The 72,089-nt window shown below is 35.9% G+C and overlaps 4 protein-coding genes across 4 annotated transcripts; 2 read left to right on the forward strand and 2 right to left on the reverse strand.

The window, feature by feature from the left end:
- Positions 1–3,904: 3,904 nt before the first annotated feature.
- LOC121419716 (toll-like receptor 4) lies at positions 3,905–5,030 on the reverse strand. Its single transcript, XM_041614173.1, has one exon. It carries the CDS (start codon positions 5,028–5,030, stop codon positions 3,945–3,947), a length of 1,086 nt encoding a protein of 361 aa, XP_041470107.1. The 3' UTR covers positions 3,905–3,944.
- A 12,995-nt stretch (positions 5,031–18,025) lies between these two features.
- On the forward strand, positions 18,026–19,615 carry LOC121419717 (leucine-rich repeat and immunoglobulin-like domain-containing nogo receptor-interacting protein 2). Its single transcript, XM_041614174.1, has one exon. It carries the CDS (start codon positions 18,026–18,028, stop codon positions 19,118–19,120), a length of 1,095 nt encoding a protein of 364 aa, XP_041470108.1. The 3' UTR covers positions 19,121–19,615.
- Positions 19,616–29,115: 9,500 nt separating this feature from the next.
- LOC121420476 (sushi domain-containing protein 2-like) lies at positions 29,116–48,659 on the forward strand. The gene is made up of 22 exons (XM_041615126.1): positions 29,116–29,358; positions 31,343–31,467; positions 32,404–32,493; positions 33,363–33,496; positions 33,898–33,994; positions 35,114–35,251; positions 35,837–36,002; positions 36,949–37,212; positions 37,661–37,798; positions 38,317–38,476; positions 39,065–39,212; positions 40,137–40,300; positions 40,772–41,037; positions 41,759–41,911; positions 42,495–42,650; positions 43,131–43,276; positions 43,696–43,822; positions 44,617–44,880; positions 45,519–45,719; positions 46,226–46,408; positions 46,784–46,928; positions 47,787–48,659. Exons 1-22 carry the CDS (start codon positions 29,196–29,198, stop codon positions 48,085–48,087), a joined length of 3,729 nt encoding a protein of 1,242 aa, XP_041471060.1. The 5' UTR covers positions 29,116–29,195; the 3' UTR covers positions 48,088–48,659.
- Positions 48,660–51,391: 2,732 nt separating this feature from the next.
- LOC121419718 (helix-loop-helix protein 1-like) lies at positions 51,392–51,844 on the reverse strand. The gene has a single exon (XM_041614176.1). The coding sequence runs from the start codon at positions 51,842–51,844 to the stop codon at positions 51,392–51,394; it is 453 nt and encodes a 150-aa protein (XP_041470110.1).
- Between the last annotated feature and the right edge of the window lie 20,245 nt (positions 51,845–72,089).

Raw genomic sequence — 72,089 nt, forward strand, 5'->3', positions numbered from 1 at the left:
AATAATAAACATTTTTTTTTAGAAAACGATGTCAATGTATTGGTTATCATTTTCGCGTATTGTGGCCTGGCTGCCTTATTTGCAAACACAACCCCTTTGCAGTGACCGTATCGGTCATTGGCCATATTGACCATTCATCCAATGTGTGTATCTTGTCTTACTGCTAAGCCACAAATTTAGGCTTGCGTATCTAATGTTAAACTACATGAGTGTGAAATACATGAGTGACATGTTGGTAGATATTGAAGCTTGATTGCATATAATTTTTTTTTTCTGATTCCGGATATATTTGTATTATTTTCCCATTAAACAACAAAATTATGTTTCGGTATTGAACAAAAACAGAAGACAACTATCATGAGTGGGTGTGTGCGGATGAGTGCGCTGCTTTCATTTTAGTTATACATGTTTATGTTTAGTAATCTGAAACATGACTTAAGCACTAATTGCCACTTTCGTCGTTTAATCACTCCCTAAATAGCCCCTCATTTCCCACTATCCTTTAAGCAGTCATTCCATGTTTATTCAGACGGTTGTAATTGTCGGTGGAAACAATTTCTGTGTATCCATTTTTTGCGAAGACCAGATCACTGAAAGTTTATCTGCTATATGAACATATTCATCAATAAGTAGTTTATCCGAATGCAAACCACATACATAACCACAAAGACATAAATGACATTCTTTTTCTTTCTTTCATTTATTACAAAGTGATATGTTTTTATCAAGCAATCAGCCAATAACCAAGCTAATAATTTTATTTTAATAATGCGGTGAACGACTGGCAACGCGCAGTCAACTATAATATTCAAACATTACACTTTGCGGAAGTGAAACGGTTTTTCAAGACATAAGAAATGTTAAAACATTTTGAAGAAAATAATATATGGTAGTAATTCACGATGATATCTCAAACGCAATTGCTTGTATGATATCATCAAATGTGTGCATATTTTAGTACAGTTATATCAATTACGTGTAACTGAAAATTATATCAAATGTGCACATGAAAAATTTCAAGAAGAGTGCACACTAAATAAATAGATGCATAATGAAGGTTATATTATGACAAAGAGCTTTATTCCATGAACGTGCATATACTGTACACGTACTTGCAAATGTTGTATTTATAACATATACCCGAAATTTTTCATAAAATTGGTTACTGACATGTATACAACAACAAAACATCAAAATCGCAGTCTCTATAATGATTCAGAATAAATGTTTCTCATGCAGTTGTAATAACCAACACAATGATGAGATATATTGTCATATTCCCCATAATGATAATGGAACTGCTGTGCCGAGGAACAATAAAAGTGGGTGATCAGGGTACTGTATACAAAATATGAATCAGAATGAAGATTTTTCTTGATCCTAAATTATTTGGTTGATTTTAAGAAGATATAGATATAATGTATGCAGGCTCAGGTATGTAAGAGATAGACTTGCTGTTTTCTTTTTTTTCTTCTTTATTTTGATCCAGTAAAAATGCAGATGCCGAAGACTGACTATTTCAGAAAATCAGACAATGATCGTGACAATGGCACAATGCTGGTCCGTGTATCATATTTTGTTTAAAGCTAGACTACAGTATTAAAATCAATGATTGCATTCTTTCAACAGGTTCAAGGAACAATCTGCTTGTTATTAGTGAATTGTTGAAAGCCAGGAGATGTAAGATCTAGAAACGCTTGGCTTACTGTTCTGAAGAGGAGAATGCAGTATATACATGTAAATTTATAATTAAGACTATTTACGCAACTGTACTGTTGAACATGTACATGTACGAAATAGCACTGTACATGAAGGAGGAAAATCTCTAAGTATGTGATCATATGGCCCCCTGACTAAAAAATATAAGCAATTCTCCCCAAAACGGTTCCTGGATGACATCTTTGGCCTATGATAAGATAGGGGATATGAAAGCTGCAGGTAAAATTTTGTTGAAAGTTGACGAAATCTATGGAGGACCTGAAAGCCTCACCAGAAAACACATCTATTTCAAAAGATGGTATCACTGAGGACATTAGCGCTCTACTTCCAAATGTTATGTAAATAATGCATATTAAATTATGAGTAGGCCTACAAGTAGATTGCATGGCAAAACATAAATTTTATGAAAACCCTAAGTAATGTAACAATATTTATGAAAATGGTAATTCTTTTTACCAAAAGTTTGATAATATAATATATGAACATTGAAATATCAATAATACATTCAGCAATTTTAGTGATATTTTCAAGAACTGTATGCGTCTGAAATCCTGCATATAAATGATTTTCTTTTGGGGGTAGTATTTGACCCATAAATCCACTAAAGTACAAATTATTCTAATTCAGTTGCTTCAATTGATATATTTGTAATTGTCTGCCAAATCGCCAGAAAAAGACAAGGTTATACAAATTACAAGCCGTACTTGCATGAATATTTGCACCAAATATTACAGAAAATGTAATTATTTACTCGAAATAGACAGTACTAAATACCAAACATGTCATTTTTATCTACTGTTGGACTCAGTGGCCATGAAAAAATGTTTAGACATATAACTAACTACAGATGAATGAATTATCAAAGTTGTATGTACCAAAAAACATGATTTTGGGGGATTCTTACCAAAAATTGTGTTTTTTTTCACCCCAAAGCATCATTTGAAATAACCCAACTTATCTGACTTATGTGTGTTTTTGCTCAGTGACCATAAAAATATATATAGATACATTACAAGCCTTATTTGTAGAAATATTTAATGATTTACACGTGAAAACATGTATTTTGGAGGAATTCGGCGGCCATTTTGAAAAATCGCTTATAACCTTTTGAGACGTGTTTTAAAACAAAAATACTTATTAGATTTGTGTTCTTCAGACAAAATGGCAACAGGTTCCACTCGTTTGAAATTCAATTTCCCCCAAAGCGGTTTTATTTGCCCACCGTATCATTAGCAATAGTGTTCTGTTGACAGAAAAAATCTAAATAAGGAGTTTTTCATTTTCGTCAACATATCGGTAGTAAATGTATGCCCCTAAAATAGATAGATTTGGTGACTATCTGGTTTGGAAAGTAGTTCAAAATCACAGCGCTTGATTTTTTTAAGCAGCTAGCTGGCTTTGGATGCCTCGCGAATTACACTGCGCTCAGGGGCGTCGATCCATTTTTCAGATTGTGGGGGCAAAATCATGAATCAATTTTCCAAAAGCTCTCGATCACACAAAACAAACTCACACACACACACATATGCATATATATATGTATATATATGTGTACATATGTATATGTATACACACACACATATATATATACACATCTCACCAGCAGGTTAATGCGAGCGCGAAGCGCGAGCTGAAAATTTTGATAGTTCGATCTGAAAAAAAAATTGAGTTTAATGGACGTTTTTAATAAAGAACAAGATATATATATCCAACAAAAGATTATTGCAAGTCGAAGTGGGAGTTCTTTTGAGGTTTAGAACTGAAAACGGGACCATATTCACCTATTTAATCATGGAGAGTATAGGTTCTTGTTACAGAAATGATGCGAGTGCGAAGCGCGAGCTGAAATTTTTTTATATTCCAATCTGAAAAGTGGACATTTTGAGCACGAGTTTAGACGAAGAACGAGTTATGTATCTCAATCTCGCTTGCTGATTTATGTGTAACATTACAATCTTATTTTATTTTTAGCACATGCGGAATTATTTGGGGGGGCAAAACGATATGTTTGCCCCCCCCCATATTTTCATTGGTGGGGCGATCGCCCCCCTGCCCCCCCCCCCCATAATCGACGCCTCTGACTGCGCTGATTTTTAAACCGTCGCCGCCTTTGAAAAGCGGCAGTTGCTTATATAAGTCGCTTGGTATTTTTGCCGTACCGTGTACATGTAAGTCAGCAGGATCATGAATTATTGAAGCACCCGATTGAAATTGGTCTCCGAATATCATTCATTTGGAATCAAATCATTCGTCTTCAGATTAATGGTCAATTTTGCGATCAATTCATCACAAAAATATTCCCGTCCTCTAATGTCTTCAGGCCAATGTACGTACGGCCTGCCATCACTAAGGCACAACCTTACTAAGAATGGTAGTTCTTCGCCAGGGATGTCTTCTAGGAATAACAAAACGACATACTCAGTCTGTGTATCCGTCACGTGGTCAATAGCCGTTCTGAACTTGAGCATGAACCAACGATCCTTGATAGCGGCCCTACTGAGCACAACGACCGTCTTGTAACTCCTGGTAACCGCATAGTCAATCGCCTCTAAATAATACATACCTGCGACAAGATCGCCATCTCCGCACACCTTCCTCTGGAACTGCGGAAGCCGTTCCTCAATGACCACTCGGAGATGTTCCCGGACCCATGCTTCGTCGTCTTCGTGGAAAATGATATTCAAGTCGTACTCGTAATGATCATGTTCCCGAGGGTCTCGCGCCTCTATATAACCCAATGCGGCCAGTTTTAGAAGAAAGAGCCAGCGTCGTAATTGCCATCGAAAATTATATACTAAAATAATGGTTGCCACCAAGGAAATGACAACAATTAAAGGCAAACAAACCAAGTTGACATTGAAGCCACACAGTTTAGTGGGATTGAAGTCTAGGAAAGGTTTGTCTCTGAATGGCTCTAACGATGCTATACCACAAACCGTGTTATCCCCTTGAAGAAGCTTAAGTGTAGGTGTACTAATAACCCAACGGACAAGCCAACTTAACTCACAATCGCATGCGATTTGGTTCCACGACAAATCAATATACAGAAGCGAAGACCTTATTGGGTAAAAGGTATTTTGATTAAAAAATGTTAATTGATTTCGGGACAAGATAAGGCGAGATATATTTTGGTTATTTGAAAACACATCACTGTCAAGATATAACAACCTATTTTCAGATAGATCAACGCTTTCTAATTTCGATAAGCCATTCAGTGAATCAGGATGGAGTTTCGCAATATAATTTCGACTTAAGTCTAAATTTTTGAGAGATTCCAACCCAGCAAAGGCTTTAGAAGGAATATTTGACATACCAACGCTTTTGAATGTCAAATTTTGCAGATTTGAAAGGGATCGAAATATCTTATTTCTTAATGGATCCTGGACCTTTACACTTATTTCTAGTTTCAAAAACGTGAGATTAAATAAGCCATCAAATAAAGACACATTTGTCATCGGATCCCATAAATCATCAACCGAAAGGAGGGAATCATATATTTCCAAATTTACAAGAAAACTGGATTGGTTGAAGGAAAATCCTGGTCGAAATGATCGCATTTTGTTCAAAAAGAGATTACGGAGGTAAGGAGTTACCAAGTGCAATTTCAGAATATTAGTATCGGTGAGTATTAAAGTTTCGAGTCTTTTCATTTCCACGAAAGATGTTGGTTCCAAGGAAACAAGGCCATAATTTGCATCCAAATTTAAATATCTTAAATTTTGCAATCCCTGGAATGTTGAAGGTTGGATTTCTATTATATCATTGTAGCTTAGGTCTAATTCTTCAATCAGGTCATTTTGCCAAATTTCATTTTTCAGGTTTATCGTTTGTATTTCATTGTTGCGCAAGTACAAATACATTAATTTGCCCATACCGTGAAAAAAGCTTGGTTCAATATTTCTATTAGTATTAAACGTGAAATCAAAGAAAGTGATATTTGTTAAACTAAAAAATATATCAGGATGTAGTTTGATAGAATTATCAAATAAAATGAGTTCAGAAATGGTGGAATTTCGCAGGGAATCGAATAAATAACTTGGAGTCCAACGATGGAGAAGATCGATAACAAAGAGTCGTTTCATCTTTGAACGGGAGACGCCGAGAAAAATGTATTTAAGCGTTTGTGTTGAGATACGTGATTTTCCTATATGTAATGATCGGATTTGAAGCGATGCAATTACATCAGGATCGACAGAAATGATACGATTTTCTTCGAGTTTCAGGATGTCTATTTCGCAAGTAATTTGGAACGTATTGTTGTTGAGCTGGTACATTTGGTTACCCGACAAATCAAAAACATCAATTTTACCACTCAGGCTTATATTGATAGATCTCAGGTGATTGCCGTAGAAATTCACATATTTCAATTTTGAGCTCCACTTGAGAAAGTCGTCCGGGAGTGATTTCAAGCCTGAATGTGATACATCAATGGCAGTTAGTTCCGTAGCCCATCTCAGTAAACCTTCATGTTGAAGTATTAGACCTTTGTTATTGGATATCTGAAGTTCAGTCAATAATCTTAGGGGATGGAAAGTGGAAGGGTGTACTTTGCTTATGGCGTTCTTGTATAGGTCTAGCTTGGTGATATGAATGTATCTTTCAAAGGACGAATTGAAGAGCTCAGTGATACTATTACGAGAAAGCAACAAGATTTCAACTCCGTCCGGGAGATCTTGTGGGACGTTGGTTAACCCAAGTTGTTTGCAATCTGCAGTCTTTGAAGGAACGTCAAAAGGACATGTGGGAGAGGAGCCCTCCTTGTTCTTGTAGGACAATGCATTGCCATTCGCATAAGGTGTTTGTTGTAATAGCAAGACTATCAATAGGTTAATGGCGACGAGAAGCACTGGGCGGTCCAAAGCCATGATGAAAATCGTCTGCAAAAAAAAGGGATGTAACAATATAACCACATGTTCATATTTTAGCAGCATCTATAGAATCTCTTGCTTAAGACTTAGCTTATCGGCATCCATGGCATTTAGATTTAAAAGATATTTATACGTTATACACGACTCGTTGGCAGAGCAGTTCCATTACTGAATTCATTTATTCATTTGAAATTGTTTTTGAAGGGTAGTCCCGTCTATAATTATAAATGTAGAATGCTTTTCATACAGTAAATACGCCGTTTAAATGTTTATTATACACGCTGTTCATTGTTATGAAGCTTACAGTAGCTGTTTAACATATTAAACAATCATTCTGTTTTTATTGAGATGTTTATGTTTCTGTAGAGGTAATTATGTAGAGGTGGTCGTGGCCCAGTGGATAACTCTCCGGACTTTCAACCATAAGGTCCGGGGTTCAAACCCAACCGCAGCACTTGCGTCCTTTGACAAGGCATTTATCTACATTTGCCAGTCTCCACCCAGGTGTAGTAAATGGTATTCCTTAAAATGATCGAGCGTCCGATCAGGATAGCCGCGGTATAAAGCCAGTGTAATAGTATGCAGCGCTTAAGAACATTCGCATTAAATGCTATATAAATATTCATATTTACAACTATTTTTAATTGGTACTATATATAAATGTGCAATTAGTTATTATACTGAGATATACGAAATTTACTAAATACCATACCATAAAATATTTACTATGTGAATCGCAGATAGTTGTTTAAAAATTTAAACAAGTGTTAAAAATCTTAAACAAAGTTTAAATTCAAATATATAATTTATTATCAGTAATTTAAGCATGGTTGTTTAAGATTTTAAACACTGATTTAAACTCTTTAAACAATTAATTACGTTCTGATTCACATAGTTTGAATAAACAGTGCACTCTTAATTGTTGCATCAAATTAAAAAGGGTGGTATATAAGGATAACATGCATGTTCCATCAATTTATCAGTAATAATTGTCATTAAGTAATTACAAATTACCCATAATTCTCGGTTTCAGCTATATTTGTTGGACTTGCATCGTCAAGTGTGTATAAATAAAGGGAAATAATATATGAGGAGAAAAACTGCAGCCAAAATTATAATTCTAAATATGAAATAGATCTTCCACCATTCTCAATGTTGACTAAATGTTGCTCTCTTTTGTGTAAAAAACAGCAAAATATTATGAAGGTCACTCATTATCAAGCAAACGTACTGATTTTTTTTTGTTCAGAGTGATATTGTTGGATTTTCACCAAGTAAAACAGAGAAATAATGAATTTAGCCATTTAGAATTTTTGCTCTTTGTATTTTGTGTTTATTTACTAGTATGTTGGATAATGTTTCAAGTCATTATAATTGAGTAATCTTGTTTTTATTTTTCTTTGCTTGACTGAGGATCAGTGTCGGAAACAAGGTAAACTTACTTTAAACTTTAAGTGATACCTAGATGGGGATACGTGAAAGTAAATACCAACTGGGAATAGGGATCAGAGTAAAATTATCAGCCCATACAGGGAGTATATTGTTGACCTGCCTGCTCTAAATGACTTCAACGGCTTTCCTTTTAAGCTTGAAAAGCATAGTCTAAGCTTTAAAATTATATTAATCTTAAACAAATTACCTAACATTAACTAGATGTATTATTAGCATGTTCTTAATTGTTGAAAAAAGTCAGTGAGAGCTTCAACACAATAAGGAGAAAACAAGACTCGGGTAAAAATTAGTGTAAAGAAACTTCTTTGTTTTTCATATTTTCTTTTACCTTTACAACTTCAAATTTCAAAAATATGAAGAAAAAGTATTACTCCTTCAGATTATTATTTTTATTTCTTCCGTTAGACGGCAAAATTATTAGTTTGGTTATTTGTAGAGAGTCTTTCCTTGGTACATATCGCTGGCGTGGGGGTGACAGGTCACGTTTGACATAGTACGCTGTATGTGGAGCGCTCAAAGATATAAACTAAGTTTCAAAGATACGGCATTTATCAAATTTTAATCGTGATTAATTTATGAAATAAGATCGATAACTCTCAGTTTCGTTCTTTTTTAATAGTGCTTATAAAGATAAATTAAACATTCGGAAAGATCTTTCGAAATGATATTTCAAAGTTATGTACATAACATATTTTTTAAAGATTACAATGGTCTATATTGATACATTTACTCCAGTGAAAGACAGAATTGCAAATAATTGAACAGCGATTAATAAAGTAAATTGGTTAGATTATAAATGAATCACACAAAAAAAATAGATTGAAATCACAGCAGTACACGGTACCGCTTTGATTCCTTTCAACTTCACAAAGATAATCAAACAAAATATAGGAATATACAGTGTATGAGGTGTTACCATGTGAAAGAGACTAAATCCACCTTTTGCACCTTTTTCTTCAAAAATCGGCTTTTCTTATTCCACCCCAATTCATATTTTTTTCCCAGGAAGTTCTACTATGATTACGAATCATCAAGACAAAAAGGTAGATTTAATGTATATATCATAATATTATAGTATGTTATTATGGATTTGCTCCCTTTTGCATGAAAAATAATTTCAATTTGTTGCTGTATCAGGCAAAGGAACGAATAAACAAAGCAGTAAACAATTTCAACATATACACGGACAATAGAAAGGGTACGGGAAGAGAAAGTATAACAATTATGTTCAAGTCAAACCATGAGCAATGATGAGTACAGCTATAACCCCTAGGGGTTTTTTTTAATGCAAATGGGAGTAAATCCGAAAGAATTACAAAAAATATCTTATGAATCAAACGACATTTTAAAGGATTTATGCAAATGCCATTATTGTTACCTATTGTAATGACTCTTAAATAGAGTAGAAGAACTTCCCAAATTGAAAAATGGATTTTGGTGACAGTGATTGATAAAGAATGAGCATAAGTGTATTTAGTCCCTTTTGCATTAAAACGTAAAGTTCATGTCTATTTCTAATAAACTTTTTGAAACTTTTTGTGGACTATAGTCAAACTAATACCAAGAATACACACGGTGAATGTTATTTTAATGAGCAAAATATGGCCATTTGACCAAAATGACATGTACTGAATGGATTCAGTCTACATTGCATGGTAGATCTTTAAACATACATGTATATATATATATGTATATATATATATATATATATACAAAATGTGTGTGCGGGTGCGTGTATGGGGATGACCAATATCCAATACAATTTTGTACCGTTTGCAAATCCACTGTGTCCCTTCTGTCTGGTTCATACCATCGATATAAATCACTGAAAAAAATGTCCCAGATAAGTTGAAATGGGGTAGGGGGTAAAGAGGGGAAAAATTCAATTATATCTTACCCGAATTGAATATAGCTTAATATCAATCAACTTTCGGGAACAAACAGCAAACTGAAAGACACTGTCTCATCCGAGAATTAGAGCCAGCCAGATCACAACTGATTTCTATCTGACCGAATCACGCATGTCATCAACGAGAAGATAAATCTGATAGGGCTTCCACATTCAGCGGTACCATAAATAGAAATAATATTAAACGGAAATATAAAAGGGTAATTGATTTCATATACTGTAATCTGGATTATATGATTGGTTGTTTGATATCGTTCATTGAGCCCATGTTGCATTGACGTCATCAACCGTGCAACTTTGGATCCATGCGATTTTGTCCATTGCACTCGCGCACCGAGACTGCAGCTCGTGCACCAGCAGTACAGTGCACATGTTGTAATGACGTAACAATCACTGCAACAGACCGAACTCGCACTGTATGAGCATGTTTTGCATCGAAATTCATTAATTTCACATTAAAAAAAAATCAATTTTTATGTGTCACATAAACCAAATAGTGAATGTTTATAAGTGCAATGGACAGAATAATTCATTCGGTGAAAGGTGAAATAATGATCCATTCAACTCGGCTACGCCTCGTTGTATGGATCATTTCATCTTTCACCTCATGAAGTATTCTGTCCATTGCACTCATAAACATTCATTATTTGTATATAAGCCAGTTCGTAGTTCCTTTCTGCGCATGATCAAAAGATTCTACGCATGATCAGAAGAAGGTCATTTGTACTAAAGTGACATGGTGCTTTAAAATCTAATGAGATAAGCACCAACTTTGATGTCTTGATTATTCATATATTCTTTTGAATTGTCGTTTTCATTTACATCCACAGAAACAACAATGCTTCCACGAACGACTGGTATTTCAGTTTGTCAAGTACATTGTGCAACATGCTAAGATATACATTCAAAGGGGGTCCGACCACTTGACCGAAGGTCCGCGAGACCGAGGGTCCGCGAGACCGAAGGCCCGCGAGACCGAAGGTCCGCGAGACCGACTTTTTTTCCCTTCATCGGTTGCCGCGGTCGAGTGGTTTAAGACGCCTCGTTGCAGTGGCGTAACAGGTGCCTGTTAACGGGGGGGGGGGGTGCCAAATAATTCCCGGTAACTATATAGAATCAGTGGCGTTGCGAGGATTTCATGACTCATGAGAGACACATATTTCCCCAACAAATTATAATGCGAGCACGCCTGCTCACCACCGCCCTAGCGGTGGTGCGAAACACGTACTGCGCGCACGAAACGTCTCTCTAGGGGGTGTGGTGCAGGGATGGGGATGTTTCTGCTACTTACAGTATAAACTTACGATCAGAGGCGTCAATCCTGAGGGGATGGGGGGGGCAAACATATTGTTTACCCCCCCCCCATAATTCCGGAGGTGTAAAAATAAAATAAGATTGTTATGTTAGACAGAAATCGGCAAGCGAAATTGAGATGCACAACTCGTTCTTTATTCAAAATCGTGCTCAAAATATCCGTTTTTCAGAGTGGAATATAAAAATTTTCAGCTCGCGTTTCGCGCTCGCATCACTTCTTTAGCAATAAACCCATACTTTTCATGGTTAAATAGGTGAATAGAATGTCCCGTTTTCAGGTAAACCTAAAAAAAAACTCCCTCTTCGATTTGCAATAATATTTGGTTGGATATACATCTTGTTCTTTATTAAAAACGTCCATTAAACTGTCAATTTTTTCAGATCGAAATATCAAAATTTTCAGCTTGCGCGCTTGCGTCAATTGTTCTTTTAGTTACCCATCTTAATCATTGTTACCAAAATGCTTGGAATATCAAGCTTTCAACCGGCAACCGATGAAGGGAAAAAAGTCGGTCTCGCGGACCTTCGGCCTCGCGGGCCTTCGGTCTCGCGGACCCTCGGTCTCGCGGACCCTCGGTCTAGCGGGCTGTCACCCATTCAAAGTAGGAATGCAACAAATACCTTCATAAAGTGTTCATTGGTGTGCTATTCTAGTCACCTGGTCTATTCAATTTCTTCATCCTGCTATGTAAGGCAAGCTTACATAATATCTTGCTTTGAAATCTGCCTATCATGATGAAAGAAATGAAAGGTCATTTGACCAAAATTGCCCATGAAGTAATTACGAACTGGTCTATTAGAGAAGGGCCAATAACAGACATTGGATATGATTGGGCATGTTAGGCAAGGGTTTATGTCCTTTATTTATTCATTTATCTATGTAGTTCACATCGGTTATTTTCCAGCAATTACTTTAAACCAATTCAGCTGTAAATATCAAGAGATTTCACACAGAGAAAAAACTGGTTTACAACGGGCCTTGTTGATTAAAATATCTTCAAATTATAATCATAAATATATAATAAATACGGCTTAATATATCCAAACACTCTCTTCCCTCATCACATTCATGAGAAACATTGGAACACACGGAAACGACAAACAACACACATACACTCACTCACACAGACCCAGTCATACTACGGCACATACCCAGACTCCTTGTACTTGTAACATATGATCATTTTCATAATGAAACAAATAAAATACACATCTAGTTACCAATAATGCGTATATCATTTCCATTTATTTTATTGCTCGATAAAAGAGTTTTTACAAATGTTGGGATTACGATTACACATTGGCATGACCGAAAATATTTAAACAATAATATGGTGCGAATATTAATAAATTTCAGGAAATTATTAGACCTTTAAATATGTTTAATGATTGGGCTAATCAAGTTTAGTTTACACAATGACTCGGCTATAGGGGATTCGACACGCAAGTCGTGCTCAACAAGATAATTTTATGCAGTGTAAGCGCGATCAGTGGGACCCGCGAGCCGTGTTAAACACGACGTTTTTGATCCGCCAAAATCGTAGGTTTCAACCCGCCATTGCCCGCGGGCAGTGTCGAACTCGCCTTTTATGATTTAGTATAAACGCGATCAAATTGCTGTGTTGAGTATGGCTTGCGTGTCGAATTCCAAGCCCAATCACTGTGTAAACACTATCGTTTAAACCAGTATAAATGTGTTTTTGTAATACCGGTACTGAGCTTAGAATTTTTGGGCTCGGATCGATTTTTTTTCTTCGCGTTATATGCGTTGAAACGTCATCATTAAAAAAATATATTACTTAACAATTGTGGAGCTAATCCACTTATACCAGAAATGTATCCTCACCAAAAAGAAATAAAATAAAATAAAAAGCAGAGTAAAAACCAAGAAAATGAGTGAGTGATCCGGTGATGTATAATCCTTGTCTTCATTACAAATTGTTCTTCGATTAGCTGCAAGGATTGCAGATCTCATGGGAACTGTAACAAATTTACAAATATAATTTTGCAACAAGAGTGTTAACAAAAGTATGACCGATTGAAAATATACATTACGTTGCATAAATCAGACGTTTACGCGATTATTTCACAAGCATTCATTATAATTGCGGACGTGAAGTACGTATGAAATCATTGAATACATTCAACGAATCTAATTTCAACATGATTCTGATTAGGTTTATGAATTTATAAACTCCTTTTATTTGTTTTAGGTGATAGCATTTTACTTTGTATGCAGATGGTGGGTGTGGGCGAGCTGGCGTGTGTGTTTCTTTATTCCTGAGCACATAGTAACAGCACAGTAGTTTAGTTTTGCATACTTTCCTTTTTCTGGCGGCTTGTCGTTGTTAACAATACACCTACACCCGACAAAGGAAATTATAATTGCTATTGTGTCGAAAATCTCTCTATCTGACGGTCAATCGGATCGGGGTCGCCCTAACCACTAACGCGTCTCTGGGATCTAGTGATTAAGGCACTGGCGTTCAAAGCTGAGGGCCCGGGTTCGATTCCCAGCAGAGACATTTTTTCGGCATCACCAATTTTTCCAAAGGCCAGATAGCTCTGGGGAGCCTTGATTTAAGCTACGCCTAATATTGTTCTCTTCATCCATTTCTTTCACAATATGCTGTGCGTCCCACAAACAACGAAACCGAGATTTATCGATGATTTATCATAACTTATTCACAAATACAATAGACAAATGACATACCATTGTAAAGCTTAGAATCTCCTATTTAATCTGGTATTACTTAGATTGTTCCTCATTCACGCACGAGTGAGCAAGAACAATTTGAAGAAGGGATACCAAAAAGTAATTTAGCGGGCTGTATTAGGGTTTCAAAAAGAAAACCACATTTGTAAAAGGTTCAATATCTGCTCTTTAATTTTAATTTGATACCTCAATTACAGAAAATGGTCAAGAAATAATAAAGTTCTGGTTATTTGATGATTTGTCGGTGCCGTATTCCAAAGCAGCTAAATATTCATAAAAATAAACTATAAGGTAATGTGGTCAAGTAATTAGCCAATCTTAATTTCCCAAATTATAGAGGATATGGCTCCTTTTTGGAATAAAACTGCAATCAAGTTTGGCTAATCGTCCCGAACCTATTTTCAAATACAGTATGGTGCATTTTCATTCCCACGTCTAGGATGCATATATCTATATGGAAAACAAAAGTTTTGGTCAAAAGTGGATTTTGCCTCATTTGGAACCAAGTTCTCCATATGTCATATTAATAGGTTAACGTTGACAGACCGAATAACGAGAGCATACATAAATCTGTGTTCGGGTGTGTCTGAGTGATGTGTGTGTGTTTGTGTTCATAGACTTTCTAAAGCGTTTTGACACAATAAAAACAAATTATTTATTCATGCTTGGCTGAACATTAACTACTTTTGTTTAATGTGTAACAATTGAATTTGCGCCAAAATGAAGGAAGCCACATTCTGAACTGTAATCCAATCAAATGCTGTGTACATTTGGAATCATTCTTATAATTATCATTATTAGAATTTATGTGTGTTTCTTTCGACCAAGGACGTAAAAACCCTCTTTTCTTCAAAAGTTTTCCGACAAGCAAATGTAAACTAATATAAGTTTAAAAAAAATAAATTCACCTCATTTTCTCTTTCACGTCATTTTTTATGACAAAACGATTGTAAATGTAACAGCATTTGTCACTTTATCGTTAATATTTTTTGTTTGGACATGCAAGCAAAAAAGGAAGGACATCGCTCGATTTTTTTTTTCAAATATTTCACATTTTTCCCTGATTCGCATACGTACACGCATGCGCGCTATTCGGCATGGTAATTTGACACAAAGTCATGTTTTTATGATTTTTATATATGCTCTTTGTAAACTACCTCCAATGAAGTAGGTCTATATTTCTAAGGGGGAAATACTGTGCAAATAAGCGTGCCCCATTTTTTTTCTTCAATTTTTTAGATCGAGTTTGTATTTAATAAAAAACATTAATAATCACAAATTTTCTCCAAAATATCAAATATGGGTATAGCGAATGTATGCATTTGCCATATAGGCCAATACAATGGTCATGAAAAAGACTTAACTTTTACGTTTTATCATGTAATATGAAGCTAATAAGATCATAATACCCTTGCACAACGTGTCCAATCAATTTCTCAAGTTTGCTCGAATTTTTCAAGTTAGTAATTCCGCGTAAGCTTATTGTTTTGTTTTCTTTTGTTTTGTTATATTTTTGTTTTTGCCATATTTATCATGCCATCTCCCAGAGAGATCGATCCTTATTAAATCCAAACTACGGCACATCAAATTTCCTACCTTTTTATTCTATATTTCCGCGTATTTTTCCATTCTTGATTCCTCCGAATATCAAAGCTTCTTCGCGACTCCGTATACAGCACAAAAGTAAGCGATTAATCGCCATTATAAAAGAACAATTCTGATCGGTTTCTAGTCAGTCTACTCAGTAAAATTAACATGCAAAGCCTGTTTATTGGCTGCTGTGAGGTTATTTTCACCTGAGTTCACCAATCTTCGCCTACATTGTAAGCATTTCGGGTAAGAGAGTTTGAATGTCTCTCCCTCTTTGTTTGTATTTTGTTTTGTTTTGTTTTCCCTATTTCAAAGACATGTAGTATAATATAGTAGTATTAGTAGTAGTAGTTGTTGTTGTTGTTGTTGTTGTAGTTGTTGTTGTTGTTGTTTTGTTTTTGCTGTTCAAGTAGTTTTAGAAGTGAAAGTAGTAGAAGCATTACTGATAGTAGCAGTAGTTTTAGTAGTAGTAATAGTAGTACAATGAGTAGCAGTAGTATTTGTATAATTACAGTGATAATTGCTGATACCAGTCATGCCAGTAACAATACATATTGTATGAAGGAACCCTGGCAAGCATTCTGCATTATTTTATGATTATTGAAGTGGCCGTCCTTTTCAAATAAAACCAAATGTTTTGTTTAATAATAAAGTAATAAATAAGTAAGGAAATGAATAACTTTATAAATGAGTTAATAAGTGATTTATTGATTAAATAATCCCCGTTCTTGCTACTTCAAATATTGAACTGCACTTCCAACGGGTCATGCATAACGTACAATTATCTTGATTATATATTGACCAATCTCAAATGAAAGCGCCCATGGGGCCGAGCACCAATCTTGTGCATGCTGCTAAAATGACGGTCTTAAAGTTACATTGCTATATTCCTTTATTTTACAGACGATTTTCATCATGGCTTTGGCCCGGCGAATGCTTCGCGTCGCCATTAACCTATCGATAGTCTTGCTATTACAACAAGCACCGTATGCGGATAGCAATGCATTGCCCTACAAGGACAAGGAGGGTTCCGCACACACATGTGATTTTGATGTTCCTTCAAAGACCGCGGATTGTACAGAACTTGGTTTAACCACCGTCCCACAAGATCTCCCGGACGGAGTTAAAATCCTTCTGCTCGCTCATAACAGTATCACTGAGCTTTCCAATTCGTCCTTTGAAAGATACCTTCATATCACCAAATTAGACCTATCCAACAACGCCATAAGCAAAGTGCATCCTTCCACTTTCCATCCCCTCAAATCATTGACAGAACTAATCATATCCTATAACAAAGGTCTACTACTTCCACGTGAAGGCCTACTGAGATGGGCAACAGAACTAACTTTACTTCATTTGTCAGGTTCAGGCTTGAAATCACTTCCGGATGACATTCTTAGGTGGAGTCGAACAGTAAAACTCGTGAGTCTCTGCAACAATGAGTTGAGTTTTATCAATATAAGCCTGTGTGGTAAAATTGACGTCTTAGATTTGTCTGGTAACAAATTGTACATGCTCATCGACGAAACGTTCCGTTTTACTTGCAGCCTAGACAGTCTGAATCTTTTCGATAACCCTATGGTTTTGGTCGATCATCGTGTAATTGCATCGCTTCAAGTCCGATCATTAAATATAGGAGGACCACGTTTCCAATCAAAAACGCTTAAAGATATTTTTTTCGGTGTCTCCCGTTCGAAGATAAAAGAACTCAGTTTTAGCTATTGTACCCACCTTTCGATTCCAAGTGACTTATTCGATTCCCTGCGCAATTCCATTATTACTAATCTTACTTTAAGGGGTAATTACATCGAAATAAATTCTGATATCTTTTCAAGTTTGACAAACGTCACTAGATTTGATCTCACAGGGAATAGATTAACAAAGCTTGAACCAAGCTTTTTTCGAGGAATGGGAAAATTAATTTATTTGATTTTGAATTATAATGAAATAAAAACGATAAATTCATATAATGACACTTGGGAAAATAACCTAATTGAATATTTAGACTTAAGTTTCAATTCTTTAACCACTATCCTACCTTCGACATTCCAGGGATTAAGAAATTTAAGGTACTTACTTTTGAATGCAAATGCCCTCGATTGGGTGAAACCAACATCTTTCTTGAAAATGAATGGACTTGAAACTATATGGCTTACCGGTACTCATATTAGAGAATTCAAATTAGTAACGCCTGACCTCCATACTCTCCATTTGAACCAGATTGAAGATTTGAGACTTAGACCAGGATCATCATTCAACCAATCAAGATTTCTTATATATTTGGACATATCTCATTCCTATTTGTGGTTTCATTTATGGATTCCAACATTAAATGTGTCTTTATTTGATGGTTTGCTTAATCTCACATTTTTGACTCTGGATGGAAATAAATCGCCCTGTCAATTAAAAGATGAGTTATTTCGATCTCTCTCAAGTCTGCAGAATTTGACCATTCGAATGGCTAGTATCTCAAGTATCCATTCTAACGCATTCACAGGATTAAAATCTCTCAAATTTCTAGACTTAAGTGGAAACTATCTTACGAAAATCCATCCTGATTCACTAAAGGGCTTATGGACATTAGAGACCGTGGATCTATTTGAAAATAGTTTGGTATACCTTGACAGTGGTGTGTTTTCCAATAACCAAAATTTATCTCGCCTCATCCTGTCGGGAAATCAATTAGCATTTTTTAATCAAAGTACTTTTGACCCTGTTATATCTTCGCTTTTGTATATTGACATATCCCATAACCAAATCGCATGTGATTGCGATTTAATGTGGCTTGTCCGTTTGGTCATTAGTACACCTGCAGTAAATCTTCTTCAAAAGGATAAAACGATTTGTGGTATAGCATCGTTAGAGCCACTCAGAGACAAGCCTTTCCTAGACTTCAACCCCACTGAACTGTGTGGTTTCAACTTCTACATCGTCTGTTTGCCTTCAATTGCTGTCATTTCCTTGATAGCAACCATTATGTTAGTTTATCATTTTCGATGGCAGTTACGACGCTGGCTCTTTCTTCTAAAACTGGCCGCATTTGGTTACATGGAGGTGCGAGATCCTCGAGACCATGACGATTACGAGTACGACTTGAATGTCATTTTCCACGAAGATGACGAAGCATGGGTCCGGGAACATCTTCGAGTGGTCATAGAAAAACGGCTTCCACAGTTCAATAGGAAGGTATATGGTGATGCCGATCTTGTCGCAGGAATGCATTACTTAGAGGCGGTCGACTATGCGGTTACCCGGAGTTACAAGACGGTCGTAGTGCTCAGTAGGGCCGCTATCAAGGATCGTTGGTTCATGCTCAAGTTCAGAACGGCTATTGACCACGTGACGGATACCCAGACTGAGTTTGTCCTTTTGTTATTCCTGGAAGACATCCTTGGCGAAGAACTACCTTTCTTAGTTAGGTTGTGCCTTAGTGACGGCAGGCCGTACGTACATTGGCCTGAAGACATTAGAGGACGGGAATATTTCTTCGATGAATTGACAGCAAGGTTGACCGTTAATCTAAAGACAAATGATTTGATTCCCAATGAATGATATTGAAAGACCATCTTTATTGTGGAGCTTCAAGAATTCCTGATTGTCACGTTGAAAATGCATATCGCTTGAAAGCAAATTTCTGACTTCTAATTTGTTTTCTGGTTGTGTTAACACAAAAACATATATATACGTATTAATCTCGTACACAGCAATCAATTTAGTTTGCTAACTTTTCTCAGTTTGTAACCTTTTCTTTCCTTCTTCTGTTGTTTTTACTCTGTAACTCGGCTTTAAAAAAATCTGCTCCCACGTTTTCGACGCCTTTGAGTGTTTCAATGTGAAAACGGTATAATTGTAGCGCAAGTGGATTATGGTAAATGACGTATATATATGTTGAATTGTTATCATTTGAGTCTCCATGTGACACTGATAGCGGTTCAGATTTTAGCCCTGGAGGTTGGTAGAATAGCACCACCCTAAGGGATATGAATGAGTGCAATTGTGCACATGTATGTGTGCACTGAGCACCCTCTAGGGTGCAGAGATGAACGAATCCATGAAATGTTCAGAATAATATTTTTTCTAGTTCAATATCATGCACCCTAAAAGGTGCAAAGATGAAACTTTCATGGTGCAGGTGATAGCCAATAGGTGAAGTTTGTAAATCCCCTTTTCACATAAAGGTTTAACATTCCACCGTACACTATTAAAAAAACACAGACTTTACAGAAAAAAAGAAAAAGAAGATTTTTGCAACAAGCAATAACGGAATCATTCTGTAAATTCATAAAACAGGATATTTTTCTGCAATTTAAAAGAAAAAAATGTTTAAAAAAGGGTGTTTTATTAAAGGAAATTTGTAATGTTCCATACACCAAATACCAATTTCCTGTAAGATTACGCAATCTGGTAAGATACAGGTGTTCTCGAGACTCTGCTGCAGGAACTTCTTTTATTTTAAGGATAAATTTTCTAACAGTGTATAAAGGAGGTGCTGTCAGTGTTTCATTTACGGTGTAAATTTTAACATTTGTTTATAACTGTGTACTCTTATAATAAACGTGTGCAGTCGCACTTTTGAAGTAATAGTTAATTGCATGGAGCCAATACAATCAAACTAGATTTAGCGGTATCCTGTCTATATAGCACCCACCTGCCTAGGGTAACAAAAAAATGCTCACCATGGATGTAGAGTATGTGTATAAGAATGTGTCTGTAGCATCCTGCTGTCTTTTAAAGACACATTTTCCTTTGGGGGGTGGTCACTATAGAAAGGTTTTCCTGTGCTAAAATGTGAACCCTTTTGTTAATTTGATGGGAGGAATTGTGTTTGGCATCTGCCATCATTAGCACTTTTCTGTTTATTTCATGTTGGGTGCCTGATTTTAAGACTTATTTTGTCTTCTTTGCCCCCCCCCCCCCCGAAGTAATGTACATATCTTTGTATTACTTTTGATCAACTCGGTTCACTTTCCTTTTTCAATCATGTTTGTTTCCTATATTCTGTACATATTTGTAATGTTTTTTTTTATATTATTGTGAAAATAAATGATTTGATTTGATTAATGATTTCCATGCAAAGTATTTTCTTAGAAGAAGGCCTTTTTTTAAAACCTTTCCCATTTCAATTCAAATGGTATCTTTTCAAATCAGTAAATATTTGGTGCTGCATGACGAATGCCATGCAGTTGAAAGGTTGTCAGTCAGTGGTTTGCTATTTGCTGTAATTGCAGCCTTCAAGAATTGAGGATCTTTGTAAAAGGGCTGCTCCAAAAATAGGCCAAGAGTGACCGAATTGCCTGGCGGTTTTTCCTTTATAAAATGCAGGGTAAAGGATTTACCAGATCAGCAATCCTTTCATAAACGACACTTCTTTTAATCTTAGATATGTGAACAATCAATCAATTTTGGGTTTTTCTAAGTTCTTTTTTCTTTCAATTGAACAACAGCTCTGCATTGAAACACATTGCTACAATCACACCTAGACTCTAACTCACACCAAACCAACCAAATACATTGATGATAAACCATTAGAAATAAAGTAGAAGTTTCTATCGGTCTGGCATGGCCCTGTGAAGTGGGGTGCTGAAGGTGCTTCTGTTTCAAAGTCCGAAGACTAATCCACTGGGCCACAACGCTCCACAATGATGTTGACGTTGCTAGCTTCCCATAATTATGGCTTGATCTGATCAGTCGCATAACTTTGTAAAGCGGGACCAAAGAAATACATATTAACCAACCGAAAGTATCATTTTTGTATTTGTATCAACTTTCATACATCAAGGTACGTGAATTTCTAAATGGATTGTTCTATTTTTTCAACAGTTTTGGTTTCGGTTACAAAACGTCCCAGAAAAAAACGAAACCGAAAATTGCTGAAGCTTTTTATTTCCTTAACCCCTTCTCCGTGGTAAAATAAGATGATTAGCGTCCCTGTACACAAACGTTAGCAATTAATCGTAGCTTGATTTTCATGAATGTTTGTACATTGTATTATATGCAATAAATCGTTTTAAAAATGTTTTACAATGATTGCTAAATTTGTTGTTCCGGATCCCTGGACAGATAACGGAAAGTAAAAAAAAAATTACACAACATCAAAATCGGACAAGGCATTACAAAGTTATGGCATATCAAAGTCAGTTTTTACGACCAGGAAAAAGGGGGACGTAGATAAGGGTGAAGTATGATAATATTTTCTGGATGTTATGTCAAAATCTATCACAAAATTTGGAGTTTGTAATTTAAAAAATGAAATTTTGCTCGCTTGCTTCGCTCACTTGCACTTTTGTACCCGTTACGCCATATCTGCCCCCTCAATATTTTTGGCTCACAGTGCCACTGATCAAAATGATACATTGATTCAGTAAAACATTTTCAAGTCTTACTGAATGTACGATTTGTAAGCTGATTGTGTTACCTCTTTACTTATAATTTGTTATATGGACTCAAATTTATTCATTTGTTTCCACTGTAATGTAAAAAGATGATCAAATTTTATTTCAATAACTTTTAATTTCATATTTTGCCGCAACATGTGGATGCTTGGTATGAAAATATGGAATTACTTTGATGCTATGCAATAAAATGTAAAAGTTATGACATCTACCCATCTATAGCATATTCATTACCATTTATTTTACAAAATATAGCTGAACTCTAATATTCGATGTGTTGTTTTATTCCTAAAGAATGTGATGAATTGTCAGCATTTTGAGTTGTATTACTGTTATTATTTTATCAGGGAGGTTGATCCATTAAAACTAATTAGCGTAGTGAAAAAAAATAACAATTTACTCAGGTATTTTACAATTGACCTTTGACCCGAAGAGAACATCTTGTTTGGGTCACTCTTATTGGCCCATATGGAAATCCGTTTGTCTGGTTTGCTCTTTATTTACAGTACTAAAAATGTTGCTGGAGGAAATGTATTTAAAATTGCATCACATAATCTTACGGTCCATATTCTGATGTCGGGTTTACCTTAAACTCAGATGAGGAGCCAAGAGTATAAAAATTTGTATTAAGTTGCATGTTTCTAATGTGTACTGTGCTCTTTCCTGATTCATTGATGGTGAAGACAATCATCTATTTATACTTCCTAGACAATTATGAATGATTTGAGAGCCAATTGAGCTGAATTATGATACCTCTACTGATAGTGATTTATGTGACAATTGGCTGTCCATACTTAAACCACAACTTCAAACCTGACTTTAAGTTAAAACCGACTTCAGAATACGGACCGTAATATTATGTGATGCAATTTTAGATACATTTCCTCCAGCAGTATTTTTAGTACTGTTTTTACACAAAGTGCAAACCAGGGGCCACAGAGTTTATACTTCTTCATATCGTGACTGAAAGTGAAATTGTTTCACTTCACTATTTGTTGGTAAGCTGACAATTACTGGGACAAGTGATACGTTATCATATAGAGAAGAGGTATATACACTATGATTTTAATTTTGATAACAAAAACAGTAGCATACGTTCTTGGACTATTGCACCTTTATCCATAAATTAGAATTTCTATGACATGTATGAGGTGACTATATATTTTTGGTGACGGAATGCTGAAATCAGGGCTATTTTTTCTTCTTTTTTTACTTACCTTGTACAAGAACTCACTTTTAAAATGTAATTTTTATTCCTCAATTACATGTGCTCTACACTGGCCGCACGACGAGTCAACTGCCGTTTTATTAATTTTGTTCAAACTAAAATTATGTAGCTGGTACAGAAAAAATGTTAAAACGGCTGTTTTCGACTCGCCGTACGACCGCCTTAGATCAAATGTGACCCAGGTATAAGGTAATAACTTGATTCCTGGTCCTTCTTTTCTCTACTTTCTTATGTTAGTTGATCATGATAATAAATAATAATATACCCATGATTCCAGGAAATACACCAACCGATAGTATTTTTTTGTATTGGCATCAACTTTCATTCACCAAGGTACGTGAAATTCAAAATTATTTCATTTTTGTTCATTAGTTTTGTCGTCAGTTATTAAACACCCCAGAAATTACGAAACCGAGAATTATTAAAGCTCTGTTTGTCCTTAAATTGCTTCTCCGGGATAAAAAAAAATAATAGTATGATCTTCGTCAATTTCTGTTTGTTTCTGTTTCTGTTTATGGTAACTCCCATAGGAGCTCGGCAGGACAGCATTTTGCTGGTAAACGCCAAGCTGGTATAACCTATTACCTAGGAAACATTTTACGTCTAGATTAATCAGTAGTACTGGCTGACGTTATAGACGATAGATATCACTCTCGGGCCCTTTTTTTCAAAGTGAAGACAATGGCAGAGTTGGGATTTGAACTCACAACTTTGCGATTATGAGTACAATGCTGTAACCACTGGACCATACGACCCTTCATTTACATGAAGGTTGGCGATTGATTGTATGCTTAATTTTAAGATTAATTTTACATTGTAATCAATGCAACCAATCGTAAAACAAAAATGTTTGTAGATTACTGTTAAGCTGAATACACCAGAGTTTGATGAAGTCTGGTTCACAGTACTCTATAATGTCTATAACTCTATCATTAATTCTAATTTGTGTCACTCATTCGTTGTTATCTTCGATATTTTGTAAAGCTTTCTTTTAAACTGTCTTCCGTCTCTCCTTTACACTATAGTTTTGTAATGTCTTTAAGTTAAGTATTGAAACAAAGTTCAGGGACTTGCCTCCCATACAAGCTCTGCTTTTCTCGGTTAGCCCCTCCGTTCTGTTTTATATAGTTATTAGTGAAAGTTACTTTAGTTCTCATTAGTTCTCATTGTTTATACCTTCTAATTCTTATGCATTATTCCGATTGATATTGTACTTTAGATTTGACTATGTATTGTTACTTTGATTTTTTTGTTGTGCTTTGTGAACGGAAATGAATAAATCTGATGTGGTTCCATGGACCAAATTCACGATTATGACACGCAAATACAGGACCCATCCTTCCAAAGAGTTGCGATCAATCCGATCAACCTCAACTACGCCAGCAACGTCAACATGTAAAATGCATGTTAGCTCGAAATGTTTTCTGGAGCGTTGTGGCGCAGTGGATAGGTCTTCTGACTTTGAAATAGAGGGTCGTGGGTTCGAATCCCAGCCATGGCGTAGTTTCCTTCAGCAAGAAATTCATCCACATTGTGCTGCACTCGACCCAGGTGAGGTGAATGGGTACCCGGCAGGATTAATTCATTGAATGCATGAGCGCTGAGAGGCAGCTGGAGCCAAAGCCGGGGTAATAAAAATAATAACAACGCTCCTCGGAATAGAATATTTCTAGATAGATGGCGCTATATAAATGCCTATTATTATCATTATTAGATATAGACGTATATTCATACATTCACAGAACGTTCTTCAAAGTTCAATATGCTTCTTTTAGTTTTCAAAGGACGTTGTGTGGAAATCCCTAAAAGAAAATAAACGAGAGGGAGCAGGCAATTCCAATCTACCAATCTATATCTATATTTTAGGTGTTCCTATTCTTAATAAAAGGGATGTATTATTTTCTATAGAGTACTCCTTTAATCTTAATTGTGACAAATGACAACAGCTTCAAACAAAATAAAATAAAAAGGTTGATAAAATTTTAAGTTATAGATTCAGTGGAGTCATTCTTCATATCTAGCTTCAATAGCTTTTCAGCATGTGACAAAAAATATTTATCTGATTTCACGTGATAAAAAAAACGAATTCCAAAATTGTACACCATTGCAATGAATAGTTTCAAAATAAATTCAACAATGCTGATGTTATCCAAACCTGGTCTTGTTCTGTATACAATCATGTTGCTATCATAATAATGTTGCTTGTGATGAAATTCAAATGGTAAAGCATAAGAATATTGTTTGTGTATTTTGTTGAAATGTGTCAAAAAATTAGATTTGAATTTAAAAACAGCTCGCCCGCTTTTCTTTATCACACCCTTATATAAGTTGTTCTTGTATGCCATTGTGTGCCCCCCCCCCCCCGAAAAGTTTATGCTCATTATTTCACTGTTTCCGATTGGTCAGAGAAATGAAACTGCCGTTTACGGTCTTGGGCTTATAATTTTACGATTATCCCACACCAGTTTATATGGTTTAGTTCAACTTCTGCTTAGTTATCTAGGAATTATTTGTGTGTGTGTGTTGTGTGTGTGTGTTCATACGAAAATAGGGTGTGAGAACTCTCTTGGCAGACTTCATAATAATTCCATACCAATTACGTCAGCATATACGTTTAAATCTTTCCATTTTGATCGGTAGGTGGCGCTCTTTTTGTAATTTGTGGTCAATTTGTGATTTTCAGGCTGGCATGTGGCCGTAAGACGAGTTCTGTAACAACAAACTGTTGATATATGTACTTCGTGAAACTACCTTCAACCAAGGAGCTATTAATAGGTCCATGCTTCCACGTTACTTTCGCAATGCTTTTCTTGTAGAGAACCATTATTAATTTCAGGCAAATTATTTAGAGGGAAAAAGAAGAGGGAAGAAAGATCACGAAAGCAATGGAGACATTTTAAGAAACAGGGTGAAAGAAACAGTGGCTATGCCAATATATAAAAAGGAGAGAATTATATGAAATAAAAAGAAAAAATAAATTAGAAGGGACACAAATTGAGTGATTGAAAATGAAGAAGAAAAGAAAAAAAGGCGTCTTGAGAAAATATGAAGGATCAAGAAGAAGGGGAATTGAAAAAAAAAGTAGAACAACTACAACAACGACAAAAACAAGAAGAAAAAGAAGAAATAATAAAAAAATTAATGGTTTAACTGAACACACAATATAGGAGAAAATAGAGAAAGAGAAGCGAATAGGGAATGCGAAGGAGGAAGAGAACGAGCTTACAAAATACCAATATTGTGTAACGATACGTGCGGCGTTCCATAGTCTAGAAAAGCACGTTCTTTCCAAAACTATACCAAATTCTACGTGAGGATGGCAATAGGCTTACAACATTATCGAAGGATATTCTTTTCCTTATTGCACCCCATGTCATCACAACTTTGCCCCCACGCCGTTAATACTTTACTAGATAGCAAACACCTGCTTGAGTCAACAAATTCCTTTCCTATTACAAATGTTTGCTCTATTAGCGCTATTGACAACGTGAGTCAGTAATCAGTCATTTACTGCAAAATCAGATAGGATAATATATATGCCATAAAATCGCAGTAGTGCCATATACTTTTGCAAATATTCAGTTTGAAGCTGCAAATTGAAAAGACCCGTTTCCCAACCCCGTACTACTTAATTGCATTGATTTCCAAATTGTTTTATATTGGGTTTCTTCAATATTGCCATACAATCTCAGATACTTAAAGGGGAAGTTCATCCTGACAAAAAGTTTATTGTAAAAATAGCAGAAAAATAATAAAAAATATTGCCGAAGGTTTGGGAAAAATTCATCAAATAATTAAAAAGTTATTAGAATTTCAATTATTTGATTTGTGACGTCATATGCGAGCATCATTCCTACATAGCAACTGGTAAAAAAATCAATGAAATGTCATTTTCTCAGAAAATTTAAAATGGTTTTCACTGTAACTTTCGTATATCAATAGACAAATCATTTCATACCCGATCATGAACAGAAAACAAAATTAAGTCATCAGGAACCATACAAAATTTGAAATTCATACATTTTATATTACATAACACATGGGGCAGCTGCTCGTTTATGACGTCACAAATCCAAAATTTTGAACTCTAATAACGTTCTTACTCTTTAACGGATTTTCCTCAAACCTTCACCAATATTTTGTACTATTTTTTCTGCTATTTTCACAACAAAGTTTTCTTCAGGGTGAACTTCCCCTTTAATAGTCTTCCCTTTCTATTGGAATTATACGTTCGTGACGTTCGGACAGAGATACTGATAAAAATTGGTAGACCACACAAGTCATATCTCATGTTGAAGGTCAAGTTCACCCTGAAAAAATAAGAAAATAAGAAACTTGTGGCCTTGTAAAGTTCTGCTTATTTTTCATAAAACATTTATATTCCCAATACAGTGATATACAAACGATGATTTCACCATTCACTGTTTTTGTTTATTGTTTGAATTATACACTATTTCATTTTTACCAACTTGACATTAAGGGCCAACTTAACTGAATCATTAAATGTTCTAACAATGATAATACCACATGATCAGGGAGGAATATATTTAGTAAATACGTACAGGACAATGAGGAGCGAATTAGAATATTTCGTATTGCATATGATAACTTCATTAGCACACCGACCAGGACGTCCATATAACTGTTTGTGAAATTATTAAAGCGAAACTTACAAAATATCATAACTTTCTTACTTTACATCCGACTATTGTATTTCATATTGCTATGTTCATATGTGGCATGAAATGAAACGGAATATAGTTGAAGTTGAATTTTACCATGCATGAAGAGCTTGAAATCGCGTATTTTGCATGCTTATCTTTATCTGAAATTATATTTCAGATAAAAGGTGGTAGACAACTGAAAAATAAAATAAATAACAATTTTCTCAATTTCTGATCACCTAGTCATTATTTTGCGGTCTCGTCTCTTATATTAATGAATTTGTAAAGAAATTGTGAATATGCTTTTGTTTTGTAATAGTATTTATTAATCATTCAGCTCAATACAAATCATCGTACAAATACTCATGGTATTAACATAATCATATACAATGGATAAATTCAATAACAAAAATTAACCATTTATAACCAATACAAATTCACAAAATCATACAATAGTTGTGTAGAAAATGTATTACTCAACATTGAATAAAACTGAATGAAATTTACAAATATATGCAATACCGATCATTATCAGTTTCATCAACGATAACAGAAAATGAACAAAAACATGACCGATCTCGCACTTCTGTCATGTCTGTGGGACTATCGAGACAATAAGGTAGATTGAGTTTGTTCATTAGAATGTTCTGGAAGTTATTAAGGTTAATAAAACTTTCATTAAAGTTATTAAAACCGATGTTTTCACACGTTTAGCATTTCCAAAACAAAATAAACAGGAAATACCCCCGCGCTATGTTTGTCCATAGGAAACTAATTTTAATTATTTATTCATCCTATAATCTTGAAAGAGGTCACGTGACGTCTGAAAAACAAGCTACGGTAATGATTGATTTTGTCCCAGACTTGGTCATCTGTGACACACGATGCCCCCCCCCCCCCCCCCCCCCCCACACACATTTTGTGTGTTGTAGCAGATGGTGTACCGCAAATAATTGTTTATTATTCTGATTTTATTGGGGAAATTTCCTTACAAACGGATGTCCATTGTGATAACATTATAAAATCAACAACAAATAATAAACTATGCATATTGATTAACTACACCCCTTCCAGAACAATGGGATGGTCCGTTTGGACGCACCCCATGCCTGGTACAGCATTATGTATCGTGATGTTAATCTTTAACTATCTATTGACAAAAGCCCTGATAATAATTTTGTTTGTACATTTCCAATATGTAAGGTCACAGGTCATCCCCCATCATTCCTTGCGAGCATTTTGTTTTAATTCTACATAATTCCACACGTCCACAGTGTAAAACGCCTAAGGAAAGCGGTGTATAGAATGCGAATGATATATGTAGATTTAGGCGGGAACGGTGGATGGAAAATGATAGAAACGGTCTGAAGGAGTCCCAATACTATAAGAGGATATACGGTGGATTTCTTCGTGCAATATCATCAGGAACCAAGATGGCGAAAGGGATTTTCGTCCTAATATGCTGCTGTCTTGGTGCAGTTCAAGTAATGGCACAAACTCAGCGGTGTGAGTAAATTATCGTCCATTTTTTTTTGTTTCCGGTGTGGATGCTAAGTATTGATGAAGGTTGAATTCCAAAATGGCGCCCACTGAAATTCTTTGAACCGTGGAAAGCAATAACTGAGATAGTTTAAAGACATACAATAGCAAATTATAACGGGGAAAATATCGCATTGAAATCATGGTTCATGGTTTTATTATTTCTCCTCATTTTGAACATATTTTCTCTCTTTGTGTATATGATATTTTCGTTTAGTTTTAGTTATCATCTTTACAGTATCATATTTTATTTGTTCTGTTTTTTTCCATAGTTAATTATGCTCAATTCATTTTTTTTTCAGTATTAGTATTTATGCTCTATTCTTTGTTTATATTTGAATATGTTACCATGTTTTATATTTGTGTTTGTTCACGAAGGGCCTCAACGAAAACCAGCTTGTTGCTGATTGAGCTACCCTTCTTTTAAATACTTGAAATAAATAAATAAATATCTGTCTCTATCATTTTTAGCATTAAGTGACTGTGGAGTCGTCCTTTACGATTTTTCTAAACTCACTTACATCGGGTGATGAATACATATTAAGTTCATAACAATTATGCGCAGTTTGATAGTGAAAAGCGTTAATACCGCGTAATAATAATCACGAATCATAACAGTTATTATTAGTGATTGTTATGATTATGATTATTGTTATGATGGTTATGATTATAATCATTAGCATCTTTCTATTATCACTGTTTTGACAATTACCGTTGTTATTATTATGCATGTTATCATTATTGTAATCATCATCACTATCATCATCAGCATTGTTAATAACACGTTTTCATTATTATCTTAATTAAAAATATTATGAGAATGTGACATACATGGCCCCAAATTTCTTCAGATTTTACCAATTAAGTGAGCAAAGTCAAACTAGGCAAATAGGCGAATATGTAAAGGTCAAGTCTACCCCAGAAAAAAAAATGTTGATTTGAATAAATAGAGCAAAATCAAACTTAGCATAATGCTAAGATTTTTATCAAAATCGGATGCAAAATAAGAAAGTTATGACATTTTAAAATTTCGCTTATCTTTCACAAAATACTGATATGCACAATCCAGAGACATGCCAATTGAACCATCGATGTCCCTCACTATTTTTTATGTTTTTTTATTGTTTGAATTATACAACATTTCATTTTTTTATAGATTAGACAATAAGGACAAACTTGATTGACCATATAGTATTAAAACTAAGCTTATTTCACATGTTCAGGGATTTAATTTTTTTATTTTTGCTTCACTTGACAATGAGGAGAAAATTCAAAAATTTCATATTTCATTATGATAAAATGCAAAAGAAATAGTGGATGACGTCATCAGTTTCCCATTTGCATACCGCCCAGGATGTGCATTCACAACTGTTTTGTGATATTAAGAGAAACTTCAAAATGTCATAACTTTCTTAATTTTAGATGCGTTTTTGGTGAAATTTTCAATGTTATGCTTGTTGGATCTTTCTCGTTTTATTCAAATCATCTCCATCCTCATCATGGCTGCTATAGCATTCGCCATCATCCTTATTAATGTCAGCGATATGAGGTAATTATTCCCCATTGGTTTTTTTTTAGTATCTTGAATACATATTTACGGGCATTGTTTATGTGTCCAACAAATTGTATTCGGTTAAGATGACAATGTTTTGCTGTACTATTTGTTTCATTATTTTGTTTCATGGTTCAACTTTGAAGAAATTCATCTTGTTTACATGCATACGGAGTACAACACATTAAAAAATATACATAAATCATCCAGCAACATGCATTATACAGATCCATTTTGCCTCCGAAGAAGATTCTGCTAGGATCGAAAGCTTAGGCCCCTTTTGACTCTCTTACAGATCAATTACCATAGACATGATAGATGAGAACATTATCATAAGAATAGATATTCAGTAAAATATTTAGATTTTTTGTTAATTTCCCTCCTTTTTCTGTTCTCCAGATTTTTATCCTTTCGGAGAAGGAAATCGTGATGATTATTTGAGACAGAGCAATGATGTTGCCTCGCCAGCCATTGAACTCAGGTGGGGCATACCATTCTACAACGAGAAGTACTGGAAAATGTTTGTACGTCACTTTCTTTTATTTTCCACATTTTCCACATGGTTAACAAAATATCTTATTGAAGTATATTTTTGTTCATAAAGTCACATCCTAAATTGTCAAATCAGTAGGATTTTTACGCAGGGCCCTAAACAAGTGCCCTGGTTTTATAACCCATTTTGTCTTTGTTAACTAGTATAGACCTATTTTTTTTTAATTGATGGTATAAGTTGTAATATCCACTAGAAATCTAGTTTGATTTTGTTTTACACTTATGCAATACTTTCTACCTGTGTGTGTTACTAATTTAATTGGAACCACCGCCTTTTTCCCCCTTCAAAATGTTACTAAAATTGCAACAGTTGCAATCCGAGTACGCCAAAATGAACTATAGACAGTCATGATAGATGTATTCGTAAACACCGCCCTCTATGTAATAGCGTACAAAATACATAAATCGCGGTCCATTCAAATTAACTGCCACAAGGTATTACACAAAGTATGTTTCAGCATTGGTTTACACAAATAAATTTGCACATCAGATTGCGATTAGTGGATAATTCATAATCTGAACTCACATTTTGTGTGGCGTAATAACTTGACCGAAACGTACATTTGGTGCATTCTGTACTCGTTGGAAAGATTTTCTGACTATTTACTGAATGTACTGCGACGATATTGATAATTCATGGTGTCTAGCTTTTGATAATTCAAACTAGCTTCATAAGAAAGATCAAACGTAGTTTACTTCTACCGAAAATTCTGTTACAATAAAACAATAATAATATAAACACTGACAAATGAGCACGATGGCTATATTGGTTAGGGTTAGGTCATGATATGATTTCAATTATTTTACACTTATGACACGCTAATTAACCACTCTCATCATTTTTTCCGTCCCCACTCTTTTTTCTCCCCCCCCCCCCTTCTTCCTCCTCAATTTCCCTCCTTGTAAAGGTAAACGACAATGGAGTGCTTTCTTTTGACAATCAATACACGAAATACGATGAGGCGCAGCCCGTATTCCCCATAGGACCAGATATGGAGGTAAGTAAGTTCATTGCAACTAGAATACCGATCAAGATGACAATATTGATAATGATGATGATGATGATAAAAAGTTGGAAAGATAATTGAAAGGGGATCGTGAATTGACAGAAAATTCGAGATAATTTAGCAGCTGTAGCTAATGCCAGATTGATTTTTTACTCAATTTTTCACCGAAAACTTTTAAAATCGAATCAAATCAAATAAACCAGTCCTAGTTCCATTTTGCGCACGATCGGATCCAGGTACTTTAATGGCACGGTGAGAGAAGCGCCAACTTTGATGTCCTGATTAATCATTGTTTTTAAGTGCGTTTTTCGATAGATCCGCTTTAAATTAACACTGCGTCCACTAGTGACTGGTATTCAATAGTTGGCCAAATACAATGTAATATAACGCAAGAATGATTTTGAATAAGAAATGAAACAAATCGGCCTTCCTTCATAATTGGTGTGCTATTCTAATCACTGGGTCATTATTCAGTTTGTGAATCCTGTAATGTCAGTCGACATGGTCGAGTTTACGTAATATATTGCTTTGAACTTTGCCAGGGGCGGCTCCAGATTTTTCCAAAGGGGGGATGTCGGAGGAAAATTTTAATTATGACAAGCCCCCCACCCCTCCAAAAAAAAAGTTTTCAACTACAAATTAAGGATATTTGGTACAAGAAAAACATTTACAAGCAAAAAAAAGTCTTCAATTTCAAAAGAGGGGGGGGCACACTTCGGTTTCCATGGCATTTTTACATTCCAAATTTTTCTCCTCAAAAAGTCTCAGAAAGGTCAGATTTACAAACTTGCCCTAGAGATAACTATGAACTGGTTTATTGCAATTAAATAAGTCAATCATATTTCATTTTACTTCCAAAGGAAACGACGGACAGAGAGAGGATACTAATAGCTCCGTTTTGGGGAAATGTTGATATGACAACGCGTGGGTATGTTTACTTCCGACAAAGCACTGAACAAGAACTCCTGGACAGAGCTGCGGGGGAAATACACACGTAAGTATATCGCAAGATGTACAAATTCAGAACATGTCAGCAATGTTCAGAAAGGCATTAAAACCTATCTCCTTCCAGGGGAAATCAAGGATTTTCCAAAAGGGTAGTGCATTATTTTACCGGAAAAAGTAACAAGCCAAAATCAAAGGTCTTTATTTCCAAGTAATGGTGATTTATGTCAGGAAAATTTTGACAAGGTACTAGAAAATCCCCATTTGCGTATGCAAGACGTTTTCCACCAGTATTTTTTTTCTCAAGTGGGGGCGGGGGGCCACGGGCCGTAGTTTGTTGATTTATCATTCTATTAATGAGAAGTATGGTCTCATTGTAGAATTATGGGCGACCATGCAGAATGTCATTTACTAATTGCAATATCGTCTATTTACATTTTTCCGCGAAAGGGCATTCGTGGAATGGGATGATTTTCAGCCTAAAGTCCTCGTCATAGCGACCTGGGTGGAGGTCGGATTCTACGGCATTGCTGACGGATTTAATTTGGTAAGTAAATGGTTTCAAATTTTACGATTCATGTGATTATTTTTACTTTTTATAAGTTTATTCCAGATCTAATGAAAGATAATAGTATGTTTTGGGGCCCTTTTTCAGCCACATTGATTTACGACTGTAATTACTGACACATCAATTTTCATTGTGAATTCATTTTTGCTGTATGTTTAACTGACATAATCATTAATGTAAACACAAATATATAATTATCCAGGGTTGGTCCGGTAATGTTTATTCGAGGAGCAACCCTGATGGAAATTATCAGCACTGGCAGACCATCCCATGATGAATACTATCCACTATACCTTCGAAAGAATTTGATTTCTATGCCCTCTTTAAGTTAAAACAACAGATCTGTTTATAAGTCTTATAATGATCCATTCATGTTGTGGCATAAAGTAAAATAAGCATAAGCACACGAACTTGTTTTCATAATTATGCTTTAGTATACCTCAGGAGATTACTGTAAATTGTTTTTTTTCTCGTAATAATTTTCATTTAAGTAGTAGGAATCGTTATTCAGAAAAGGCCTGCTCGCTTCTGTAGCATCTGTAGTATAGGGTTTGGAGTAATGTATCGTAATATTTGATGGTAGCAGCGGTGGTATAATACATATTGCTCTCACCTCTCATGCAATGCCGGAAATTTCAAAGGATGAATTGGACTAGCAAGCAAGGTTTATGTATTATGTTATTATTTTGACATAAAAATGACTATTATTAGCTAAAGTATTGTCTGTAATTTAAGCATTATTAGTAATATTATAACTATTATCATTTTATCATTTTTATTGATGTTGTTGTCATCATTATTATTATCATTTTAAATTATTATTATTATTATTGATGTTATTATCATCATCATCATTATTACAATATATATTATCATGTTTGCGTTACAATCGCATCCCGTCACAAGCTTTTGCTTTCAAGGATCAACGACTTCTTCTGTTAACAAATTCATATTTTTATGACAAATGATTTTGCATAATTCATATTAAAAATTGAAAGTTTGTGAGATAATGGAAGAAAACCAATGCTTATTTCAATTTGAAATTGAAAATTTTATTCTTATTCCTGTTATTATTATCGTATCATTATATTTTTTCAGAGGAACTCGTTTCAATGTATCATCGCAAGTGATGAATTCGAGACGTTTGCTATCTTTATCTACGATCAAATAGACTGGACCTCAGGTACTGAGAGTAATGGAGGTCCAACAACAGGTATCGGTGGTACACCAGCACAGGTAACATTTCTTCTTCTTCTTCTTCATCATCTTCATCACCATCTTCGTCTTCTTCTTCTTCTTCCTTCTTCTTCTTCTTTTTTTCTTCTTCTTCTTTTCCTTCTTCTTCCTCTTCTTCTTCTACTTCTTCTTCTTCTCCCTCCTCTTCTTATTCTTCTTATTCTTCCTCATCCTCTTCTTCTTCTTCGCCTTCTTTCTTCTTTCTCTTCCCCTTCTCCATCTTCTTGTGCTTCTTGTTCTTCTTCTTATCATTATTATTCGTCTTCTTCTTTCTCTTCCTCCTCCTCTTTTCCTTCTTCTCGGTTTCTTCATTTGATTTTGAAATAAAACCCCTGGGCGTCTTATAGTTAAACCATATCGTTTAACTCTTACACCCTCCTCCAAGCCCCCCCCCCCCCTTAACTTATCATCGGATGATCATAAGCCCAATCGCCCGAATCTTGTTCAAAAGAAATCATATATCTCCCTTCACTTGCTAGGGACTGAACTGGAATAGCATGTAGGGTCACAGAAATCATCATTTTCAAAAGTTGTTAAAATTGAATCATTCCAAACAGTTAAACTAAAACATTTATCTACAACCAGGTCGGTTTCAACGCTGGTGACGGTTCGAAGTCGTTCTCTCACCAATACTCCCGTGACAACACCTTCTTGAAAAACCTCGTCACCGAATCCAACATCGAGATCCCCGGATTGTGGGTCTATTACATAAGTTCAGTGAGCGTCGACATCGGCGGTTGCACAACGGCTGGTGAGTCACGACGTCATAAAAGAATATTGTTTGGTGTTCGCGTTTACGACGCGCGGTGGATTCAAGAACATACAAATAGGGATTGTCAAAGGCTCTTCTTGACAATGAACAACCAAGAAGTGTTTGTCGAAAATTAGTCAATCAAAGCAGCATTTTCGTCATTGATTAAGGACATGAAGGACAAATGGCTTCTTTTTTGTCAGGTTTGAAGCTTGGGACGCAATTACTGTTCCGGTACACCAGTTTTCGACAAATACCTCCAAGCTTATCTTTGTCATTTGATGAATATTTTCATGCATTCAATCTGTTCTTGAATCCTGCCAACGTCACTGAGTGGAAACTCCCTCATGCCGAAGTCACAACGGCGAAATCGACTCCGGACCGATCAAATATGTTACGTTATTGTCAATGGCATGTCATCGTTCGGTTATGAGTCGGTTTCGGTTACAGTCGCACCAACGAAACCGACTCCAGGGTAACCAAAACTGACTCCAGGCCGATCAAATTTGATACGTTGTAATTGCCAATGGCAGTCGGTTTAAAATCGATTTCGGTTACAGTCACACCATCGAAACCGACTCCAGACCGATCAAATATGTTTCGTTATTACCAATGGCATATCATCGGTCGGTTTGGAATCGGTTTCGGTTACAGTCACACAATCAAAACCGACTCCAGACCACTCAAACCTATTACATGTACGTTGTTTCATCGATCGGTTTCGGATACAGTCACACACCATCGAAACCGATTCCAGACCGATCACATATATTACGTTATTGTCAATGGCATGCCGTCGATCGGTTTGGGGTCGTTTCGTTGTTAAGACTGTTTCATATTAAACGGATAATGAATTACACTTACAATTTATTGTGTTTTCCATGTTAACCCGTGCTCATTACCAAATCCAATTCCAAAACCGAGTCGAATTATAATTCCATCGTAGGTGAGGTGAAGACATTCCCACGCTTCGACTCTATGCTTGGCCACCAGTTCCTTTACATCCAAGGACCATGCTTCACCCTCGAAGACGACATCTGGCTCCAGTTTGGTCCTCAGGAAGACCCCATCGCTCTCACTAACTGTACCTGGATGAGTTCACAGCGAGCTTGGTGCGTCGTACCTACGTTCTTTCAAGTGGGCCGCATCGAGACGCGCGTGTCGAACAACGATGCTATTACGTTCCCGTACACCGGGGTGTTTGATATAGGTGAGAATTTTTCTGTGATTTGGGGGTTAAGTATCATGGGCCATTAATCGAGTATTTTGTTACTTTGGACAAGCTCTTCTTACGTGCTCTTTACCCACTTTCTTATCATCTTTATCTTCTTTTGATAGAAATAAGTGCAATCTATAGACCTTCCTATAATAACGTCACCCACTCTTCTGTGTCGTCTTACATTTTTTATGCAGGTGCATACCCACTTATGCGTCAATTTAATTCATCACATATAAACAAATTTTGGTTTTATATTTTCATTCTTGAGGTTACGAGTCTTTGTTTTTTTCCTTCCTCCATATTCAGCATCACCGAATATCCCACTATCACAGTCATAATAATACTACACGTTTTCTGTAAGTTTCGTGGATTTCGATGACCGGCTTTTGTTGTCTCTTGTAACACTCTTCCTTGAATGTAAATTTTATTTCTCCTTTAGTTGACATTGGAGATGTCCCGGCTGGTATAAAGAGAATAAATCCTCATAGCGAATCCTGGATGCTGGCTGACCGTAAGGTAGCAATTGAATGGGACCCAAGCTTAATCAACTACACGCAGATCAATATTGATTTACTAAGTAAGTTCCTGCATTTAGCTGACTTGTTTATTGAAATTATCATGTTTATTTCTTGTTGGCCTTTATCGCGTTTCTTGTTCCAAATGACATGAATGAAGCAGTTGACCACTGGAAAGGTCACAGTGTTCACATAGTAGACGATGTATATGGTGTGTAGGTGTGGTTTACAACGTTATAATCAAAGTGCATACGATTAAATTGTGGACACCTTCAGTGTGTACGTCTATGTTCTCATAGTTATTAGACATATTGGAATGAGATTCACAATGTTGATTTTATCATTTTGTGCAGCTGATTTTACAGCATTGTATTCCACACTCCTGTATTCTAGTAGATTTTCTTTTATGTAAATAATTACTTTCTGGTGATTTTTTATTTTATTTTGTCGTCTATCATCAAGATTAGACTTACTGGTTTCGTTATAAAGACTCATTATTTTATGTATATTAAGTTATTGTTAATAATCCTTTTAAAGTGTTATTTGGAATAAAAATCTTATCCCTTTTTTAAATCCACAGCGTATAGTGAAACGGATGGCGTACCGAGCTGGGAAGAAACTGAGGACATTGAACATGACGCCCCAAATACTGGACGTTATGAGTGGATCCCCGAACCTGTCGGGAGTATCACGCCAGAAAATGCTGTTGGTGTGATCAGAATTACCCGGCGATACAAAAGGTACGAGAGTTTATTAATGGGAACAGAACCATTTTCACTGCCGAACAGAATGGGGGAGGGGGGCATGGACCCAAAAATATTTACGACCAATAAAGGAGAGGAGAAAAAGTAGAGGAAAGAGGGGAATTGGTGAAATATGATATTATTTTCTGAATGTCGTGTAAAACGCTATTAAAATTTAGATTTTTGTACCAAATAGGATGAAATTTTTTTGCTCGCTTGCTTCGATCGATGTAATAAATTGCAACATAGATATTTATAATGTAACTAATAAAATGACAGAAACCAATTAAAATGTAAGCCTAAAGCTTTTGATAAGGCCTATGATGAATGTATTATGTATGAATGTACATGGTGGAACAGCGTCTCCAGAGTGTGTTCTCGTGAGGGACCTCCCATTTTTTTTCCAAAATATATACTTTTTGTGTTACAGACTCACCAGGTAATAAATTATATTGTCACATGTCTCTCTAACAGACTTTGGTTCGTTTTTTTTTTCGATTTTTTGTTGTTGTTGTCTTCATTAACATAATGGGTGTTGTTTTATTTATCTGAACAATTTCAAATGTGATACACTTTTTTTCACAGATCCCTGTTCGCTATATGGAGTGATGTTCACTGGCTTGGTTATATGATGAATGATAAATATCAGCGGAATCCTGGAGCCTACTCTAATTTACAATGCGAGATATGGAATGAAAAGATGGACAACGAACCGGTTTGGAATTATGATCAGGTACGTACAATGTGGCATTTTAAAGCTAAAGACAGGGACCGCGGAAGCGGGGGTTGCTTCAGCCCCCTACTTTCCTCCAAAACCTATCAAAAACCATATGATTGTGATTTTGAAAACCGTTCCGCGGCCCCTGAAAGACATGATTTAGGTAGACAGCTTTCATAAGGTCGAAAAGGTCGAAGGTAATCTTTTCTTGGCTTTCTCTCTTCAAATTGGCAGCAATTATAAATTCTTTTTTAACTTTCATTTATCGGAGAAGACGAAATGTGAATAAAACATGACACAAAATTAAAGAGGATTGAAAGTAGTTGCAGTAAATAATGAAATGACCAGAAAATCTGCAGAAACATCCCAGATCTAGAGCTGGTACAACTACATTAACTGTGCTTTGTGGGGGAAAAAATGAAATCTAAGCTGAGAACGATCGAACTGAATATTTCCAAAGGGGAAAATAGGCATACATGTATATGGGTCAGTGTACATACATTGCTTAGAAAACGACTAGACATTTGGATGGAAGTTATCTCGCCTATTCTGCTTATTTCTCAGCAATTACGAATTTCATTAATAATCATTTGAAACACATTTTTTTATTGATACATGCTGAAACATGGGTGGTGGTTTTATGGGATTCTGTATAAATTCATTTCAAAATCGTTACAACGTGCAGGCATTTATCTGTATACATGTAGTTAAAAAAAAAAATTATACCGAATAGTTGTCAATGTGCATTGGAAAATAGTGATTGTTTAATGTAAATCGTGCTGCCAATTTAAAGTGTGTAATTATTAATGATCAAGTATATACTTTGTTTGATCAGGAGCGCCCAGTTGCGTGATTATTATCCAGAATATAATATAATGATTTTGCAGAGTTCACGTCGTTTCAATAGTATGATTCCATTTTTGTCCAATCCTTCATTAGGATTTGAATCCATGTCCGTGCGACCTGAGCCAGGCGCTGGCGGACCGCGCCCGTTTCCGTCCGCTGGATTTCTGCGATATGTCGACAGCGGGTTTCGATGACGATGAAGATTATTGTTTCCTACGGGAGGGCATCAAGCATTGCGTCATCAACATCATTAACAGGTTGGGAGATGGGAGATATAAGGCTAGAGGAGGAGGATTTAAAGATAGACCGATAGAGAATGGAGCATATACAATATTATAAATTATAATTATTTGCAAGCTTAACGAATAGAGAGAGGAAGTGGGAGGGCAGCTTTACACAGTGTCGAGGCATGTTAGGGAAACAAGAAAGATCAAAAGAAAATAAGAAGTAAAGTGTGTATTTGTTGTGCTTTTATAGGGGGTAGTTTGTTTATTTGTTGTTTTAGTTTAATTGGGGAGGGAGAATAGGGTGGTCTGCCTGTATTGCTACATTCCCATAAAGATACTTTTACATTTCTCCCAAAAAAAATATTTAATGATGTGTTACTTTCTCTTCAAAGCTATGGATAATTTTTAACTTTTTATTAATTATTACACTGCTTATTGCTTCGTGCGTATTTTTCCCCATTTATTCGGCATTTTTAATATTTTCTTGTTTTTTTTAATCAGCCCCCAGAATGCTGATTCTGTCTGTTGCTATGACTACGAGGAAAATTTGGTTTATGCGGGCGACAGTTTTTCGGGCAGTTTCTCCCACCGCGTGACTGTGAACGGAGTGCCGCCCTACAATGCCCCCAAGGCTGTCCCGGTGCTTTCTACTTGGATAAACGATATCATTCCATACTACACATGTTGTGTCTGGGGTGATCTTTGTGAGTATTACCAGTATCACCGCCCCACCAGGGACTGCAGATGGTACGATGCCCCTAGAATGGGTAAGCACCGATATTCATATACATATTTTGTCTTAAGATATTTCATAGAACAATTGCCTTCAATAATTTCTTATTCAAAATCAAGAAAAAAGATTCCCCTCATTGACTCTTTTGTAACAACTAAAACCTATTTGGGATGAAAATATTTCTCTTATTGATCAAAACGAAAACACCAATATTTCACCTTCCACTTTTCAGAAAATGTTTGGTATACTAAGTGATAATTTTTAACTTATATATTTTTCCAACGGTTAAAATATTTCATTTATGTCTGCAAATTTCTAAACAAACCCTCGAGTGTCGACGGTTTTAAAGCTCTGTTAATAATTTATGTAACATGGACTTAAAATATTATCTTTTGCCAAGAAAAAACATAAACTCGCTTTTCATTTCCAAGAGTGGATGTTTGATTTTAGTACCTGATTACATCAATGTTTCACTTCGAGTTGCTTTGTGTTTATAATTGTCTTTTCTTATTTTTTTCCCTTGATTTGTATTTTATTTATTTATTCATTCTTAACATTTCTGGGAGAAGACCCCCTAAAACTGTTCAGGAGTATCTCTCTTTACCCCTGATCACTTTTTTTTCTTGAACTTATCTGGGAGAATCTCCCATAAAACTTTTCTGGGGGACGCAGCCTCCTCGGGATCGCCGTCACTTGTAATAATATTGCAGATGAGATGTTATTTTATTGGAATATGTAATTTTCGTTTCTAACAGCCGTTGTATTTGGAGACCCGCACTTTGTGACATTTGATGGCGTTGAGTACAGTTTCAATGGGAAAGGCGAGTGGACGCTCATGCGATCCACGACCGGGGCTCAGAACCGGTTTACACTGCAAGGAAGAACCGAACAGATGCTGGATTGGCAAGGTTAGTATGAAGGTGACTTTGTTTGGGAGAGAATTGCGAACGTATTTTATCTACGACATGTCCGTCTTATATGTTTCTTTCTCTCTATTCTACAGATGACCCATTTTTTTAAAGACTTTGACTTAGGTTTCACGACCATTTCTTTTCGAAGTCTTGCCTGAACTTTTAACTAAAAAGAGAATAATTTTGTTCATATCCACACTGAGATCCGAATCCGCAACTTTGCCAGTGATGACATTTCTGGTATAGTTTTTACATCGATTACCTTTTATCTTTCGACATACAAAAGTACAAAATCTGGTATAAATATTCCTGTGTTATTTCAGATAAGTTTATTGACACGCTAGTGTTGTTGCTTCTTAAATTCATTAATTAGTCTTTGGTTCTTTATATTTGTTTGTCTTTATTATAACAGGCACACCAACGAAACCGACTCCAAACAGACCAATAGTATGTCATTGGGAATAATGTAATAATTTTGGTCGGTCTGGAGTCGGATTCTTCGATGTGACTGTGCTGCTATGATTTATCATCTCAGTGACCATTGGTGACACAGTATCGTATGCTATTCTTTTTTCTTTAGGAAATATTGTTCAGGCTACACGTGTCACCTCCGTAGCGATGAAAGAGGAAGACAGAGAGAACATTGAGATTCAACATAGTTCAAAGACCATTCTTCAGGTTGTCTACCAAGGACAGTACCTCAAGATTGACACACAGACCAGGCTTGCTTTAGATGGTAAATTTGCATTCTTAAAGCCACCCTACCACATTCACTTTCAACAACCGTGGTGGAGGGATCTTATGGGGTGTTGCAAGAAAATATTTGCAGTCAATCGCAAAAAATTATGTTGCAGTTTTACAGTTGATTGATCACTTCTTACTTCAGCAAATCAGATTACATTCCTTGTTTTCTTGAGTAGATTAGCAATCAATCGCATCTTTGCAATCAATTGCACAGAATGTGCTTGATTTCGGGAACGAAAATAGACTTGCGATTGATCGCAAGTTTCTTGCAATGCCCCATTAGTTTCATACTTTGGAAAACATTCCCAAAAGGAGATATTAAATGGATGAATAAGCATCATTTCCAAATCACGGCTTGGGGTTATGAAATTCATGCCAGTACTACACATGCTACATGCTCGCCGTCTATTTTCCGTGTTTTCAGTCAACAATGATTCATTAAATAATATGCCAACCTCCATTCATCTTCCAGGTTTCTACCTCTCGTTCCCGAAGATTTACGAAGGAGGTAACGTGACCCAGGTCATCGTCACGTTCCAAGATTCTGAGATCGGTATCGTCATCAACGGCACCGCCGAAGGGATGTTCATCCAGGTCGTCATCCCCGACGAATTCAAGGTAGATTACTGATCCAAATAGATAATGATGGTGGTGGTGGTGGTGGTGATGATGATGGTGATGATGATGGGGATGATGATGGTGGTGATGATGATGATGGTGATGATGATGATGGTGGTGGTGGTGATGATGATGATGATGGTGGTGCTGATGATGATGATGATGATGACGGCTAAATATAATGTCCTAGGCGATGCCTCGCGCGTTTTAAAACTCTTCCAAACTCTTCATAGTGATAATGCCCTCGAGGATATTATAATTCAAATTAATTGAATTACAAACGGACCATGCAGTTTCCCAAATCGTCAGTGTTTTTTTTTTGTGTGTGTCGTTCTTTATTTCTTCTGTTTTAAGTTGTTGATCTTAATTTCTAAACGTTCCTTTTATCCCTCATTCATCCCCGATGTGTTTCGATGTAGGGTTACGTCGAGGGGCTGATGGGTAACTGGGATGAGGTACCAGACAATGACTTGACCTCCAATGGTGGGACATCGGTTGACCCGAACGCAACGGCGGAAGTCATCTACAACCAATTCGCAAAGTCATGTGAGTTTTATGGTAGATCTTTAAGAAGAACAGACACATTATGTTAATGGCTCTGAATAGAGTAATCAATTCGTCACTTATATACGCATTCATATTTATTGTGCTAGCATTCTATATCAATGCTATTTCTAATTCTTCATTTTTGTTCATTGGATATTAGTTTTACACGTTGAGTAAACCAAACAAATCTAGACCAAATATTTCTCTTATTGGGATAGGAAGTATGAGGTAGATAAGAACGGCGATGATGATGATGATGATGAGGATGATGTTGAAGGTGATGATATCAATGTGTCGATGTTATTGCTGAACATTGCTGTAAGACTGATAAGTTACATGTAAATGATACATGGTGGTTAGCTGATGATGATGATGACGATGATGATGATAATGATGATGATGATGATGATGATGAAAATGATGATGATGATGATGATGATGATGATGTGATGATGATGATGATGATGATGATGATGATGATGATGATGATGATGATGATGATGGTGATGGTGATGATGATGGTGATGATGATGATGATGATGATGATGATGATGATGATGATGATGATGATGATGATGATGGTGATGGTGATGATGATGATGATGATGATGATGATGATGATGATGATGATGATGATGATGATGAAGATGATGATGATGATGATGTTGAAGCTAGAGATGGCGATGTTATTTTGATGGATGGTGATAATGATGGTATGCATGATGACATGATGGCAAAATAGTACTTCCATCAGGATTAAGTCATTGGCCCTCTTTTATTCTGAATCTCACCAGGGGAGATCAACCCGGCAGAAAGTCTCTTCCTGTATGATCAAGGAAAGAACCACGATTTCTTCCAGGACAACGACTTCGTACCCGCCTTCAATCCTCCTGACGGAAACCTTCCCACGTACCTCGACACCCAGGTCATTGTCGACACGTGCGACGGAAATACGTACTGCATCTATGACATCCAGTCCACCGGTTTCCTTCAACTTGGCAAGGCTACGAAGAAGGCATACGATGACTACAAACAAGCGCAGAGGGCGCTGCGTGATGGTGAGTGTCAATCGTCGATTAAATTCAAGGATTTAATGGAGGTTACCCACTTAATAGTAAAGTTACCATCCAGTAATTTGTATGCAACTACTGGCCAACCATTCAGTCCATGCCACACTCGACGTCGTGTACTGTATCAATATTTGTCCAGAGCCTCTTGAGCGTAACTCGTTGTTTGATTTAAATAGCTACGTAAGCTATAGTCACACAGACTATATCGATACAAACTCCAAAACCAACCTATTATTATGGAAATCACGTGATGGGTTTGGTCGATCTGTCTCCAGTCTTAGAAAGAGTTATGATTGATCCGAACAACCTCAATTCTACCGAAATCCACAATAAATTTGAACAATGTCCTTGTGAACAAAGAGAAACACGCTGGATTTTCAAGAAAACACTGAATGTTTGAAAATATAATAGTAGGAAAATATTTTGAAGAAACACGCATGTTAGATGTAGTTGTTGCTGGCTTTCCGTAGTAATTTGTTGTGGTTGATTTAATCAATCGCAACTCTTTGTAACACAGTCCCAGAGTTGGTTTCGTTGCCTTGGTTGTGACTATAGCACAATCAACCTAATCCGTTTATCAAGTTATCGATTTCCTATCCATTAATGTCTGCCATCTTTTTTTTCAGTGGTGACTTGCCAGTACATCAGGACACCGAAGAACGGTACCAAGACATTCCTGAGAGAGAGAAATCACAAGGTCGGGTCCGAGCTCGAGTTCCGGTGCGACGATGACTTCATACCTATCGGTCCCGAGTACCGTGTGTGCCAACCGAGCGGTGATTGGAGCGGAGGAGCACAGGAAGATGACATCGTCAATGAATGTCTAGGTAAGAAAGTAGTCTTCTTTGCAAACCCTTCTCTCGAGTTAAGGGTCTGATTGTGCAGCCTCTAATGCCCTTTGTACTGAATGGCCTGTCGCTTAGGATTGAACAGCGAGTATTGTATGTGTTAGTCTTTGTGTGGAGACTCACTCGTTGATCAAAGTTTCAATCAGTGTTTGTGTCTGCAGATTAGTAAGACACTGGGAGGGGGTCTGTATTACAAATTTACTTGTAGAGTTATGTATGATTTTCCGAGCAACTAAATTGAATAAAAGTGTCAAAATGTAAAATTAATTTTATTTGTGTTTCAGTTAAACGCAATGTCCAATTTTGTCTGATAAGCTCAAAATCAACAGTACAGTAAGCAACAAAATTATTCATAGATAGGGATTTGACTTTTTTAGCATATATTCCTGTAAGGATAAGGTTGCATTTAATTTTTTTTAGCAACGACGATGCCCCCATCCCTGTTAGCAAAGCCTCATTGACATTTTCAATTTTCTTTTCTGTAGAGAGTCTATTATGTGGAGGATTGGAGACACCCATACATGGTTCCATCTCGGCCGTAGATGCCGCTCCCGAGCGCATCGAGGTCTCGTACAGTTGTGACATCGGTTACGAACGCTACGGAAACCAGTACCGCCATTGCCGCCAAGAGTTTGAACACTGGAGCGGCTACAAACCCGGCTGCTACCGTAAGTATCGTTCATAATGTTCAGCATGTTTATGGAGATATTTTAAAGAGAGCAATGATTCAAATGTGTGAAAGGATTTTGTAGTTGATAGTGAGCGAAGTGGGAATAGGCAAAAAAAATACATGATTACTTTAAAAAAAAATGAAAGGCAGTAACTACCAAATAATTAAATCAAGAAAGCTATGATGAGGGAAAAAATGACATGATGTTACTGCAACAATTTCAAACGATTGTCACGCTTTGGTGATAATTAGAAGTATTGATGTGGGTTTTATTTTCTACTTTTTGAAATATATTCTCACGTGTTTAGTATTATGGTTTGGTGGTTTGTGATTTTACTTGGCAACTTCATTTTTTTTCATTTCGCTTTGACAGAACAACTCAACCCGCTGGAGTTGGCTATGGCCATCGTTGGTGGAGTGGTAGGCGCAGTACTCATCGTTGCAGCCGCTATCTTCATCTTCGTTTGGGCAGCCAGGAAGGATAGGAAAGATGACAGACTCAAGAGAGAAAAAGAAATGTAAGGAGACGTTGATCATGATGATGATGATGATGATGAGGAAAATAATGATGAGGATGGTGATGATGATAATGATGATGATGATAATTATGATGATTTTCATGATGATGGCGATGACGGTGATGGTGATGATGATGATGATGATGATGGTGTTGTTGATGATGAAAATTATGATGATGATGATGATGATAATAATGGTGCTGTTGATGATGAAAATGATGATGATGATGATGATGGTGATGACGATGATGGTCATGATCATGATCATGATGATGGTCATGATCATGATGATGATGATAGTGATGATGATAGTGATGATGATGGTGATGTTGACGATGATGGTGATGGTGGTGATGATGATGATGGTGGTGAAGATGATGGTGATGATGATAATGGTGTTGTTGATGATGAAAATGATGATGATGATGATGATGATGGTTATGATGATGGTGATGATGATGGTGGTGATGATGATGGTGATGATAATGGTGATAACGATGATGATGATGATGATGATGATGTTAATGATGTTGATGATGATGATGATGATGATAATGATGATGATGGTGATGATGATGATGATGATGATGATAATGACGATGATGACTGGAGGATGACCATAAATCAGACGGTGCTGGTAACGGCATTGCTAACGAGGTCGTGATGCCCTTTATTTAAATGATGTTGATGATTATGACACATCATGATTGTTGAGTGATGTTGCTTGTGTTAGGCTATCATTGGCATTAGATAGATAAAACTCTTTAACATGTTTTTCTGAACCACACATAAATGTGCAAAACATTTTTAAATAAAATGTATGACATTTTGTACTCTTTTAATCTTGCCGTTATCCAGGTTTTCGGATATCGAAATGAAAACCACGCCTCAGACCCAGTCAGGCTATCACCGCGGGCCACCACCCGTAGAGAAATCAGGTCTGCAGTATGGTGCAGGGACCAGCCGTGATCCTTCCCCTTACCGGGCCACTCCAGACCCCAGTCAGTACCGCCCAGTAGCCCAACACCAGGCCCCATATCCTCCTGCTGGTGGCCACCCAGCTCACCCACCGGCCAACTACCCGCCGCCCGCCCCGCTCACTCTGCAAGCAGAGGTGGAGCAGGAGAACAAGGGTTATGCATCCGAGACTTGGGCTTAAACGTGATGACAAACCCATAGGAGAGGGCGCTCTTACCTAGATTGTTGGCCAAATGTTGATTTTGTTTTCCCACTATGGCCCAAAGTTGGGGAATAGTCGTTCCTTCCACTGTTTTGATACAGTTTACTTCGGAAAAAATAACTGTATTTTAAGGAGTTAATATTTTTCCTAATTTTAGAGAGTTATTTAATAACACCATGCACCACTCATTTCATTCACCAAATTGGGCAGAGGTGGAAATTCGATATTGCTCTTCAAACTAATTTTTTTTTAATAAGTGTTTTATAAAACGAATTTTGTTGTATATGTAGATTGTACACTTTTATTTCATGTTGCGTTTACACCATAGATTTATATACAAAATATTCCGATTGAAAAAATATTTGTTTCAGTCGCTTTCCAACATTCATTAGAAGGAAAGCCAAGAGATGAGGCCTTATAAAACCGAACCTTGAACTTTCAATGAACGATGATTTATTTGAAAATCGATGCAACATATATAGTATCCATCCACTAAATCATGTCTTTCGAAGTGATTTTTCAAGAGCAAAATGAATTCTAAGAGATGCCTGCCTAGATTATAAAAGAGGAAATATTCCTAGAGTTAATATTTATAATTGCAATAAATTCTATATATATTACTTCAGGTGGTTCTAATAGATGCTACAATCAATCGATTTGCTTACAAATAAAGGAGTGTTGTGGGAATATCACATTTACTTTAAAAGTTGAAGTTACGGCGGCTTATGTAAGGGACTAGGTTTTAGATAGTTGAAGTAGAAAATGGAGATTTTTTGCTTGAACAGTTAAAACTGAACGAGTTATTGTTATGTACATTTGCAGCTTTCATTCCATGCTTTAGATAATAGTTGAAGAGTTTTCGTGTTACATCATTGTTGTTATAAATATTGCCATCTTTATTGCGTGTTATTTAAATAATCAAAGAAATACTTGAAAAGGGGGATATTGCGTTTCCTTGCCCTAAGTTAAACGATTTTAACGATATACTTTTTTTTATTTCGTGAGCAACGCATATCGATCGCATTAGAAACTTCCTACGATTGTAAAAGCTAATATTGAGAATCGTCAAGGTTCCAAAAGCGACGAAAATCGATCAGGTGTAATTTGAATGAAGGTGTATGTTTTTTTTTATCGGGAAAAAGGGAAATGGATATAACAATAGAACAAAGATCATAATCATTCTGTGCTGTGAGGAATCATTTTATATCATAATCAGCTTAAACGAATTAGGATAAAGTAACTTTTTTCCATTTTCCTTGCGCTTGTTTGTATTTTTCTCGTTTTACCTTGCAAATGCATAATGTGCTTTAGTTGCTTAGATGTAAATATTTTCTTGATAAGCGATGATATAGTAACTGACTTTTTTATGAAATTTATCACGTTTATCAGATATTAAAATTCTCGTTGCTGTTTAATTGTTTTTTGGACAATTGAACCGATACCTTAATAGTACATTTAATACAAAAAGAAAAATTAACCTGATTTTAAGACGACAAGATATCAATAACTGTAAGATGATTGGAGACTGAAAGGGTTTTTGCTTTTGTATAATTGATTTATTTAAATCTTAGATTTGTAAAAAAAAAATGTAATTCAACATATAATTTTGTAGTGTTTGTTAAGTAAATATATTCTTATGGGGAATAAAATTATAACTTATAAGATTCAATGTTTATCGTGGTGTGATCATTCAAGGGAATGCGTATAGATGTTTGCTTTGTGATTACAGTTTTTCTAGACAGATATTGTTCTTTCTGCAGTTTTTGTAACATAAAAAAATGCAACTTCGATTCAAAGTACTTTACATTATTCCCCCTTGCTTTAATACACATGTAAATATTCTTAATTTAGCTCCATGTCACAACGTATTTTAAACCAAATTCTAAAAGTGTGTAATGTGCCCAAATGATATTTGGTTAAACTTCTTTCTGAAGTATTTAAACAATACTTCAGTGGAGGTATGCACAAGGCTGGCAGTTTGTTTCTGAATTTTAAGGTGCCTCGCGGGAATTGAGTGTGGGCCTACGAACATGTAACTGATGAGCCATTTAATCAACATTATTAGCAATCAAGCCACACTTAAAACAATGCTTATCCACAATCATATCATTGTGTAAGATTTATCATGTTTATTATATTTATCCTCCTATTTGTACAGAAAATGAACAACGAAAGTTTCATTGCACCATCGTGGAATAACATATTTTTCTCAATATATTGATCAAGATGACATTGCACACTCCTTTTTTTCTAAATGAATTGCACCAATATCATTAATGTCATCTTCATATTTCAGAAACACCTGTAAACCATGTGTACCAGAATAAGGTGGCATCAAACACTATTCATAATGAGTAAAACATACCGTTTATAATTTCGAATGAGTAAACTTTATAAAGAGAGGTTCAAAACTAACGCGTTATAAAGAGAGGTTCAAAACTAACGCGTTATAAAGAGAGGTTCAAAACTAACGCATTGTCTTGCTTCAGAGAGGCCCATAACGCCAATTTATTATGTGAAAAAAATCCACCAATAAACATGATAAAGGCCAATTATTTGAATATTATCGCAGCGAGAATGATGATGAGTGCCATTTAAAAAACACAGTATATGAATATATATACCTTGCTACTTCGGAAATTTATACAAATAATGATGTTTATTGTACGAAAGAAACCAATTGACATTCATAAAACCTCATTCAAATAGTAGTGAACTACATGATGCGATAACAGAGGTAATAATATAACCTTTAATCGATTATTGAGACGTCGTTGCATTTTATTAAGCGCCATGTAATAATTATCATCATCATCCAATGATAAGTGTTGTAGGATAATTTTGGTCACTCCCATTGTCTGCTTTAATGCAGCTTTGTCACTTAAACTTTTACACCATTTAAATCTTTGCATACTGAGCTCAGTGAAGATGGCAATTACATTTTACTAAATAATAAATTTTAGGAAAGTGTATTCATCGTACCAAATGTGAACATGTTACTAGTGCGAAGTCAATTGTACTTGTTAACATGGCTTAGAGCATCAATATATCGTTGAATTGACGATGCACCCAATAAGTAATATCCAGTGCGGAGGACTACAGAACTTCATATTTGCGAAAACTATCAACAGACCTTCCATTTTTTCTGATGCACATTTTCCAATAAGAGAATGCTGCTCTATTGTTTTCTCGACAGTGATGTCACATCTACACTATATACTGAAGTAGACTCTTCGAATGCGTATAGTCAAAACGTATTATCGTCCAAAAATCGGTCCTTGTTTCATGCATCTAGTACATGGTTGAGATACGCAATGTAACAGATGGCGAGTCGCAGGATTTCTATCTTTGAGAGTTTCTTATCCGGGGGCAAGGTCGGTAGCAGTTTTCGTAGCTCTCCGAAAGCCACATTAAAGGCCTCGACGCGTATTCGTTCTCTCGTTGCGTGCGCAGTTCGATATTTCGCCGTTGCGCGTCTTCTCCTGCGGCGTTCCTCGCGGCTAAGCTGCGCTTCGGTTCTCGGTGGCCGACCTTGCGGCTGGATGTCAGTATTCAAACGGTTCGAACATGGGGCGCCCCCAACGGTGTGACCTCCTATGTGCGATCCCTTGGTGATGTTGGTTATCTGAGGAATGAAGTTTCCGCTTCCGGGTTGTATCTGCTTGACCGGGGTCAAATTGGTGAGTTGGATGTTTGGCCTGTGATTCCTGGCCCCTAAATCACATGGTAGCACCATTGTTGATCGAAAGACCTCTTGAAATATTATTGAAGATAAAGAACGTTTCCTTTACCCCAATTGCTCTTTTGAAAATTTAATGCAGTATAGGCCTACTGGCTTGCAATATACATTAAATCTGATAAATTTCTTTGGCGATTATACGAAGGGTGAGGATAACGGTGATTATCTTTGGCGAAGCAGTGAAAGATCCTCTTTATCACATTTCAATGAGGTAATCCATTCGGGTAGCAGAAGCGATAGTCCAAAGAGGAGAAAATATCCTGTCGGAAAAAAGAGAGAAAAAAAAATGAGTTGAGTGGGAAACAAAAGCAAAAGTAAAGTTACGAGGGTGTTCAACAAACTGCTAGTAAAGTCCTAGACAGACGATTAAATGTCTGTGGCGCACATAAGTGGAAACGAATACAGTTGTGCGCACGGACAAGAGGGTGGGAAACTGTTCCGCGCAATCTCATAACAATACCCTTGCGTAATCTGGTAATGCTCGCATCGGAGCAAGTCGTATATACCTTTTCCGGCTAAAACTGTCTAGTATCTTCATACTTAAATTTGATAATTGCATTTTGCTTAAACAGCATGAGCTCGCAATCCTTATTTCGTCACCATAATTCCATAATTCTTGGAATATCAAATACGATTTTATAAGGATTCTTTTTGTAATTGATTGATATCTAGTGTAGATATTATGATAACTAGATAATAAATGACGAAGTTTTGCATTTTGTTGATTCAAAATATGTGTGTATCTTCGAATACACATAATGATGAGTTTACAATAGTCATATGAACTATTGTAATGATTTTCATTGTGATGATCATCATCTTTTTCATCTTCATCACCACTACCACCACTAATAGTAAATCCTTTCAAAATGTTCTTCAAATGTTCATCACATGCATTCCACAATATTTATTTCACATTTTTGCACTTAACAACCACTTTTATGACTTGTTCTCTCATCTACACATTCTCTCCAATCACTCTATTTAATGACTATTGGCAATTCAATGTATGTTTGCAAGTCTCTAACAATAAAAGAAACAAACGGGAACAGCATTTCAATTAATACGACCATCTAATTGGAATATTATGATCATCATTATAACCTTCATCACCATTATCATCATCATCATCATCGTCATGATCACTACCACCATCATCATCGTTATCATCAAAGTCATTATGATGGTGATAATGACGATAATCATGTAAACAATGAATTTCAGTCTTTACAAGACATCTGATACAGGACCTCGAACCCTGAATCGGCTCATGAATATTCATGAGTGCATCCACACCGTCAATTTTCACACGCCCTCACGTTGTCACCTCGCCATAAAACTAAGTGACAGCCTCATTACTGGCCCAGACACGTGTGAGATGTTAACTTATTGGCCCAATTGTCGCATTGTTTGGATCGCAATCTGTCAAAACCTACATCACGCCAATGGCGGATATAGTATCATCTCCTGCAGGGAGGAGTGTGTATGTCGGGGGGGGGGGGGGGGTGGTAGCTGGGACATCGGAATAATTCAAAGATGTTGCGACAAGATATCATAGCCAGGAATATGTTGTCATCTACTTTTTCTGCTACATCAAGTTCTGTAAATTTAGTTTTGATAGCTGACTTTAAATTATGATATTATAAGCATGATAAGAGGAGAAGGAAGGTGGTAAACTATGCCAAAGAAAATATACTACAGATAATCATATTACTTAGTATTATTGTTATTATTATAATGATAACAATAATGATGATATTTTTATTATATTAATAATAACAATAATGATGACGATGATGATAGCAATAATAATGATAATAATAATGAAATAATAATAACAACGATGATAAAAGTAAATTATCAAGATTATAACGATATTAACCATTAATAGTCGTAGTATAGTAGTAGTGGTAGTAGTAGCAGTAGTAGAAGTAGTAGTAGTAGAAGTAGTAGAAGTAGAAGTAGTAGTAGTAGTAGTAGTAGTAGTAGTAGTAGTAGTAGTAGTAGTAGTAGTAGTAGTAGTAGTAGTAGTAGTAGTAGTAGTAGTAATTTAGTAATACTACTAAAAATATAATTATAATGTTGATATAACGAAAAACAACATTTTTGACATTTTCTGTCCTAAAGCTACGCCCTGCTATAATCAAGCTTATTTTGAAATACCAAAATCAAATCTGGGGTAAATATTCAATTTCCAGAAAAATAGACCAAGATAATGGAGTAAAATTTTCCTTATATTATTGTTAAAAGAATTAGCCCATTTTGAAAAATCCATTGAGCCCTGAAAATGTTTACATATAAAAGAATATTTGCATCAGGATCTTATTTTTATCCACCTGTCACACGGTGGTCAGTTGCTTAAGATCCTTAATATCATATGCAAATTATCAGATGTATGAAAACAGAGTTGTGTTGTTGTTTTTTTATTGTCTGGCTATGCATCAGGCCAAATAAAGTAAGAGTTTCGTTTATCGTTTCTCTTTTTAAATCATGAAGGTATGTGAAGTGGATTAATTTTTTTTGTGAGAAGGTGCGGGATTCGAATCACAACTCCCCATTTTCTGAATTGAGGATTTAATAATCACTCTTCATGATAACTTTTCTAACTCGATGCAATCATTATAGTGTCAAATGCTCCCCGTATAGATTGGTTGGTGTGCGATCGGTTATTGGTAAACGGGAGTCAGTCCAAAATTTGGAGCTAACGGAAATTGCAAACATGTATTTTGCCCAGAGGCCAAGACGAAACTACTGTTTTGATTCAACGGTGTTCTTTAAAGAATATTTCCTTGCTCTTCGTCATGATGGACATTTGACAATACATTTTCTCTGTTCTTAAAGGCGTTGTTGGTCAAGGTGCCATAACTCTCTTTTAGCTTTCAGAACAAGTAGTATACTCGCTTTCAAAATATTTCAATTACATTATTTTTGATGTATCACGATATTTCATCGCATTCATGTTTTTATAGTGATATAGAAAGTGGAAGTGGTCGTTTATTTTGCGTATCACATATTTTTTCTGTCCTGCTCTCTTAGCTCTCAATTCGTATTTCTGCCCCCTTCTCTCTTTCTCCCTGTCTTTACATCTCTCCTCCCTTTCCTTCGCTCTCTATCTTTCCAGCCCCCCCCCCCCCTTCTCTCTCTCTCTCTCTCTCTTTCCCTTCATTTCACATTCCTCGTTTTCATCATTTCTCTATTTGATTAATAAGAAAGCTGTCTCGGGTTGTAACGTTTCGATACATGTCCACCGCTTAAACGATTCATTCAACTCTGCAAAGTTGAATGACATGGCTGCATTATCATTGATTAAAATCACATAAGTACAGTAAACCATAATTTTATTCAAATTATAATCCTATTATCTCTTCATCATTAATACCGTTTCGATTACACACACTTGTATTTTAAGCCGTTTAAATCTTCAAGTTTATGTTGGAAATATTGTATGAAAAATAGTATAGTATTATAGTATTCTGATCATCTCTTCTTCCGTGTCTTTAGTTTATAGTCCCCATAATCACGAGGTTTATTGTTTCATCAGTGTTTGATAGCCACTCTTTTTCCGGTGAGATCACATTTGATCCACCCTCTCGCTACGATCATTGGTTTTTAATGAATAAAATAAAGACCATTATCATGATTATCATCCTTGCAAAAATAACAAATACAAAATATGTTACCTTGTTACGTTATAGTCCCAGTATGGAAAATCGGAGTGGATTTGCGATTTCATTGATAAAGTGGTCCTATAAAATTGATAGATTTCCTTAAAATCTCGTATTAGCAAAAGCAAATAAAAACATTCCTAAGAAATAGGGATATCACTCTTTAACCCCCCCCCCCTTCAAAAAAGACCCAAATTATTTTCACATGGCAAGATTTTTAACGGGCAATTGGAAGTTATACTCCATTAACATGAAAACAGTAGGCCCCTCATTGACCCATCCCCATTGACGAATCCAGAAAGACCAAAGCGGCCTCCACCCCCCCCCCCTCATTATGACAGCGCAAATGGAACAAAAACGAAAAACGGTGTGAAGTAAGGGGAAAGCGAACAGAACAAAACAAGAGAAGGGGGAGAAAAAAAGACAAATAAGAAAGAAAAGAGGAGAAGGAAGAAAATTGGTATATACAGACAAACTTATATGTCAGGTCAATTATGGAATTTTGACTCGCGCTTCGCTGTTGCGTCAATGAGACACAAATCCTGCTCAAGAAGACTAAAGGGGGCTTAAATATCTAGTTGTTAATCCCATATAGAAGTACAAAAGTCGAGCTTTCATTATGTTCGTTATTATATCCTTTTCATGGTAAAAAAAAAGTTCACTAAAATATCCCGGTTTTATTTTAAAAAAAATATTTAGTTGTGCGTTATAAGATACATTAGCTTGATTTCAAAATAAAGCTAATATGTTCAAAAAGTTACTCGATAACAAAAAAGAGCTTTTGGCTTTTCGAAAGACCGATCAGGGGAAGCATTTATACCCCCCCCCCCCTTAATTCTAAAGCTGTATCCGCCCCTCCACCCCCTCCCAGCATAAGGATGACAAAATCTGAAAAGTATATAGATGCACTATTTTATTTAACTCTAGAAGGTGGATGAACTGCTCATTAAAGGCAAATCCTCCTGGTAAGTCCAGGGATAATATTAAGCAGTGTGCTACCGCTATAAAGTACATGTAGCTTGCCATTGTCTTCGGAAACATTTTTAATAATTAAAGAAAAGACAATCCTTTGTGTTATTATTGCCAAACAAATAAAACGGAATACTGCGAGTAACAAACGAATAAAAGGGATTGGCTTCATACCAAAGTGAAACTTGGCAGGCGGGATTAGCTGCCCAGTTCGACGAACACTTTGGAATTAGCTGCAGGGACAATAGGAATTCGATAATTACCATAAAAGATTGCGCTTGAGGCAGATTCATTTTCGTGTTAAAGAAAACTACCCCAGTTTGAATAATTCATTGATGGTATTTTATGGCATTAATCACAGGTATGAATTATACAGAAGGTGTTTTGAAAATTATTTACCGAATAAATCCGTGCTTATATTAATTTCCAGCAAGTTAATGCTCTATAGAGATTGTTTGTATATCACATACTTTTATCCAAAGCTTAATTAATTTCTTAATGTTCACACCTGTCTTCTATATATTATATCTATCACATGATCTTTCTATTTTAGAATTCTAAGTATTCGCCCCCCCCCCCCTTCCCCTCCTATTCACTTTCTATTTCCTTCTGTTTCTATCTCTCTCTCTCTCACACACACACACACACACACAGTCGTTCTTTCTTCTCGGTATACTGTAAAAACTGTGGTGTTAAAACTGACACCAATTGGTGTTAATAGAGGACCACACCCTGAGGTGTTAAAATAACACCCTAGAGATTGAACATAACACCCAAGAGTGTAAATGTAACAACCATAGGTAATTGTAATACCACCTATAGGTGTAAAACTAACACCACCAATTTAACACCGGTGTAAAATAACTGGTGTGGTCCTCTGTGTAAGACGGTTAACTCCACAGTTTTTTGTGGTGTACTTTGCTTCTCTCTCATTTAGTTGGGGGTGCTCAATCAGTTTTGTTGAAGTTCTACGTTCCGACGTTTGTCAAACCGAATCATATTTAAATGTGCGTAGACGGTATCGAGCGAAGCGAACGCAACCTCGTAGCATGGGGTCCAGGGGTCTTTCTCAAGGATCCCCGGCGGGGTAGAGGGGACGGTGGCCCCCATAAACCTCTGAATACGAGGCTGAAAAGAAATATCGAGCCGCCGATTAAGAACCCCTCACAAATAAAAGCTTAAGTCCGTCCAGATATAACAACTTAACTTTTAATGAAAATAGGCTTGACATCCAATTGCCGATCACTAAGAAAATCTCAACATTAGGGGAGAGTGGGGTAATCCCGAACATATAGGAGAGGTGATGTTCTGCTGTCACGGCATAATAGCCGTAAGACAGAATGTTGTCTGACTTCCTATGCACGGATCTGTTGACTGGTCTCTTCCGATTAAAGAATAATCGGGAAATGCATATGACAGATTTTCGCTTTTTACGCTTCCTTCGTTGAAGAATGAAGAGTGGGGTAATCCCGAACGCGGGGTAATCCCGAACATCTCAATATCTCCTAGGAGAGGTGAGGTTCTACTGTCACGGCATAATAGCCGTAACACAGAATGTTGTCTGACTTCCCATGCAGGGATCTGTTGACTTGTCTCTTCCGATTAAAGAATAATCGAAAAGAATCCAAATTACATATTTTTACTTGTTTATGTTTCCACGAATGGCGTTCGCGAATACCCTGTGGCCCGGAAGTGCGGGGGAGTTCCGAAAATCTGCGTATTGTACTATAAATTCTAAAGGAATGCGTGATCTTGAATAAAAACGTTGTTACAGTCAATATATGGTGTGTGTTTTTTTATCAAATTGTGTGAATTAAATCCGTATTCAGAATAGGGGACCCATGTCTTTAACTGTCTGCTTTTTTTTCTTGTATAATGTTCAATTGCGATTCGTTTTCTCTGTAATTTACATAATTATGTTGCCCTGCATGTAATTTATTAGTTCATGACCTGGGCTTATTTCCTTTTTTATTGTATATTCACCTATGTTCCTTTGTTTGATTTTTAATATTGAATAAAGTGATGATTAAAAAATATATAGTTTTGGAATAAGGCTCACTTTGATTCTTGCTATCGCTCTGATCAGAAAGGTGTTCGTCATTACCCCCATGCACTTCCCCCTATACCGAAATGTTCAGCAAGACGAAGCGCTACAAAATTAATTTCTTATTTTATTTAATAAGGCTACTGACTTAATATATTAAACCTCAATCTCGATTTCATGTCATTGGTGAAGATATTTCAAATGTTCATAATGTCAACTTTAGTGAAATATTTCCAATGTCATCAATGTCAAATAATTCTTATTCAATTGTCATTCATGCATGGCAGTAAATGAAATGTAATTTTGATTGCAATGTAATCCTTTGTAACATGTTCTAACAATTAATTATAAAGTACATGTATAGGAACATAGACATCTTCAGTCTTTCATGATGTAATATTAAAACTTAATTCAATATTGAATTATAATATTCACAGGTTTTTATTATCACATTATTTTACAAAGTTATAGCTTGATCAATTGCATATTGGATGCATTCGGATAAAAAAATTATATATTTTACGGACATTTTCTATATTTTTTTTTTCTATTTTGTCTTGTTTAACAATCTGGAAGAAAAAAATGTATTGAGATCTTTGAAAATTTATGTCACAACATTGCACATTTTACAAAACGACTTAGTTATACTTAAACTTTTATTGATTTGGCATCTAGAAAATTTAGAGTTCCCAGGTCTATTTTAGCATTAATACCTGAGATTTTACATGTTTTTAGGGATTGAATTTTGTATCCATGCTGAATTTGTTCACAATCCTAACTTTTAGATAAGAAATATATTAGTTTCTCGCCATGGATTTTCTTTTAAAATCTCTGATCACATGAATAATCTCTAATTATTCATGTGACATTTTATTATGGGTTTCAGTTTTATGCCTACCACGATCATAATTGCATCTTTTTAATTTATCCACTTTTGCTTCGAAATATGATTTTAAATAAAACATGAATATATAATAATAAGAAGATCAATGGTGATGATATTAATGATAATAGCGATAATTATTATAATATTGATAATAATGATGATGACGATGATGATGATGATGATGATGATGATGATGATGACAATAAAAACTTAATCAAAATTGGATATAACACAGGATATTGATAAAATATTACAAATTTACTAAGTTTTACATATCAGTAGCATCCCCAACACTATTCTGCGAATGGGGGCCTGATTACGTCACATCACACCCTGCTTATTTGATATTTCATTAAAATAGTTCCCTATTCTGCACATCAATAACCATTAAATTTAGATATTATATTTCGTGTATTAGGGACACTGTCAGTTTTCGATTTAATCAGAACAGAAGACTTGAGCTGCATAGACTTGTGGGTTTTCTTTTTAACTAATTGTTTTTGTTTATACTAATTCACTATTAAGGGGGGGCGAGATGTAGATGGTATATCAAGAGAGAAGGATTGGTGAGAGGGAGTGAGAGAAAACAAATAGATGAGCAGAACCATGGGAACATATTTTTTTATTGCGAGTGCCGCTGTATATTTGAAAAGCAAAGAAAAGGTTATAAAGGGCATTTTGGTTAATAATAATTATTATTTTTACATATCTTCCTTAATACCCGGGGTGCTGCCTATGGAGGATAATACACCTAGTACCCCCAAACAATTTTTGGGGGGCGGGGGTCCTTCACCCGCGCTTCCCAGGGCCCTGTCATTGAGTTGGGTCAGAATGAAATAAACTTGAAGAGAAGAAAAGAAAATGGAAAGAAATGGGACAAAATGAGAATGACATTGGCAAATAGATAGAGGAGAGAGGGAGAGAGTAAGAGAGAGATAGGGGGTGGATAAATCGGAGCAGTAACCAATTTTTATTAATAGTACATAAATGCACGTTTAGATAACGTCCTATCATTAGGGATCATTAAAGAACACACCGGGGATCAGGATATCATTAAAAATAATTGGTATTATCATCTTTGAGTAGGATTACGGGAGTTGTATCATTCATTGACGGAAATATAAGGAGCTGCCGAAGTTTGTATAGCAGCAAGCAATTTTTGTTTTTCCTGTTCGTCATTCTGCTTCATGTGGTCCTTAAATTTGTTCTTTTAATATGCCTTTTATTTTTCTTTTCATTATTTTTCTTCTCTTTCTTGTTCTTAAATTTTGTTCTTGTTCTCTTTCTTCTTCTCCTTCTCTTTACTACAATGTATTATCATTGGCGATCATCATCTCAGGTGCAAAGGATATGGTGTGAAAAATATGGACAATCATACAAACATTTTGAAAGTTATAATTATTCTCTTTAATATCATAGTCGTGTAACCGCTATACAAATCTTTTTGGATTCTAGTGGTTGAAGCTCCCGAATTTTGTCCAATGCACGTGCATGACTCAACTTGGGATTGTTTGCACTATTTTATCACAATCTTTCTCGCAAGGTCTTTATAGCAGTTTTTCATATGGAATATTAAAAAAAAGAAGAGCGATCCCCACCACCCGACAAAATGTACTAGGAACGTTGCCAATTTAGATTGTCTTAGCATATTCTTAGTGATCTGGGGTTTTTTTAAACATTAATAACTTTCTTATTCCTTTCTGAATTTCTTTCAAATTTCAAACATTAGGTTTTCTTTTTCCTGATTTTATACATCTCAAGTCAATTTCTGCCTATAATTAGCAAGGTTCAATTCCCATTTAATCATCATAATTTATTATTTCAGACAATTTGACAATAATCATACCTCTTGCTTTACTATTTTGAAAAGAATTTTGATACAACGTGGTCTAAATCTGAATACAAAATACTGTTCTTTGAGAATATGTATCATGACTTAGGATGCAAATTTGCTTATTTTTTTTAACAATTTTACTGAACAGATTTATGCTTGAAAAAAATGTGGCAGTTTGTAAAGCTTGCAGAAATGCTGAGCGTTGACCCAAGAAAATGTTCATATTGAAATTCATCGACATCCCTCTCTCTCCCACTATTTCTCCTATTTTCTTTTCTTGTTTTTTTAAATGTCTGTATCGACATGATCGGAGAAAGTGCATTTTACCCGACTATCTTTAAGATATTGATACGCATGTTTATGCTAATAGATGCGTGCGTATCTTGTCTAGGGAATCTACATGTTAATGCATTATGAAAGCGTTACAGTTTAAATTGAGGTGTCGAAATGCTCTCGGGTCCTTACCGTACAAGCGTCGGGGGAGTCGGGGCTGTGGCGTCGTCAGCGTCCCGCCGAATGACGGTTGTTCCTTCTTCCCCGTCGCTGTGTAACGAAAGTCGAGGCGAAATGGTGGATGAATTATTGATGTTGCCCGTGTTCGTATGGTAAACAAGCGGGCCGATGTCAAATTTTGCCTATCTGGGTGTCATGACAGTTTAATCCCCAAGCGATTAGTATAAGAGAATAGACGAAGGTGAGATTATGAGTTAATATGGCAGTAGATATAGTGTGACTATATTCGTAATATTTCTCCCCTACATTTCCCCAAGTTCAAATCCATTCTGACATTTTGAAGGGATATAAAATTAAGCACAACTAATACGATGTCTTGGGGTAAAATACAGATTTGATACATGACTTGTACACCTATGCCTACATCATCACTGGTATCGGTCGTAATTATTTAATGTTCCATTTTTGTTTCACCGAAAAGCATGTTTGTTTTCTTTATAAATAGGCAAAGGGTTTGTGATTATTAACAAAAGTTGAAGGCCCTATCCTAGAAATATTTCATTTTTTTTAAAAGCACAATACAACTGTTCGTCAAGCCATGTTTCCTTGACCCAAGATCAAAAGCCCCCTTTTGGGCTATTTATGAATGCTCATCATTTCCATGATCGCATTTTACCTTACTGTACACTGCAAAAACTCCGGTGTTGATTTAACACCAGCCTGAAATCTTTATATGTCCACACCAGAGAAGTACTAAAACAACACCAGTTTGGAATCAAACCGATGTTGTTTAATACTAATTGGTGTTGCATAAACACTGGTGTTAGAAATGAAACTGGTGTTGTTTAATACTCCTCTGGTGTAGATTCCAGGCTGGTGTTAAAGCAACACCGGAATTTTTGCAGTGTTTAGGGGGCAGCACGGGGAAGGAGAAGGGGCAAAATGCATTTTGATTAATTGGTCGTTTAAAACAAAACTGATCCAACATGTTCAACGTTTCCGCTTGGTACTCTTTAGATTGAAATATACACTGTTAAAAGGTTTAGATATACTCAAACTGACATAGAGTGGGCCACATCATGCATGAGGAATTTGAACTACACTCCAAAAACTTTAGAGTTGACTTAACACCAGCCCGGAATCTATTATGTCCACACCAGATAAATATTGGAAGAACCCCAGTTAGGAATCAAACTGATGAAATTTTGATACAAATTGGTGTTGTATAAACACCTATCTGGTGTTAGACCAAAACCAAACTCCTGTTGTTCAATACTTCTCTGGTGTGGACATAGATTCTGGGCAGGTGTTAAATCAACACCGGAGTTTTTGCAGTGTAACACATTAAAAAATAACACGTTTTTAAGCCTGTCACTTTAACAACAAATTGTTTATTTTGTTTATAACTATTTTAAAAAATTTAAGCAACTTGTTTAAAGGTTTAAACAGGTGTTAAAAAAATTTAAAATAGTAGTTGTTGAGTAACGGGCTTAAACAACGTGCTAAAAAATCTAAACAGCATTTTTACGGTGTATAACGCCCTAGAGATCGAATATAACACTAAAAGGGTATAAATGTAACAACCAAGGGAGATGTTAAAACGTCTGTTAATTTGATCTTACACCATCAATGTTACATTGGAGTAAATTTAATTGAGCTTTTCGGTATGAATACCACTCAAATCCACTTTTTGCTATATACTTGGTAACTTAAAGCTTGTGTATAGTTTTGGTAAATCCACCAAAATGCACCTATCACTATGCCAATTCATTGCTAGCTAATATGAATGGATATGCCCTATAACAGTTATGATGTGGAGGATATGAAATGAAAATGTGTTTTACAGGATAAATTTTGCGATTTTACATGAAATTAAACTTGATCGGGTCACCCGATCAAATTAAAATATCTGTGTGTTTTTGTCTTTCAATATTAAATCCTATTCCAAATCATGGAATGGGCTGAAACTTTCAAGATATGTTCTTTGTCTGTAACTTTTGGATATCTAATCACTAAATTTATAAGATAAATGCTTGAATGGCCATTTTTTAATTTAAAACAAGCATCGCCGAGAGAGGGCGCTATATATCCAAGATTTGAATATTTGAAATTTTCTCAGAGAAGTGCAGTTGGAAAAATATCTAACGGTCTCTACGCTTCAGTAAGACTGTCATATTAGATGATATTCGATTATCAATCACATTATTGACCCTTTACCAAAGCTATACACAGGCTTTAATATCTACGGGAGATCGAAGCGCTGAAAAGAACGTACGTGTAATGTTCCAAAACTCTGTTCACAATATGTATGCAGTGTGTTTATATAGAGTGTTTGGGGTTTGCTAATCATGCTAATACACTCTAAAAAATGAAGTGCTAATTCAGCTCTTAAAGAGCGTGTATAGTGGCTGCACTTCGGAGTGCTGATTTGTCTCGTTCAAATTTGAACTACACAAATCAGCACTCCGAAGTGCAGTCACTATACACGCTCTTTAAGAGCTGAATTAGCACTTCATTTTTTAGAGTGTAGTGTGTTCATAGTGTGTTCACAGTGTGTTTGGTCTGTACTAACAGTTTGTAAATGAGTGTTCGGGTTGTACTGACACACAGCAAAAACTGTGGTGTTAACCGGTGTACATAGAGGACCACACCAGTTATTTTACAACGGTGTTAAATTGGTGGTGTTAGTTTTACACTTATAGGTTTTATTACAACACCTTTTGTTGTTACATTTACACTCATTGGTGTTATGTTTAATCTCTATGGTTTACAGTGTAGTGCGTTCCCATTGTGTCCATAATGTGTTTACAGTGCATACATTAGTGTCTTCATCGTGTCTTCACAGTGTATCCATAGTATGTTCGCAGTGCGTTCATAATGGAGTGCGATGTGTAACCGTCTTCATCCACTGTTAAAATCTCATTTTCACAATGTTAAAATAATGTGAGATCATCTTCACCATGTTCACTATATTACGATGATATAACATTGTGAATTACATATTTAAAGTCAAAACCACCTCAGAAAATTGTTGACTTTAATCAGTGGAGAAAAATCAGACAAGAATGATGCTGAAAATTTCATCAAAATAATGTAAAATAAGAAAGTCATGAATTAAAGCCTTGTGTATTTGTCACAAAAATAGTTATATGCACAATTTGGTAACATGCAAATGAGAAATCAATGATGTCCCTAACTTTTGATTTGTATTGTTTGAATTCTAAAATTTCAATTTTTACGGATTTGACAATAATGACCAACTTGACTGAACCATAAACTGATTAACAATGGTTATTCCACATGTTCAGGGAGAAATAAAATTTTGTTTCATAGGACAATGATGAGAAAATTCTATTATTGCATATAATGAAATACAAAAGAAATAGTGAACGAAATTGTCATCAGCTCCCTCATTTGCATACTGATCAGGATGTGCATATAAAGCGAAACTTAAAAATGTCACAACTTTCTTATTTTACATACAACTTTTATGAAATTTTCAGTGTTCTGCTTGTTGGATTTTTCTCTTTTTATTCAAATCAACGTTTTGTTGGCGTGGATTTGTCCTTTAAAGAGACAACAGTGTGGATACACTGTGTTTGTCTACAACGTACAGGTGTCCAGTGTGAAGTGATTTTCAGTGTTCAATTTCAGCATTTAACAATGTAATTCACATCTTCACATGGTCCACCTCGTGAACACATTCTGAACACACTGTGAATACACTGCTACACACTGTGAACACACTGCGAACAAACTACAAACACACTCTAAACACACTGTGAACACACTACAAACAAACTACAAACACACTCTAAACACACTGTGAACACACTACGAATACACTCTGAACACGCTACGAACACACTATGAAAATACTGCTACACATATTGAGCACACTGTCAACACACGTGGAACACACTGGGGACAAACGTTGAACACATATTTAATCCACTGTGAACACACTTTTATAACACTCAGAACCCTGCAAACACAATGTTTGACAACGTCTTTGCTGAAGAGATATACAATATCTTATCGCAATAATTGTTTAATGATAACTTCTCAGGATAATTGTTTCAAATTATCATAAAACTAACATTAATTGTAGCCATGACGGATAACAAATAGATGTTCTTTTACACGTCTCAGAACAAGTGAAATCTAATATGCACTCAATTGTCCTAATTACCGAAAGTAAACAAAATGACTGCCTGTTCTACGTTTACCGCTTCGCATTTCTTCTTGAGTTTCGATAACCGATCATTTCGATCGCGACATTTTTCACCCGGCAACGCCACATCGTTCAGGTATCGGATGTCATTGTAGCGTACAATTGAGCTAATTAGGTTTACGCGAAATGGAATTAAATGTAAGCTATCGTACATGGAAATGGAATCAAATGTAAGCTATTGTCCGGGCATCATTACAACTGCTGATTGCAATTTGTTAAGGAAAACAAGTATTTCCTATTAAAATGCAACGAATTTTCCTGGCCGTTTTGAAATAGAACCGAAAAGGGTGTTTATTTTCTATATGAAAATGCAAATTGATCTCCCTGTTCTGTTTTTCTTTTCAAAATGTTAAGCCAATACGAGCTGTCTTATTTTTTTATTTATTGATACGGGTGCAATTATTTTTTTTCTAAACCATTGATCAAAAATGGCGATCGGGGCCAACCCCCCCCCCCCCTAAAAAAAGCTTCACGAACAAGAAAAAAATGAGAAAATGAATAAAGAAACCTAAATAGTGGAATGTGATATTATTCTATAAATCGCAAACCATATTTTCTTTTAAAATGGTCAAAATTTTTGCTCGCTCGCTTCGCTTGCATCTTCTTCACCATTTTACTCCATCCGCCCCCCCCCCATTTTTTAAACAATACAACACTATTCTAAAATAATTGCTCAATTAGTATTTCATCTCTAATTCGTTTTATTGTCAAAAAAGAAGAAATTATAATTGTACAGATTGTACGAGGGTAAACTATGAATAGGGACAAGATCACGCAAGTGGACTGTTCAACGCGTTTTGAATCAATTAAAAAGAGAGCTAATTATTTGGGACGGGGTAACAACGTTGCGCATCTCCTCTGTCTTTTTTTCTCAGGGTTGAACACTTTGTGAATTCAATTATTTCATTTCACATCCAAATATTAAGAGATGATGATTGTGAGCGACGCTATACCGTCGACCGAGGCCAATTAGAGGGTGTGGGAAACCAATCTCTTGTTTGCGTACACTAAATCAAATTTCATACATAAAAAAGCGTTCAAAATGCAGTAGACAATACAAGAAGGCTAATTAGTGATATGATTACTGACAATATGAGTTTCTTGATTTTAAACTATTTGGGACAATCTCTTACAAAAGACATAAGATATTGGTGCTTTGTAAGTGGATGGAGAATGGTGAGTTGGAGGGGGTTTGTTAAGGTTCTTTTTCTCTCCTTTTTCAGTAAATGGGTTTAAAAATGATATACCTGCTTTACTTGGAGAATAAGACGAAATAACCAATTTGCAAAACAAACAAGAATTAAAGATTAGGAGCCACATTAACTTGAAAATATAGAGAGGGTGTTTAATAAGAGCGGAAAGAAGAAAAAAAAAGTCTGAAGAAAAAGATGGAGGGGAGGCGAGTGGGAAGAAGTAAAAGAATACGAAGAAGACGAAGGAGAAGAAGAAGAAGAAAGAAGGAATATAAAGAAGAAGGTAAAAAAGAGAAGAAAAAGAACAAGAACAAGAGATGAGGAGAGAAGAAAAAGAAGAAGAAGAGGAGGAGGAGAAGGAGGAGGAGGAAGATGATGATGATGATAATGATGATGATGACGAAGATGATGATGATGATGATGATACGAAATGGAACACGATTTGGAAAAAGGTGACGTCAAGAATGAAAGGGGTGGCCTTAGTGTGCAATGCATTTTAAATTTTAAAAAAATGTCATAATATGAATCCATGTGTCTGTTAGAATTGTTACTAAGGAAATCATAATAAAAATGAATATAGATATGAAAGTATCATATCATGCAAATTTGGAACTATTTGACGGTGAATAAGAACACACTATTTAAATTATTTTTAATGAATTTTTCAACTTTTAACCACAAAAAATAAAAAGCATACAACACCGGATAAAAGATCTGTTTAAAGTAATTTGTTAACAGTTGTTATAGTGGGAACGGTAAACCTACATGTATAAGCAGTTAGAAATCGTAGGCGAATAAGCATGATAAGTGAAGGATGTTGTTACAACGGATAAAATGAAACAAACTGATTTCTTTATTGTCATAGTAGTTATTTCTCATGAAATTGCAAATATAGTCATTCTATAAGAAAGCTGACCACTTAGAAAAATCAAATGTGGTGGGTGGTTAAATAAGAATAGCGATATGTCAATGTATTTCAGTGAAACAAAATAATGATTCCAGTCACTTACCTTTTTGAGAACAAAACAGAAGAAGAATTGCACCGGAGTCAAAGTCCCTCGGCGACCACGGTAGCGACGAGCGAGATTTATCGATCGATTTAAGCACTTTGTCCCATGATCGTCCCGTGGACGGTCTCTAGCTCGTAGTCGTTCACCTGCTCGCTGACATCAACTGACATCACTTGAAAGGAACAATTCATCACGGGCTGGTACTTTCTGGAATCGAATGTATCTTGTGATCCACGCCTCCTAGTTTTCAGCACTCAACGTCTATACCCTTCACCGTTTTCTTGAACGATCGATAATTACTTTTCACACCATTGGATAACGGAGTATCTCGTCTTAAAAATACTTCGCAAAAAACGAGATGACATGGATGAGACTACTTTTTCCTGTCAGTGAAAAGGCAGTTTCCTAGTTATGAAGATTACTGCAACCACTGGCGGTAATAAAACATACAAAACAAATTGATAAATGTGTTCCCTTTTTATTACTGGCAACATCAAATTGATTTTGTTAAGTTTTGTGGGCAGGTTTAAGAGCAGATGGGCGTCCAAAAATTTTCTATGTTGCGATACTTTTTCAGTGCAAGTCATTTAATAAGCTGGTGACTGTGTGTAGATAATGACTGACAGCCTATTGTCAGATGGACGATCTCACAGTGAACTGGCTGTTACCATAGAAGGTGTCTTTGGGATGTCTTCCGTCTCTTCCCGCCAAAATACGTCTGAAAAATTGATGCGGCAGTTGAACGCTCTTGCGCTTTTTATCCCATGAACTCTCTCATGCTTTGGTGTCTATTTTTGTCTCTCTCCCTCTCTCCCTCTTTACACGCATTTCGCTATGCCTCCCCCACCCCCCCCCCCCCCTCTCCCTTTCTCTCCCTGTCTTTCTTCCACTCCCTCTCCTTCGTCCGTTTCGTCTTCTTAATTTGCCAATCAGATCATCAGATTTTTGGTAAGAGTTGGATTATCCACATAATGTTCTGAATGCTAAGATCTTTTCAAAAAATATATTAAAGCAATTGCCATCTTGTTTTTGTTTTGTTTTGCTCTGCTCTGCTGTTTTTTTTCTTCTTTTATGTTTACATCTGCAGCTGATGGCGATATATTTTCTTTTGTTATTACACCTGTAATTATATACTGAGCTAATTCCATGAAATTCAGATTTGATTCCATTTATAATCACATCTGCATGTATGTTATTCTTATTCTATATCAGTATACTGGACATTTGCGATGCAAATGCAATCATGTGGGGTTTTTTTTAATCTCTTTAGAATTTATTTTCCATATGGTTATCTCCTTCTCCTATTCCATCTTCTTCTTCGTCGTCGTCGTCTTCTTTTTCTTTCTCCTTCTTATTTTCCTTCTTCTCATCCTTTTCCTTCTTCTTCATTCTTCTTTGTCCCTTTTCTTCTTATTCTTCTCCTCCTCCTTGCTATTCCTCTTCTCCTCATACCTCTGTTCCTTCATTCGCCTTCTAATGGTTCTGCTCCAGCGAGTTTGTATAATTAGTCCACGCGAGTATTTGACAGATCGTATCAACGTGAAAAACAGAAAAGAACGCTGTTTCTTCCAAATTCTCCTTCTCACTCTGACCCTGTATGCCGTCTGTTATAAAAAGGTGTTACTCCATTCTCTCTGGATCGACCCTGCTGATTGGCCAGCTCATTCTCTACGTCATCGCTTGCGATTAATGGCCATTTGATTAGACATCTGTTCACTTTTCTATGTTCATTTCTCAGTTGTTTTAGTGAATCTTACAATTTGCAAATTAAGTAATTGAGTGAACTGGTAAATTGGCGATATTCGTATTTGTATCATAATTGAATTCACTGTTTTGTATGTATGTTTTTCAAGGGGACTGACTTCCAGTGTTTTTATTTTGGGGGTTACCTACTGGCAAAACGATTTATATTTCCGTTATCATTGTACCTTTTTATTAGAAAAAATGTAAATGAATATATTACTAAAGATTTAAAATTTTAAGATAAGCGGGATTATTTAATCCAACCCCTCCCCTCTCCTCCTCTCCCCCTCCCCCTCCTCTCTTTCTCTCTCTCTCTCTCTTCCCCCTTTCTCCACCCCCCCCCCCTCTCTCTCTAATTTATTTCTCTTTCCCTCCCTGTCTCATCTTTTCTCTTCTTTCTCATGTTATGTTTTTATTAATTCACATTACTTGCTGCACGCGTTGCGGGACACAGTTGCATAATATATTTTGATTCGCTGACGTAAGCTGCGGGTCCGTTGCAGAAAGGGTTGCAATCAATCGCAACTCTAATAATCATGCGCAACTTGATTTTAAACCAATCAACAAGCGCATTTGGGACTTGCGATTGATTTTTTGACTTGCGCGTTTCAACCCAACTTTTTCGTCAACGGACCCCAGGTTTTCACGTACCATAAATCATCCTGAAATTAAACAAATTTACTTCAAACATTCACCACCCTTATTTTTTCCAATTCTATTAAAAATGACTTATTAAAACATGCGAAGCTTACAAACGCCATGTAACCCATGTAAAATTCACAAGGATATAAACAATAAACAGCATGATTTTTTTAATTACATACGCGAAGTATGTAAAGTGAAAGGTAATTCGTTGATATTTTATGTATTCTTCTAGCATTTTGAGGGGAATCGTTTGATAAAAAATACTCAGTAAAAAATTAAAATAAAATAAATGAATTTTCCAGTTCCCTCAAATAACAATGAATAGATAAATGAATAAACAAACAAACAAACAAATTAGATAAAAACAGATAAATAGATAAAACACTGTAAAAATTGTGGTTTTAAAACTGACACCAATTGGTGTTAATAGAGGACCACACCCTGAGGTGTTAAAATAACATCCTAGAGATTGAACGTAACACCAAAGAGTCTAAATGTAACAACCATAGGTGTTGTGCGGTGTTGTGATAACACCTATAGGTGTAAATCTAACACCACCAATTTAACACCGGTGTGAAATAACTGGTGTGGTCCTCTATGTACACCGGTTAACACCACAGTTTTTGCTATGAATGCTTATAATAATTAAGAATACACTTTAAAAAATGAAGTGCTAATTCAGCTCTTAAAGAGCGTGTATATTGACTGCACTTCGGAGTGCTGATTTTTCCGACTCGTTCAAATTTGAACTAGACAAATCAGCACTCCGAAGTGCATCACTATACACGCTCTTTAAGAGCTGAATTAGCACTTCATTTTTAGAGTGTAACAAATCAATGAAGAAATGAAAAGATGAATTGAATGATACGTAAGAATGAAATTGAATTGAAATGAATAAGAACAATAAAGAATACAATATTTATACATATATTTAAAAATATCGCTGGTTCCCTTTAATTTTTTTTTCCTGATCTATCATCCGTACATATCAGTAACGTACCTAGGATTTTCCACGGGGGGAATCGTCCGCAAAAAAGGTCTTCAACTTCTCGTCGGGGGGGGGGGGCAGGGATGGGTCCCTTGCATGGGTTGTGACTCGTCAGGGAAAGCAGTCTGCCCCCTCCCCCCGTAGGTACGCTAGTGGTTCATACATCTAATCAGGGCTCCTCTCAACTCCCTGATCTAATAGTTGAAAGCTATAGATATGTTTACAATCGTTAAATTTCCCCGGGAAACCTTGCACATTTCAGGTATGTATAACTAACGAAACAAACATAGCAGAACAAGCCTCATTAAGATCATCATTACAAACCAAGAATTCATGCAAACACGAATAGGAGCTTGACTAGCTTTGGAATAACATTAAAAACAAACCTCCGGTGAAGTCAGGTGGTTTGGTGCTAACGAACTGCCCACACTTTCGGCGGGAGCATCAGCTGCATTTTTGTAAAGATCTACCTCTGGAATGAAATTAAGTCTATAGACTCCAGATGAGTCGCTTATTAGCATGTCGGTTTTTCTTGCTTTTCTTCAGATAGGTAATGTGAAATTTGCCACAACAACATC

This window comes from Lytechinus variegatus, chromosome 8 (assembly GCF_018143015.1).
Source record: "Lytechinus variegatus isolate NC3 chromosome 8, Lvar_3.0, whole genome shotgun sequence".
Taxonomy (NCBI): Eukaryota; Metazoa; Echinodermata; class Echinoidea; order Temnopleuroida; family Toxopneustidae; genus Lytechinus; species Lytechinus variegatus.

Bases quoted from the DNA above. Each gene is read 5' to 3' on its own strand.
- LOC121419716 (XM_041614173.1), bottom strand. From the start codon at position 5,030: ATGTCAAATATTCCTTCTAAAGCCTTTGCTGGGTTGGAATCTCTCAAA.
- LOC121419717 (XM_041614174.1), top strand. From the start codon at position 18,026: ATGGCTAGTATCTCAAGTATCCATTCTAACGCATTCACAGGATTAAAA.
- LOC121420476 (XM_041615126.1), top strand. From the start codon at position 29,196: ATGGAAAATGATAGAAACGGTCTGAAGGAGTCCCAATACTATAAGAGG. The intron at 35,252-35,836 runs GTAACATTTCTT...ATCTACAACCAG, and splicing joins TCGGTGGTACACCAGCACAG to GTCGGTTTCAACGCTGGTGA. The intron at 46,409-46,783 runs GTAAGTATCGTT...TCGCTTTGACAG, and splicing joins CTACAAACCCGGCTGCTACC to AACAACTCAACCCGCTGGAG.
- LOC121419718 (XM_041614176.1), bottom strand. From the start codon at position 51,844: ATGGTGCTACCATGTGATTTAGGGGCCAGGAATCACAGGCCAAACATC.